Raw genomic sequence first — 72089 nt, forward strand, 5'->3', positions numbered from 1 at the left:
ACTTACAAAGCCCTGACCTATTCTTCTCTCATTTACATCTCTGGCCTCATCTGCCTTCACACTCCCATCTGCCCTCTTCGCTCAAAAAATACACAGCAACTCTCCTGCCAACTGATTACTTCCTTCCGCTTCTAAGATTTTGCCTGTGCTGCTCCCTACCTCTGGAACTCTCTTCCTCTCCCCATCAGACTCTCCACCTCTCTACTAATCCCACAACTTCAACAAAAAACCTTCCAGCTCTCATCCTAACTCGCTGCTACATGTTACTTTCTCTCTGTCTACTCCATCTGTGTCATTTCTGCTTGTCTACCCCTTCCCATTAAAATGTAAGCTCTCTTGAGCAGTGCCCTATATCCTCCTCTGCTTCTCCTTACTTCTACTTTCATTTGCTTACTTCTCTTGAGGGCACCTAACACTTACGCCCTGTTGCTTATTTGAGTGTTATGATCGTCAATGCAGCAATGTATGATCGCCAATGCAGCAATGTATATAAACCTTGTCCCTGTCCTGCATTGCATTGTTCTACAACTCAATGTTTTCCTCTTCACTTATTTGTTTATGTACTATGTAAGGTGTGGTGGAACACCTGTGGCACCATATAAATAAAGGATAATAATAATTACTCTCATGTAGGAGCGTAACTCAGTATATGAAGGCCCCATAGCAAAAGTTTGTAAGAACTCATATGTACCATCCAATGGTGAAAAATTTATATAACACATGTAATTTTCACAATAAAGATGGTCCCTCATAGCTCTAGGCCACATAGCAGCTGCATCCCTTGCACCTATGGGAGTTATGCCCATGCTCTCATGCGCCCCCTTAGCAAGATGTTATACTAAAAGCTTTCCTAAAAACACATAATCAAGGGCCTGATTCAGACCCGCTCACGAGGGCATAGCGCTCGCAAGTGGGTCGATGTTCCCCGACTGCGCTGCCTCCAGCATGAGTGAGACCCGTACTGCGACGTCAGCTCTGTCACAACGGGTCTCGCTACAAGACGGGGCGGCTGTCGATATTGATTGACAGCTCACCCCATTTTGTAGGCGGGGAAGGGGGGTGGCTACACAAACACAAGCGTTCCCTTAGGAAAGCCTGGCATTTGTGGGCGGCCCTACTGACATCACTCGTGATGTCAGTAGTGGACTTCCTGCTCTGTTAGAGCAAGAAATCCACTCGGGCTTGCGAGACCTGAGGCCCTACCACAGGGTCTCCTCGCAAGCCCGATGGTCGTGATAATCGTGACCATCGCTAGGCCACTTGTAAAAGCTGTGAGTGGTCACCCACAGCTTAGAGAGCGGCCTGGAGGCCAAAAAAAAACAATCCCCGCCCTGATTCAGAGCGTGCGCTCGCAAACAGCGAGCGGCTCTGAATCAGGCCCCAAGTACATTAGACTTCAGATACACAGCAACTCATTATTATTGCCCATTCACACAATATTAGTGTTTTTTTAAAGAAAGTACAAACTTAAGTAGTGATATTAAAACATTTTAATATTGCCTTTCTATTAATCTCAGACAAAGCCAGAAAGAGTACTAGAAACATCACAAGTCCCAGTACTGAGAGGAACGTTGCTGGTGAGTGTTGACTAAAGCATGTTCTATAAGGTTGCAGCCACAGTTCTCAAACAAGTTGAGATCATTTGTAAATTTCATAATTTGTAACAGGTCCTTTAAGATCACAATCATGTCTGTAAACAAGCCGTGCTGTTCAGGAGAAAGTTGTATGCCCACCAATATACACAAATCAGCCAAATTCAGGCAGTTCTGCCCAGGAGGAAGTTAATGGTATGTTTTTTGGGGGTTGGAATTTAAACAAAAAGGAAAAATGTACAACCTTGCAATAACAGAAAAATCACAGGCTCATCATATCTCTAGATCATTATATGTGCCAACAGGCCTTAAGGATATATTAATGCATTTTGTGATTCTTAGATACACATTTTTATCTTAAACCGTAGGTAGTAACAGCAGGTTAAAAAAAAAAAACACCTGTCTGAAAATGTAACCCTTATTATCTGCTAATCCATAAATGTTACCCATTTTTAAAGTGTGGTTGCTCATAATAATGGCCATAATACTTTGCAAAGGATTTTCAAAAATAGTTTTAAAACAAATAAGCATTACAAAGGTATATTACAGTCTTCTCCTTCCTGCATTTCAAAAATTCTAAAATGCCTGTACAGTATGTGACAAAAGGTCTGATTCAGAGATTTACGCTAATGCAATTGCAGATGTGATGTCTCACGGACCGCAATTGTGAAAATATGCTAATGATTCCAAAGCTTATCCAAGCATAGGGCACCCGCTGCTGCTTTATCATATCCCCCCTACTATGTGCCACAGCTTAAACATTGGTAACAACTGACGCAGATTGGGCAGCCACACAGCTTCTGAGTGAAGTCTGACCTGTCTCAAACGCAGTGTTTCCTGACACGCTGACAGCTCTAAGGCTATGAAGGAGATTGCAGTGGCTAATTTATGCATGCCGGGGTTTGAATGGTCAGACATGCCTGCATTTTTGTAACACCTCCGTTACCTCCCTCAAATGCTGAGTACCTGTCACTCACTTTGCAAGTGAATCCTCTGTGTGAGCATAATCGCAAATCAATTGCTGTTTGTGCACAGTGCAGCATTGTTTAAAGTGGTCCTAGAGATGTGGTGGAACTCAGGACCCCCCCCCCACATCCACTGCACTTTTTTAATAAGGTAATAGTATCCCCAATTAAAATTACACCACATACAGTAGTAGCACAATCTTATTCACATTACATTGCACACAGTGCCCATGATTCAGACTACACTACATGGTAGTGTCCCTTATTCATGTTATGACACACAGTAGTGCCCCTTTTACACAATGCCCACATTAGTGCCCCTTATTCACAATGCCCACAGTAGTAGTGCCCCTAATACACATAATACCCAAAGTAGTAGTTCCCCTTTTACAATGCCCACAGCAGTAGTGCTCCTTACACATAATGCCGACTGTACTGGTGCCCTTATGCAATGCCCCAGTAGTGATGCCACTTATGCAGTGCCCCCAGTAGTGGTTCCCCTTATGCAGAGCCCACAGTAATGATGCCTCTTCTTATGCAGTGCTCCCTATGCAATGCCCTCATTAGTAGTACCCCAGTGGTAATTCCCCCAGTAGTAGTGCCCCCAGTAGTAATGCCCCCAATAGTAGTGTCCCTTATACAAAAAGAAACAGTAACACACAATACTTACCTTAAGCCCCACTCCTACGTCTGCTGCCATCCGACTGGCTGCTTCTCTGAACTATCGGAGAGACGTCATGACATCTATCTAGTGCCCACTGCAGTAGCCTGAGCTCAGGAGTGAACTCCAGCCTTTGGCTGCCACTGTAAGGAAGGAGCTGGGCGTCCGCTGGTATCAAAATTTCAGCGGGTGTCCGGCAACTCCCTGCAGTGCAGGCCTGACTGGCCGGGTAAGGTGGGCTGGAGGAGGCGGAACCAAATAGAACTCATGGAATGCAGTTCCACTCCGACCCACTTTAGCCCCTGGCAAACAAGAACTCAAACTCATAAATATCGGCATTGCATCCATCTCTGAATCAAGACATAAGTTCACAAATGAAGTTCTGGCCCTCAGTAATGCTGTTTAATTAATTTATTAACCTCAGGTGGTGTTGTCCTTCAAAATGTGTAAAAAATAAAGTACATCCAGCCATTTATCAATTTGAAACTTAAAAAAGGGTGTAAAAATTTAACTGTCATTACAGAAAATGTGGTATAATTAAGATTAACAGATATTAATTGTTCTATGACACTTACATTGTAATTTGACAGGATAATTTTTTGGTTATCCTGTGGAAAAGCCGAAAACACTGCCTAATACATTTACCTCCTAGTACCAAGAACAATATAGGAAAAACTAAAAGTATGATGAATTTAAAATTCATGAATTGAGGAACACATACAACAATACTGATATGCTTGTTTTCAAAGGCATTTTGGGGGTCATTCAGAGTCGGTGGCAAGCGCTGAGCGTTCGCAACCAACTTGATGTTGCCCCACTGGGCATGCGCACGACGGAGCCAGCTCCGTCGTGCACATGCGCGAGACCCGGCTAGCTACGGACGCTCCATTGCTAGGGGTCTTGCAGCAGACGGGGTGAGCTGTTGATGGTGAATGACAGCTCACCCCATTTGGGAGGCGGGCAGGGGGCGTGCCCGCCCAAACAGAGGCGTTCCCGCTGGAACACTTGCCGTTTGGGGGCTGCCCCACTGACATCATTGCTGATATCAGTGGGAAGCTTCCTGCTCGATCAGAGGAGGAAGCTCCGTGGGGCATACGAGTGCCCAGACCCAACCTTAGGGTCTGGACGTAAGCCCCGATGGTCGCGATGGACTTGACCACCGTGACCATTACCCATGTCGATTGCTACAGCTGTGGTTGTTAACCCACAGCTTAGCGATCGACAAGGAGGCGGTCGTTCAGGATGCAAACGGCCACCCTGATTCAGCGCGACCGCTTGCAACTAACGACCGCCTCCGAATGAGATCCTTAATGCCCATGTAGATGGATACCGAATCTGACTCTATCTAAAGGCCACCATACATCTGTGATGTATTGGGAAAATTCCTCATTTCGCAGATGATTGGGGGGAAAATCAGCAATGTATGGGGTGAACCAGTCACCGATTCTGACTAAAATGGCATAAGAATCAGTAAATCAGTTTGTCCAACATGTTGGATTTCACATACCAATCTAGGCTGTAGACTACTATTGTATGGTAACAATCAGCTGCTTTACTGTTCGTTACTAGTAAAATGATCAGCCTTTCAAGATTGGCAGATCTGTCTTTCCTGAAAATGATCTACAAATCACTGAAATATATCTGCAACATATGGGCGCATATTGATGGATTGGATGTGGAAAAAAATCACAGGATCAATGAATCATTATTTTGTGACTGCTGTTGTATTGGCCTCTATATGGAAAGTCATAATCAATATACAGTACATCTATTATTTTGCTCCACAAAGCCTAAATGTATTTTTGTGGTTTCTATTTTAGTTCATTAATGAATATTTATTTTTACCATATAAGTATTTAATGATTAAAATATGTTATTGATTCTTTGTATAAATCATTTCTTTCCATTTGTAATTTATCTTTAAACTGCTTTATAAGTAGTTTACCATAATAAACTAATGAATTAAAGCTAATACAATGCCTTTTTTTCTTTGCTTTTGCAAGCTGCAAATTAATACATGTCACAGTTTGTATGCTGCCCAGTTCATAAATCTTTTGTCGCAGTTTGAATTTTGTACTTTTTAAATCATACAATTTGATGCAAGGTTTTGCTATTTGCATGGTCTTCAAATCATGCATCAAACTGTATAGAAAATGGTGGTTTGACATAACTGCACTTTGATAAATCTTAAAATCATATCCTATGTATTCTTAGTGATGTATTCTACTGTCTGTTAATATACAGAAACAAAAACTAATAAAGAATAATCAAAATTGAAACATGCACGCACCAAAAAATGATACTGCTCAATTGTGCACTTAAATAGCACAAATACAATCCCCAGACTTTTAAGTAGGTGAATTGGAAAGGTAATTTCCCATTTCACTAATGAAAGCCACTATACTTAAGTGGAAATTGGTATATACATAATTAAATTGCCCATGAAAAACATGTTTTCCAATCCTGACTCTGCAATTGGTGAGTTAACATTTTTACAATAAGAGTTCCGGAATATATTTTAAGATTTTGTGTAAAATATGTAGGATTATCTATAATTTGGTCGATAATAACATGACATTTTCCCTCACTAGTTTCTACATTATGGTATTTAAGTCTGGATGGAAAAATTTATTTTTTCCTTGTATAATATTTTTGTTAACTATACAGCATATATGTAGTCTACTTTACAATAGAAAAAAAAATGCACGCTTCCAGATGCTCATCTGCTGGGGTGTTTAGAAATCTCAGGAAACAACAAACAGGGTTGTTATTATTTGTATTCCAAAGAAAGGAGCGCACTCAAAAGGACTTTATGATGGTAGACATAGTAATCCTTTATTCACTCATCACAGCATAGTACAAAAAGTGAATGTATTGGTCCACAGCTATTTCTCTTTGGAGATAAATAAAAAGGAGGGAGACAAAGTACCAACGAATCAGCTCCTAACTGCCATGTTACAGGCTGTGGAGCTCATTCAGACCCAGATGATAAGCTGCGCTCTTTCGCTGCTGTCAGGGGCCGGGTATGCAAATTCCGTGATCACACTGTCTGGCTTAAGGACGCCCTCTATGTTTTAGAGAGTGATGGCAGGGTGAGCGCACGCCGGTGTAAAAACGCCCACTTTTCTTTCTTAGCAGACATCATCTCCAAGAAGTTTATGAATAATCAGTAACATCGAGAGCCATCAAAGCTGCTCGCAGCCCTTGAGGTAGACCCTCCCCCGCCGCAAGCACTGCAGGCTAAAATACAACCAAGTGACGTGTACAATGATGCCTCCATGCTAATTATGGATGCCCATTTAACTCGGTTTTGACGTACAGACACGCCTGCATTCGTACCACCACCCCCCCGTTCACAAGTACCTTCCCTTGTTACTACCCACAAACGGCACTAACTGTCACTCAAAGTAGCGTCCAGTCTGTGTACTACAAGCGCACAATTCCCAAACACGGTGACTGGTTCGCGCATGCGTATTTAGATGCATATGCATGCGCAGACGGGCGACAATCGCCCATAGCATGCGTCCGTGGCTTAGCGACTGGGTCTGAATTGGGTCCTGTGTTTGAAAAATTACAGGAGCTGATTGATTGGTACTTTATCTCTGTCCACTTTATCTCTTTCTAAGGCTAAGCACATAGAACCCCTTTATTTCTCTCCAAGCCTTGATACATATCCCCCTGCATCACCACATAACCTGCTGTGGAGTAGAGCCTTCCTAAATATCTGTGTCAAATAAGGCAGCATGGTCTGTAGCAATAATGAAAAAGGACATAGTTAAGGTAAAGAACCATATAAATCAGACATGTAACTAGGGTCTTTGGAGTCCAGGGCAAGTAGAAAAATGGTGCCCCTACCCCCATACACACATATCAAAATATATATGCATTGCAAAAAATTGGGCATGGTCACATACTCAAGGGGCATGGCCACTGAAAATAGGGCATGCTAACATGACACGACACCCATATCCGGTCACTCTAGGAACATTCCTTTCCATTCAATATTCATCTTACCTATACGGAGGTTTCTCACAATGTGAAACCTCTGAAGAAATGTATCCTACATGGGAAGATGGTGTCTTCAGTTGGTATTCACTATTCATGTAGGTCACATCGTCCGGCCTGTTTGTGTAGGAATATTAACAAGGTCATCATCATACAACAGTGGTTCAACCAGACTCATTCCTCCTTGTGTAACTTCCTTCCCTCTGTATCTCTCAGTCACACAATCTCTCCCTGCATCTTCTCTAAACACACCATCACCTCCCCACCACGTCATCTCTCAGCACACCATCGCCTTCCCCCTGCATAATCTCTCAGCCACACCATCACCTCCCCCCACGTCATCTCTCAGCACACCATCACCTCCCCGCTGCATCATCTCTCATTATACCATCACCTCCCCCCTGCTACTTCTCTCAGCCACACCATCACCTTCCACCCGCATTGTCTCTCAGCACACCATCACCTCCCATGTCATCTCTCAGCACACCATCAACTCCCTCCCTGCATCATCTCTCAGCACACCATCATCTCCCCCCCACATTATCTCTCAGCACACCATCAACTCCCCATGCATCATCTCTCAGCACACCATCAACTCCCCGTGCATCATCTGTCAGCACACCATCACCTCCCCCCTGCATCATCTCTCAGCACACCATCACATCCCCCCTGTGTTGTCTCTCAGCACACCATCACCTCCCCACTGCATCATCTCTCAGCCACACTATCACCCCACCAAACATGGTCTCTCAGCACACAATCACCTCCCCACCATGTCATCTCTCCCCTTCGCATCATCTCTCAGGACACAATCGCCTACCCACCATGACATCTCTCAGCACACCATCAGGACATGTGAATGAGGGGATACATTTTTACATTTTGGTGGGCTTGTCAAATTTCTACATGTGTATTTGCTAGACACAGACACACACTAACACAGATACACACTCACACACTGACACATATACACACACACACGCTGACAAAGCCTACACAGACACACACACCTCTTTCACACAAATACAGCCAGCCAAATAAATACAATGCTGCCACTCCCCCTGCGGCAAAAAAAACTAATACACATCTGATCTGGAGCGGAGAGAGCACTGGGGAAGTAAGAGTCACAGAATGGGAAGACTGCCTGCACACTTCTGCTGCAGCTCCCCCTACAGTCAGCACCAGCAGACACAGTTGCCAGCTCATTATATGATTGGAGTGACAAGTCTTCGGTCAAGGTGCAATGGTGGGGGGAGGCAGGTCTTCTGGGTGATGCAGGTATGATGCCCTGGCCGGTGGTGCCCCCTTTTACTGAGTCTGCCATGGCACATGCCCCACGCGACCTCCCCTAGTTATGCCACTGATATAAATATCAGTAATTATTCACTGGCTTAGCATATAAATTGGGTGATGCTCCCTCTATGCGGCACCTAGTATCTAAGCTACACTTCCATTTTACATATCATGCTGGAACACAAAACTGGGAGAGCTAGACCCTGGCAGAGCTAGTAGTGCAATACATGACTGGGTCTGCTGTTAAGAGAACACCATGTAAAGGCATATCTGGTTTTTGTATCATGAGTAATTTAGGATTGTGTGAATAAAGGATCACTTTATCTACCATCATACAATCCTGGTGAGAGTGGTCCTTTCTTTGGAAAATGTATATGTATGTGTATATATATATATACATTTTACAAAGAAAGGAGCACTCTCACCATGACTTTATGATGGTTGAAAGAGTGATCATTTATTCATGATATATATATATATATATATATATATATATCACCACAATGAGTCTGCAGTAACTTGCAGAGTACATAAACAGAAACAGTAATAACAAAACAAGAAAGTATTGACATATAGTAGAAAACATTGTAGAACATGGACAAGATACAAAAATAATTGCTGCAGCAACAGTTATAACAGCCAAATGAGCAGCAGGGTGGCCAAACTCAAAGGTTTGATGCTGTTGTTGGTAATGGTAGAAGATGATGGTATAAGTCATGAAGGAAAAAAGGGAAGAGGGTCCTGCTCATAAGAGGTTACAATCTACAGGTGTGAGACCAACAGGGATGACACAGAGGGGAGAGACAGTGAACTTGGAACAGTGAGTTAGGATGAGAGCTGGAAAGCTTTGATAAAGGAGTGGGTTCTGAAAGCCCATTTGAAATTTTGTAGAGAGATGGAGAGTCTGATAAGGAAACCGTTCCAGTAGTAGGGAAAAGCAGAGCCAAAATCTTGGAGGCAGCAATCATTTGTGGAGCAAAGTGGGCATGCGGGACTATAAAGGGAGATGATATCAGATATGTAGATTTGAGTATATTTGGTAAGGGCTTTGTAAGTGAGTGTAAGGAGTTTGAATTGGCTTCTGAAGGAAAAGAGGAGTCAGTGAAGGGCTTCTAGGAGAGGGGAGGCAAAATTAGTGTGCTTGGAGAGGAAGATGAGCTGAGCAGCAGCACTGATGATAGATGGAGTAGAGTTAGGCAAGAGCCTGGGAGGCCAGGTAAGAGGAGGTAAAAGTAGTCCTCCAGTCTAGAGATGATTAGTGAGTGTGGAGGGTCTCACTTGACTCCATGGTGAAAAATATTCTGATCCTGGAGATATTTCTGAGATGGAAATTGCTGGACTGAAAACAGTACTGATTTTGAGGTTTAAATGAGAGGGAGGAGTCATGGACAACTCAAAGACAGTGCCCTTGTGAGCTAGAAAAGAGGGTGGTGTCAATAAATAATTAAAATGATGGAGGTGAGGTTACTTGGGAGGGTCAGAAGATTATCAACCTTGTCTTAGACATGTTACTTTTAAGAAAGCACTGGGATATCCAGGAGGAAATACCAGGGAGACAGCTAGAGATATGAATGAGTAGAGAGTGGCAAAGGTCAGAGGAGAGGTATATCTGAGTGTCATCAGCATAAAAATTATATTGGAGGCCAAAGGAGCTGATGAGCTCACCTAAACAGGATATATGAAATTTTGGGAAGTGATGTTATTTGGGAGGGTGGGAAGATGATCAGCTCAGTCATAGACATATTAAGTTTAAGAAAGCGCTGAGACATCCAGAAAGAGATCACAGAGAGACAGTCAGAAATACGAGTTAGGAGAGAGGGGTAGAGGTCAGGGAAGGAAAGGTAAATATGAGTATCATCAGCATAGAGATGATATTGGAGGTCAAAAGAGCTGATGAGTTTACTTAGAAAGGACATATAGAGGGACAATAGAAGGAGTTTAAGAACAGAACTTTGGGGAAAACCTACTGTAAGTGAAAGTGAGGGGGAAGAGGAGTCATGAGAGGAGACAGATAAGGAATGGTCAGAGAGGTAGGAGGACAACCAGTAGTGGGAGCAGTATCACAAAGAATGAGGGTGTGAAAGATTTGCAGAAGGAGAGGGTGTCGGTCCATGGTGTCAAAAGTAGCTGATAGGTCAAGAAGAGTGAGCAGAGATTAGTAGCCCTTGGATTTGGCAACAAAAAGGTAATTCCAGACTTTAGTGAGGGTAGTTTCTGTGAAGTGAATAGAATGAAAGCTAGGTTGAAATGGGTTAAGCAGGGAGTGGAAAGAAAGACGAGCAGTAGGGCAGCTGTAGACAATGTAGTCAAGGATATTGGAGGCAAAGGGGAGGAGAGAGATTGGGCAGTTGTCACATTTATTGCAAGTGTCAGGATCACAGGTGGATTTTTTACGAATGGGATAAACAAGGGCATGCTTGATTGCAGACAGGACAATGCCTGAAGAGAGGGAAAGTTTCAAGATATGGGGAAAATGTAACAGGCCAAACAAGAGAGGGAGCAGGGGAGGCAGGAGAGGATAGAGAAGATAGAAGGGGATGAAAACTTAATCTCCATATAAATGGGAGAAGAAAGTCAGAGTTGGTAATATGGATGAGGAAAATTGGAAGAGGTTGGCTTGAAAGAAGAGGATGTGATGTGAAGGGTTTGATAGGATGCTATGTCCTTAAGGATGGATTTAATTATAGCTGTAAAGTGGGTGGCAAAAGCCAAGAGCGTGATGGGGGAGGCAAGAATGGGGGGGCAGTGGAGGCAGTTGAAAGTGGTAAATAGATGAAAGGGGTTGGAGGACTGGGAGGAGATAAATGTCTTTAAATAAGGCTGTATAGAGAGGGAAAGGGCAGTACTCTAGGTCGAGATCATAAATTTGAAATGGAGGAAGTCTGCATTGGAAAATTATATCCTTCACTGTCGCTCAGCGGTTTGTAGACATTTTTACAGGTTTCTGGTGCATTTGGAATGCCAAAGTTGAGGCATGAATCTGCAAAGATGAGTAGTGACCACTGGAGATACAAAGTCTAGGGTAAAATTAAGGAAGACATTGAATAGGGAAACAGCTTCATCAGAGAAGAAGAGAGACAATGGGGGATAGAAGTGAGTTGAGGTGGAAGTATTAGGATGTAGTGTAGTGTAAACAACCTCAAGGTTATGCTTGGTGATGGTAGCCTTAGGGGGTCGAGGTGGAGAATGAGTAAGAAATACTGTAAGATAAAATAAAGTCGATAATGGTCAGAGAGAGGGAATGGAGAATTGGTAAAGTCAGATATATCAGAATGATGAGAGAATATCAGATCAAGTGAGTGATGATAATAATAAAAATAATAATAATAATATTACTATTAATAACAATAATACATACTGTATGTCTTTATTTTTAGTTTTGTATGTTTAACTAACACCACTTTAATGAACCCTGGGCCTGATTTATAGTCGAACGCAATAGCACAGCCGCTGTGTTCTTGTGTAAATGGACGCCACCTGCAGGCTTCTCTGCTCTGCTCCTGCACCTGGAGACGCAGCATTTGATTAACTGCGTGAACATTGGACATCTGAGTAACCCTCAGGTTAATTAGGAGGTTTGGTGAAATCACACTGGCGGGGCCAGTGATGCTGCATCTGTGAACACAGCCACTGGCTTCAGAATGCTCCTGAAACAGGGCCAACATGCCCCTGTTTTCTGCTCCCAAATGCCAGCAGCATGTCGATCATGCTGTAACTATTGGGGCACATTGTAGGACCTGATCTGCACATGCCCAGTGCAGCCGCTGCACATGCGCAGATCAGAAAGAAAATCTTCAAACTGCGAAAATATCCCTCCAGCGTACATTTAATAATCATCCCCTCTACCCTATATTATATAAGTGTTATAATAAAGAGTATTCTGTAAAAAGGGACTGTGTATTATTGAAGACACTAAGGGCGGAATTAATTTAGACGCAATAAATCGAAAACATTAAGTCTGTGAAGTTTTCGCACACTTCGGGGGTTTTGGTGTGATATATTCGTGTCTTTTGTCTATGTGCATGCTCCAGTTTTTTGCATTATCCTATTACAAGAGACACAAAAAAGCGTTCTCACGAAAACTGTTCATTTACTAATCTGTAAAAAGTACAAAACATTTTGGGGAAATCTGTCTGTACCCATGAAAAAGGTTAACTGACATAGGAAATCAATTTAGAAGTGTATTTAGTGGGCCTAATAAAAGTATTTGAGGTTCTTCAATTGTGTCAAATGACTGTTATATGCATATTTATATAACAGTGGAAAAATGATAAAAAGCTATTTTTTTGCAAAAGAAATGCTGCAGTTAAATTAGCGGTACATTAAAATGGGTGTAAGTATATTTTTGAGTCATAAAAAAGCACTTTTAAAAAATGTCCACCTGGTGCAGCCACCTGCAATGTTTAAAACAGATGTCCCATCCATAGACACCCCCTCCCCGCAAAAAACAAATACAATCCCACTACTTTAAAACCATTTTATTTTTTTCACCCAAAAAATGACGTAATTATTGACAAAATTAGGCTAATTAAAGAAATATTTTTGCCTAATTAGTCAATAAGGATTTTGCACAACTTTTCACCTGCTCTGAGATGGTGAACATTTTTTGCTGGTTTTTGTCTAAAAAGAATTCACTTGTGCGAAAACTTCGACAAAAGGATTGCACAATATGCATTTCTGTGCATAAAGTTCGCACGTGGGAAAACTTTTCGCAAAACCGCAGTTTTTCGCGCCTATTTGATACTGTCTCTAAATGTATCCAATGTCATATGACTGTGTTTTAGGTCACAACTTCAAGACATTCACATCATGGAATAATATATGAAATTAAATGTACATTCAAGCAAGCACAGATTATTTGCATCTGAATGTTATTATCGAATAACATTTTTTTGTAGTAACACATTCAAAATAGCAGGTACTGACTCTATATAGACATGTAACATATACACAGTTACAGTTTTACATTTTTAATATTAATATGTTGATGATAATTATTACTCCTGTTTGAGCACACATCTAATAATCTAAATTGCATAAAGCACTGGACAAGTGACAATTTGGCTACTAGTTCCATAACTTTAATCTGGGTCTATACTCTCATTTAGTTTACTGTCTCCCTTGTTTATACTAAGAGTGTCTGAACAGAGAGAGAATCATTTATTGATTTAATTAATACTGTTACTATTCAAAAAGATATCCCTATTTCTTAATAATGACATGTTCATTTTAGTTAAATTCGTCCTGTAGATACTATATAAAAAAGGCCAGTGTTTCTCAAACTCAGTCCTCATGGAACCCTAACTGGGCATTTAAGTTATCCTCAGGAATAATTAGTACCACCTGTATATCTATTGTATTAAGGCCCCCATATATCAGCAATGGATTGCCGCGATGGTGTGATCCAGCAACCAGGCATTGCAGGATCGCTGAAATCCAACATGTTGGATTTCACAGATATGCCGATTATGATCAAAAAATGATCGTGATTGGCAGATCAGTGAAATTTAACATTTAGAATTTCACCGATCCTGCGACAGATCGCAGAACAACGATGGCCGCTGGTTGGCACTTCCGAACGACAGATCGCATTTCCGATCCCATCGCAACATGATCCGTCGCAGATGTATGGGGACCTTAAGTCGAATAACACACCCATGCGCCAGCTATATGATATGGAAAACATGCACTGCTGGAGATCCATAAGAGACCACTTTGAAAAATATTGAGATACTGTAGGTTATTGTGATGAAACCATTTGCTAATGTGATATTGTATGGCCACTCTAGGGTTAACTCCCAGTGACACAGCTGATTTGGATGCAGTATTCAGGATTAATAGCATTTTCATTCTAAAACTAGTCCACTTTGTCATTACATAAATTTCTGAGAAAATCTGAGGAAATCCCCAGTTACACGGGAAGAAATACATCAAGGGACACTATCTGTTTTTCACAGATCTCTATAAATTATATGCTATCCCTTTGCTAGTTGAATTCACCACTCTGTTATCACATAATTGTAATCGACAGCTTATGCCATAAAACACAGCAGAGGCAGTTACCTGCTGATTTAAATACTGTCCATGTAGCTCTCCCCATATGCACATATACAGCAGCCTCACTAATTTACCTGGACTTGTGCTTCATGAGAAAAATCTGCTTCCACTAGAGGGAGTGACGATGTTGAACACCTGCACAGGTGTACATTCCGCAAACACATTTATTTATTTATCATCAATTATTAATAGAGCACACATATTATTCAGTGCTTTACAAAATAATATATCAGTCACTGACATCAGTCCTTGTCCCAAGGGACTGATATAAATGACTATATTCACTATCACATGGACACACACTAGGGTTCTTTTATTGGTATGCACCTAGAAGAAACCCCCTCAAACACAGGGCGAACATACAAACTTTGCTCACTTAATGCCTTTATCAGGAATTTAATTCATGACCTCATATCTGTGAGGTAGTAATGCTAACCACTATGCCAATCGTGCTACCCACTACATAATTTGTGCTGCCCTAATCTTACCTTCAGGCAAATAGACTCAAGGCACAGGGGTGCATCCAGTTTGCCACCTTGACTTACAATAATTACAGACTGCATTTTATGATTAATCCATACTGGTATATTTTCCATACAGCCACTTGTGAGAGACAGTTGCCATATTCAAGCCATCTACTGAGCTTGGTTCTTCCCTCTAAATTTGGTTCTCAAAATGAGGTAAAATGTCATTTTACCAGTCATGTTGCATCTTGCATGTTTCAGATTGCATATAAGTCCCTCCCTCGTGAATTCAGGTACCATTTTAGATAGGAATGTGTGTGGTGAAGATAGTTGGCTGTAGCTGTGCTGAAATAGTGGCCATTTTATAGAGTTGTAGGTGGTTGGAGTGGGTAGAAAGGGTAGAAATAAGGCATCTTTAATCTGTCTGTGAGGGTCAAACACTAGCAAGCAATCTAGTGTTTGACCTCCGGTGTATGTTTGTTTGAAGTGAGTTGCACTTACAGTACAATTGTTTTTCACAAGGATATCTGTCTACACTACAGTACATAGTGTGTTTAAGGGTATAGACAGTACTGTAATTTCAAGCGTAGTTGATTATAGATATAAATTGCTTAGCATTGTGTCTTGGTGGACAAATTAACACAGTCTGTTAAACTGCACATGTAAAGGGGAAGCAGGGCCGCCATTAGGGGGGGGCACTGCCAGCCCTGGAGTCCTGGGCCTAGACAGAGAGGGGGGCCTGCACCTGGCTCCTACCCAGAGGCCGTCCCAAGGGCCAAGGTGACATTTCCCTCCCGGGCCACAACAATTTTGTTACTGTAAGGCAGAGGCTAAATCTCCTCTCTCCGGCTGCTTGGTCACTACTGTGCTACACTGCTAGATGACAAGGTGGGGACAGTTTCTGCGATGGATTTGTGAGGCTGAGCAGAATTCTCGGCTGTCTCTGCCTCACTGAGTCCCTCCTCCTACGTCGTCGCGCTGCACTTTGATGGGGGAAGGCACAAATTAAATAAATATAGAAGTAATGGGGTGGGGTGGGGCTTGGAACACAGAATCCAAAAATATATAGGGGTGGGAGTGGGGATTGGGAGTGTAAAAAAGAAAGAGGGCTGGCTGGTGATACAGAAGGGAGGCTGGAGAGACAGAAGGGATGTTGGCTGGAAAGACAGGAGGTGGGCTGTCGAGCCACTGTGGGGCTGGAGTTGCTGGAACACGGGGGGGGGCTATTTTGTCAGTCCTGGGCCCCACAATTTCTGAGGGCAGCCTGGAAGTGGAGCTAAAGTGATAGACACTATAGCTATCCATATGCACAGGCCCCTGCTCTTATTTGAGAGTCTGAATTGCACTTACTGTGTAGTGTGTACACATTTGAAGGGTATATATCTTGTGTATTAGGGGCAGAGAGACAGTACTGTGACTGCAAGCTTAGCTGACCAAATATATTGTACTGAGTCTGAGTAAGAGAGTGAGTAATGTCTGAGTGAGCTGCTCCCCAAAGAAGACTTTTCTGTGTTTAAAAAAAAATTGTCAAGGCTCTTAATTACATTTTATAATATATATTTCAAGGGAAGATTGTGTATATCTGCCAGCAAGGGGTCATACATTGTACTTACTGTGTGTTTTGGCTTTATCCTCCTCATCCCAAAATAATAAGAGCTGAAAGAAGACATGTTTCTGTGTTTAAAAAAATTTCAAGTCTCTTAAACTTTTAAATTTTGGCCCCGTCAGCTGCACTTCAAAATAATAAAAGTTGAAATAATTCAGTTTTTTCTGTCTTAAAAAAATTCTCAAGACTTAATTAGACGTTATAATATATATTTCAAGGGAAGATTGTGTGTGTTTGAGGGGCATTGTATATTACTATACTTACTAAGTGTTTTGACCCTGTTAGCTGTACCTCAAAATAATAAAAAGTTGAAATTAAAAAATGTTCTGGCTAAAAAAAAATCTCAAGTCTCTTAATTAATCTTTATACTATACAGTATGTTTCAATATTGTGTGTGTTTGAGGGGCAATGCATATTACTGTGCTTAATGGGTGTTTGGACCCCATCAACTGCACCCCAAAATATTAAACAATACATTATTTTATATTTTTAAATAAAATTCTCAACTCTCTTAATTAAACTTAAATAATAAAAACTGAAAGAATATTTTTTTTTCAAGCTTAATAAAATTCTCAATTATTTTAATAAAACTTTATGGTAAAAGTAACAGTACCTCATTTCCTTATCTCATTGTACATTCAACTTGGTGTGGTGGCAGCTCCAAGTTCAAGTACAGTACAGTAGCTTTATTACTCTTCTGCTGTAAATCAATCATGAATCAGGAGCATGCTAGTACTAGTGCAGGCAGTCAGAGTACATCTTTAACATCTATTTTTAAAAAAGTTCAAAGGTTAAGAAGGTGTACAGGGCTGATAATAAGGTGTTTAGCACCCCCCTGCAAACTCTAAGTTTGTACCCTCCCTCACATTTCTTATAAAGGGACAGTAGGCTCCCTTGGCGTGTGCTGCAAAAAAATGAGTGTGGTCTCACAAGAAAAGGACATGGCCACACAATAGTACCCCACACATAGTGACCCTGATTCCCATTACACCACATAGTAGTGCCTCTTATTCACATTATGACACACAATAGTGCCCCTTATACACAATGTCCACAATACTGCTTCTTATACAAATAATGCCCACAGTAGAACTGCCCCTTACATGTAATGCCCACAGTAGTACTGCCCCTTACACATAATGCCCACAGTAGTTCCCCTTACACATAATGCCCACAGAAGTAGTGCCCCTTACATGCAATGCCCACAGTAGTAGTCCCCTTACATATAATGCCCACAGTAGTAGTACCCCTTATGAAATGCCCACAGTAGGAGTGCCCCTTACACAATGCCTACAGTAATAGTGCCCTGTACACATAATGCCCACAGTAGTAGTGCCCCTTACACAATGCCCACAGTAGAAGTTCACCTTATACAATACCCACAGTAGTAGTGCCCCTTATACAATACTCACAGTAATAGTGCCTCTTAAACAATACTCACAGTAATAGTGCCTCTTATACAATGTATTAGTACCCCTTATGCAATGTCCACAGTAGTAGTGCCCCTTATACCATGCCCACAATAATAGTGTCCCTTATACAACACCTACAGTAGTATTTCCCTGACATTTAGGATTCTCACACTGTAATCCTATAAAAGCCTCCTTCCACCATTTCTGCACCCTCTGCAAATGTAAGGATGAAAATAGTAAAAGTAATGACAATGACAGTTTAGGCATAGAAATTGAGGATGCTACTTTGTAAATTGTAACCAGTGGCAGCACTACTTCCAGTAATAAGAAGCACATTGTCATGCCTGGGGAAAAAAAGACCAAGAAAACCATCTCTTTTGTGTTGAAACATTTTTACCCAAATCCTGACAATATTTGTCAAGATATCTGTGGGATTTTTAGAGCCAAAGTAAGTAGAGGAAGAGACATTAATTATCTAGGCACCTTCTCCCTGCTATGTCATTTCCAGTGAGTTCATTCAAGGAGTTTATCAAAACATGGAAATCATACACAAGCAGTCCAGCATCAGCTACCAGCAGCATAGATAGATACCAGCACATGTAATCTCCACTGCCAATACCTTCATCATCAACTTCCTAATTAGCGATCAGAGGTAGTCCACCTGCATCCTATTTGTAAAGGCAAACTGACTCCCTTAATGCAATTTACGTATCCAAAGAAGAATCCTTGTGCATTAGGGCTGCTGTTGCGGGTGAATTTTCATTACAATAAGGAACTAAGAAGACTAGTAGTTTCAAACAACAATTGTCTGTGAAATAATAATTAGCTACAGAAACCAAGTATAACAGCCGCCATCCTGTAACACAGGGGATCACTTGTCAGCATTAGATCTGTATCCAGTATCTGCCATAAATCCTGGTTTTAGCTAATTAGCTAAGGTCATGTGTCCATGCAATCAAATTCCATCTCAATTATGTTTTTCCAGAACAGCAATTCCTCACTTGTATCAGGACATTAATTGAAAAGTTAATAAATCTGTAATCAAATGCAACCCTTGCACAAGAAAAGCGCAGCTAGAAATTTCTACCAGTGTTGCAGCACAGATGGTGTAATGATTAGCGTTACTGCCTCACAGCACTGAGGTCATGGGTTCAATTCCCACCACGACCCTACCTGTTATGGAGTTTGTATATTCTCCCTGTGCTTGCGTGGGTTTCCTCCGGGTGCTCCAGTTTCCTCCCACACTCTAAAAATATACTGCTAGGTTAATTGGCTCCCAACACAAATTAAACCCAGTGTGTATGTGTGTGTACATGTGATAGGGAACATAGATTGTAAGCTCCACTGGGGCAGGGACTGATGTGAATGGCCAAATATTCTCTGTAAAGCGCTGCGTAATATGTGTGCACTATATAAATAACTAGTAATAAATAAATAAATAAATAAATCCAGCTATAAATGATATACAAACAAAAATGAAATTTCTCGCTCCACTGACAGAATACAATACCATATTTCTTTTTTCTGGTACCGCAATTTTTACTAGATGGTTTTTCAAATTAACTGCTTTTCTGTATACAAAAAAGGGTTTGTCTAGGATATCCTTTTAAGATTTGCCAATGTCTAATAATCTTTTCAATTTCTTTGTATTGACCATTCAATTTGGTGATAAAGAGAATTTTCTTGGTTGTGACATTTCTTTCCTTATAATTTAAAAAGGTAGATCTTTCTGTGTTTCTCATTTCTACTCTCTCTTCAATATTAACTCTGTCATAACCTTTCTCCATAACATTTTATAAAAAATGTTCAACTTGGATGTCGAACATTTGAACACCTGAACAGTTCCTTCTCAATCTTTGGATTTGGCTTTTCGGAACACTTTTTAACCATATAGGATGATGGTTGCAAGATGTTGGAATATAGGTACTATAGTCTGTAGGTTTTATTTAGTTTTTAGTTTCTATATGGTTATTAATATTATATATACCTAAATCTAGAAAGTGTACTTCTTTCTTACTGATATAAAATGTAAGAGATATATTGAATGTATTAATATTAAGTCTATCGCAGAAAATCTTCAGCTCCTCTTCATCGCCGTGCCAGACAAGCAAAATATCATCTACATAGCGTTCCCATAGTTTAATTTGTAATATATATTCATTATTATTCCAGATATGGTTGTATTCCCAATGGCCTATGTACATGTTGGCATAGGCTGGGGCAAAACATGTAACCATTGCCATTCCCTTTACCTGTTGGTAGAAACAATCTTTAAACCAAAAATAGTTATTGTTTAATATAAACTCTATTGCCTCATTTAAAAAAGTAATCTTATTTTGTACTATATAGCTATTCCTCAAATAATACTTCACCGATTTTAGGTCAGCTTTATGGTTAATAATAGAGTATAGTGATCCTACATCCACGGTGACTAGAATGTCTCCTTCTTCCCATTCCAGGTACTTCAGGTAATTAATAACATTAATTGTATCCTTAAGATATGATCTTATTTTTACGACCTCCGATTGGAGATGGTAATTTACCAAATAGAATAAAATACAGGTGCATATAAATTCCAATCTAAAATTCATATATATCAAGCAATTTTATATATTTTAGCTGCTCTACAGAGTATATCTGATACACTCCAAACAATGCTACAAATTAGAAGTTATTATTCAATAACAAGGAGCACATTTAAATTTATCAAGAATCAGTATTTAATAGCAGATACAAACATATAAACACAAATCTAAAATTACTTTGCAAAGTTATATATACATATATATACACTCTTACATAGGGCCGTATTCAATTAGCGGCGAAAAGCCATCTTCTGCAAAAAAGTTTCGCTGGTGATGTAATTTCGCCAGTGGAAACTTATTCCCATATTCAATTGTTGCGACTTTTCACTGGTGCAAAAATGCAATACAATATTCCCGGCAGAAAAGTTTCGCCTATAATTAGCTGTAGAAAAAAAGTGTAGAATTGCGGTTTTGGGGTGCAAAGGTGGAGAAACCACCCTGCACCCTTAGTACAGGTCCCCAAAGGTAAACTGCATCAAAAAAATCCTAAAAAAATAAAAAAAACAACCCAAAAATTTACTTATTGCAGGTGCTTGCTGAAGGTGTGTTTTTCACGTTATTTACCTCACTTTTGCGATTTTTAACTATGCTTGCATCCATTTTCATGTACCCCAAATTTGTTGGGACTAGTTATTTTTATCAAAAAATATAACTAAATGCTATTCTTTACCACTTGTGCCTAGATGCTATTTAGCAGCTAATGAGAGCATTTAAGTACCCCAAATAGCTTCAGCAGGGCTGTTCGGGGGCATCTACCATAATCCCCAATGTTAGTGCACCTTTTTGGGGGTGTCAGGCTGATTTCCCCAAATCTGACAGCACTTTTTACCTGTTTGCGTTTCACCGGGTGCCATTTTCACTGATTTCTAATTGAATACGGGGATAAGCGGAGACACGCATGATACTTTTTTGCATGGAAAACCAGCATTGTCAGCGAAAAGTACAGGACTTTTCACATCTAATTGAATATGCCCCATAGTCAATGTTTCAATCTCCAGTCTTCCATAATGTATAGAGAATGTTAATATACATGAGTCACCCTTGCAGAAACCCAATGAGGAGCATCCAATTTGTGTCCTTAATTTTTATTAAAGCAATATTCAAATAGCTGAAAAAAAGTCAGTATTGACCCCTGACTCTAGAAAATAATTTATAACACCAGCTGCAGAAAGTATTCAGCCTCCCTTTAGGCTTAGTGGTATTCGCAATGTCCAAATCAGCAGTCCACAGCATAAAGTGGTATTATAGAGCATTAAATAGTTTTGGTAGGAATGATTCCATCTCCCTTATTTAGATCTTACCGTTTCCTCCATTGGGGTCAGTGCGAGCTGTATTTTCCCCGCTCTCGTGGTGTTGTAGGACACGCTGGTAGTATGAAGTGCTCTCACTCTCTGAGAGAGAATATGCTCAATGCTACTGCTTCTCCATCTGGCAAATAGGAGGTTTTTATGGCCGGCTGAGTAGGTCTTACAGACGGCTGCACGGAGACGGGATATCCCTGGTCCTTGATGCGTTTCTCCACTTTTAAAGGTAGACCAAAAAGATGCCCTTTTTGCCTTCTGAAGAAACCACTACCTTCAATTTAAATTTCAAGCCTTGTTGTCTTATCCTTTTTTAAGGTATGTGAGCTTATATTAAAAATTCTATTTTCTGGGTCAGTTATATTAGATTCAGCAGATGTAGAGGTCCTAGTTAGTGCTCCATTGATTTTTTGTCTTTTTTTTCTCTTTTATTACCTTTCCCCCTTTTTCCCCTTATTTTTCATTTATAAAGGATTATCTCCTTCAAAATGGTTTCTTCATGCTCTTCTCTTTAAAATCTTGTCTGTGTAAAATATCAAATCTGTTGCATATTGGTGTATGAAAACTCTGGTCTCCTTTTTTCCATTCATCTTTTATCATGTACTTTCTTAGTGTAGATCTTCTGTTTCCCTTTTGATAACCTTCCCGTCCTTTTCTAGTTAGTAATCCATTCTCATAATTCTTCCTATACTCACCTTCTGCTCTCCATTTTCTCCATTAAATTTTCTATGATTAATATTGCAATATGGAGTCCCTCAGTTTTCTCTATAGTCCCTTTTGCATGTATTTGATGTTTTGTAGAAAGATCTTCTCATTTACGTTTATTTCTCTTTCCTTGGGGATTCTTCCAACCCTTCATTTATAATACTGTAGGTAACTACAGTTTATTTCCCGGTTTCGGCCCAAAACGTTGTCTTCTACATTTACTGTGTGTGATTAAAATTTATCTAGCATATACTTTCTTTATTTACACTGTACAATTTATTTTTCTTTTGTTTTAATTTTCTGCTCCAACTCTATTTCTATATTCCTCCATATTCCTCTAGATTATTATATTCCTCCATTCTCCATCCTCCATATTGTTAATGTCAAATATTCAATCTCCTCTTCCATTTTGGCTTGTGTCTTTCTCCATTCCTTCACTATCAAAAGCATCAATGAAAATGAGCATGTACAGTCAGGTGCATAAATATTGGGACATTGACAGAATTTTCATATTTTGGTCTCTATTCACCACCACAATGGCTTTGAAATGAAACAAACAAGATGTGCTTTAACTGCAGACTTTCAGATTTAATTTGAGGGTAATTACATCCAAATCAGTTGAACGGTGTAGGAATTACGACTGTTTCTATATGTGCCTCCCACATTTTAAGGGGCCAAAAGCAATGGGACAAACTAAACAATCTTAAATCTAACTTTCACTTTTTAATACTTTGTTGCAAATCCTTTGCAGGCAATTACAGCCTGAAGTCTGGAACGCATAGACATCACCAGATGCTGGGTTTCACCCCTGGTGATGCTCTGCAATTCCTCTACTGCAAATGTCTTCAGTTCCTGCTTGTTCTTGGGGCATTTTCCCTTCAGTTTTGTCTTCATCAAGTGAAATGCATGCTCAAGGGGATTGACTTGGCCATTGCATAACATTCCACTTTTTAGCCTTAAAAAACTCTTTGGTTGCTTTTGCAGTATGCTTCGGGTCATTGTCCATCTGCACTGTGAAGCGCTGTCCAATGAGTTCTGAAGCACTTGACTGAATATGAGCATATAATATTGCCCGAAACACTTCAGAATTCACTCTGCTGCTTTTGTCAGCAGTCACATCATCAATAAATACAAGGGAACCAGTTCCATTGGCAGCCATACATGCCCACGCCATGACACTACCACCACCATGCTTCACTGATAAGGTGATATGTTTTGAATCATGAGCAGTTCCTTTCCTTCTCCATACTATTCTCTTCCCATCACGCTGGTACAAGTTGATCTTTGTCTCATCTGTCCATAGGATGTTGTTCCAGAACTGTAATGGCTTTTTTAGATATTGTTTGGCAAACTCTAATCTGGTCTTCCTGTTTTTGTGGCTCACCAATGGTTTACATCTTGTGGTTAACCCTCTATATTCACTCTTGTGAAGTCTTCTCTTGATTGTTGACTTTGACACATATACACCTACCTCCTGGAGAGTGTTCTTGATTTGGCCAACTGATGTGAAGGGGTTTTTCTTCACCAGGGAAATAATTCTTCTGTCATCCACCACAGTTGTTTTCCGTGGTCTTCCGGGTCTTTTGGTGTTGCTGAGCTATCCAGTGCATTCTTTGTTTTTAAGAATGTTCCAAACAGTTGATTTGACCACACCTAATGTTTTTGCTATCTCTCTGATGGGTTTGTTTTGATTTTTCAGCCTAATGATGGCTTGCTTCACTGATACTGACTGCTCTTTGGATCTCATATTGAGAGTCGACAGCAACTGATTCCAAATGCAAATGTCACACCTACAATCAACTCCAGACCTTTTACCTGCTTAATTGATAATGGAATAACAAGGGAATAGCCCACACCTGTCCATGAAATAGCTTTTGAGTTGATAGTCCCATTATTTTTGGCCCCTTAAAAAGTGGGAGGCACATATAGAAACCGTTGTAATTCCTACACCGTTCATCTGATTTGGATGTAATTACCTTCAAATTAAATCTGAAAGTCTGCAGTTAAAGCACATCTTGTTTGTTTCATTTCAAAGCCATTGTGGTGGTGGATAGAGGCCAAAATATGAAAATTCTGTCAATGTCTCTATATTTATGCACCTGACTGTATTTAAACTTTGTTGCAATGCAAGTTTAAATTCCTCAGATTCTGCTCGATTGGATGAATCTTTTTTAATAATTGAACCTTCTGGTATTAGGTGATCTGCCATATACTTTTCTAAAGTGGCTATCTCCCACCATAATTTACTTTCCTTCATTAAAACTTTTTTTAAATTTAATTAAATGTGTTCAATACTTTCTTCTATATGAACTATTTGAGTATTTACATAAAATATATTATTTACAATCAATTTTCTCTTTTCTCTGAATCCCATCATCCTGCCGCATGGTAACACAGTGATAACACGATGCTAATAAATATGTAAACAAATGCAACCATTGTGCAAGCAAAGAGCAGCTACAAATCTCTACCAGTGTTATCAATCCTGCTATAAACAATATACAAACAAAAATTAAATTTTGCGCTCCACTGACAGAATACAATACCAAATATAGAACTATCAGTCTGGTTATAATTCTTGTAGTCTATTTCATCCAATTCCTTGGAATTATTTCTCAGTCCACGGGGAGTTTCCCACATATAAAAAAGATAGGGAAACAAACACATAGTGTAGTATGTTCCAATATATCTAATACACAAACATCAGATGGCTCCAAAGTCCTACATCATATAGTGCATATATAACATGTTGGAAATTCAGAACATGAATCACCCTTTGTGTCCTATGGAATTAATTACAAAAGTTAATCTTTGCCTAGAAAATGCCATTTCACTGACTATCCATTTAACTACAAATATGTTGACAAGCTGTACAGGTCAAACTAAAGATTACATGACTGTGACAGCCCATGAGGTGGGTGTATCACCTTCAGCAGCAGTATCTAACACACAATGCCAGCTTATTCACACACTACTCTCTTTATCATTGGCTTCACTAAGAAGCATACTGGTGTCAATATGTTGGAAAAATTGAGGAATATGATAGCAATATGGCTTACCCAAGTCTCTCCTCAGGATAGTTCTGATAACGGAACTATCATTGTACAAGCATTACAACTGGGTGAATTTGAACACATACCAAGTTATGTGCACACAATAAACTTGATGGTTTAGAATTTCTTTAAAAAAATTACAGGTGCATGCATGAGATGTTGCACATGGCCCATAAAAATCTCTGGGCATTTTCAACATTCTGCAACCACATGAAGGACTTTGTAGCAGCTACAAGAAAATGTTAATTTGCCATGCCACCAACTGAAGCAAGAGATAGCAACTAGGTGGAATTTCACCTTTAATAAACTTCAGGAATAGCAACAAGCCATGAAGATGTACACATATCAAGCCATGATATAAGGAGAGTGGAGCATGTTACTGTACTGCAGCACACTGGAAAATGTTGTTGGGTTTATGCAAGTAATTAGATTATTTGAAATTGTAACCCATGAAGTGAGTTCAGACAATGCCAGCCTGAGTCAGGTCATAAACTTAATTAAACTACTGGAAAAGCAGCTAGAGAAACTGAAGGATGAAACTAAGTGATTTCACTAAGTATGTTGAACTTGTAGATCCAGTTCTTTATTTTGTAACATCTATATAATATAATATAATATCTTTATTTCCAAATGACACAAATCTTAACAGATGCAAAGAGCTCATTGTCAGAATATGTTTAGAAAAAAACAGAAGACTCTGTGGGGGCACACTAGTATATCTTATCAGTGTAAAATTTAACTTTTATTATATATAGTAAAAATGTAGAAACTTAACTACAAATTGTATGAGGAAAACCTTTGCTGCCAATTACAAACAGAAACTATAACAGTGAATTACAGTGGGTATGAGCTAATATTGTGTGATATATACTGGGAGGATAAAAATGCAATTTGGAGCCCCTTGTATAAAGACAATTCCATCACGCACCACTTTTCATGATGGACCTTGCACACCATGCTCTATTGGTGTAAAGACTATAAGCCTATTACTCCATCTCCATTTACTGGCCTAAGGCCTGTGATTTGCTTGTTGGAGATGTTTGTTATAATTTTTTTTCTACTAGGCTATTACTCTGGCTTGAATCACTTGCATTGACCAGAGTCCTGTGATTTGTTGTCTGGCTTCAGTTTACATTTAAAAACTCACATTTAGAAGATTGCTTTTTGATAATCTCTTCCATGTTTTAGATTTACCTTTCCTTATAGTAATAAATGCTTTACCTTCCAATGACCTGTACTGGCCTCAAGCCTGTGATTTGCTGTTTGGAGAAAGTTTGATGATGATCTACTATTCTACTAGATGTTACTCTGGCAGCAATCACCTGTACTGGCCTGGTGAGTCAATCAAGCCCCTTTATAGCCTGGTCTCATTGACTCCTCAGTGTTGGTGATAGTCTGACCTTGCTTGTTATATGTCTGTGGCTTCAATACTTTTGCTGTATCCTAGTCTTCAGTACGGCCTTGTACCTTGTCTGTCATTTGGATTATCTTGGCCTCAGTTATTCACAGACCATTGAATGTCTACAGCATGTCTGCTACTATTCATCTTTGTAAGTGAAAACAGTTCATCTCACCCACAATCACAGTCCACTGCATGTTTACCAGATCTTCTGTAAGCTACCATTTATCTATGCAAGTGTAAACAGTTTCTCTTATCTACAACCACAGACCACTGCATGTTTACCAAATTTCCTGTCAGCTACCATTCATCTGTGCAATTGAAAACAGTTACTCTCATGTGCAATCACAACCATTGCATGTTTACCAGATCTCCTGTCTGTTAACATTCATATCTGCAAGTGTCTTTAAACACAACCTCTGTAAGTTTACTGGATATCATTTTCAATTACCACTCACCATAGCAAGTGATTTAATTTATCGGGTTCCCTAATGTAAATCTCTGAATATCACCTGGATTTTCTTGGACTGCCTCATCTTCCTGCCACTGAGTCATGTTGTTTATTTGAACCTGTTACAGTATTGTTGAATCTCTCCCTGCACTGCAAACTGGTACAAACTGTTTCCCTGCATCATTTTTATGCAGGTTGTGTCCTGTTCATACAAAAATAAATAGAACCATTTCTAACAGAATTGCAGTTCTGATATGCGCACTAAGACTAAATATTGTGGGTTTATGTTTCATGCGTCCTGTGATCTGATTTAGACCTGCTTCATAACAATAGGCCAGTGATTTGCTGTTTGAAGAAGTTTGTTGGAAATATATTATTTGTTATGCTAGTCTTTTACTTTTAGCTATTAGATCTTGATTAATGAAAACATTCTATAGGGTCATATAGTTTATTAAACTGCCATCCGGTCTGCCACTGCTGTGCCACTATGTTTCATAGATGTGCTATATTCTTTTTAACTGCCACATTTTTGTGCTGCTGCTGTCACTTAGTTTAGCCAGACAGTTCGCTGCAGCCTTTGGCTGAAATGGGAGAAAACAATATTATGAGCTGTGAGGTGGTTAAAATTGTCTGGAAATGACTGAAAATTAATGTTATTTATGTTAATAATACTGTAGTAACAAACAGGTCCAAATTACATGATTTAAGTAGTTTTTTTAATATATTTTTGAAGAGATCCAAACCAATTGCTATTGTGCAAAACCAACACATGACGATGATTTAAAACCAAAATACAGGTGTCTATGCTGATTTTTTTATTTTGTCAGTTTCTGGCCTTGACAATTATCTTATCAAAGGTATTACTATAGCATCCACAGTTGCAATTTTGCACTTACTCTGAGAGCTGCATCAAATTGTTTCCCAGACAAACAAAATAATTAAATTGTAATTTCAACAATTTGTTTGTAAATTCTAAACACTTAATTTGGAAATGGTTATATGCATATTGAATTGTATAAGTAGATTGAATGTTTTAGTTATAAACATACAGAAAATTAAAGAAGGTGATAATATAATCCATGATTTCAGATTTTAAATTATACTTTTTTTAAACACTTTATTTTTTTAAACAAATGTCTAGGCTAATAAAACACCACATATTGTTTTTCTTACAGAGACTTTTACACCATATAAACCGCTGTTTATGAAAGTTAGGTGGAGATATCAACTTCCACACAGAAGTGTTAACCAAAGAAAATAACTCGCAACAGCAAATATGTCTGAAGCAGGTGCATATTTATCACTACGGTGAGAACCATCTACTCTGTATTGCTGCTTGCTAAGAACTGGTAGTCTGTATTAGGTCCTGTACAACACCAATATACTCTAATAAAAGTCGGCATATCATATATTTGATCAATTTTTCCATTAGAATAGATCAAAGTCTGCCAAAGAAAGAGGCAAATAACTTTAACAAAATTCAGCTCCAGGCACAAGACTACACTTGTCAAATTTATAATATACGGATATGATTAAATAAATGACAGAATGTGAGTTTGCAACAAAGAGAAACGTCTGCAGAATTTTATATGGTTGAAATTATTTAATCATTTAAAAGCACAGTCGCTCTATGTTCAAAAGTTCACCTGTAAGCCATTTTCATCTAAATGCTAGTTAGCCAGAAATAATCACAACTTTGAAAATAAGCAAAAATGATGGATGTTCTTCCCAATTTACACAGTTCAATATAAATGGTTCCAGCAAATATCTACTCAGTTATAATCTATAACCTTGTGAAGGCCAAATTTATTACAATATGCAAATTCCAATATGAGTTAAACAAGCAGAATTTATTGTGCTTGTTTACAAAATAAAATAATGATTTCTGGAATTGGCACAAAATAAACTTGTATATATACTTACAGTATATTGGTTAGAACGTTAGTAAGAAAATACTGAACATGTTTATGTTTACAGGGAAAACTGGATACAGTAGTTCAATATGTGCTTACTCTTCATGCTTTCTCTCCACACAAATTAAAACAAAAATAATTAATAGGTGCAGCTACCATTGTTTTATAAGATTATATTGTTTATCGTGTCTGGATTTTCTTTCAGTGTTACTTCAAAAACATAGAGAAAAATAAAGAAAGCATTCTCACATAGTTACACTATAGTGCATAAATTGTCACCCTATAAATTAAACACACCAGGGTTTCAGGGAGTGGGTGATATGTCATTAGCAAGATTGCATGCTTGTGTCATAAACCATCTGACTCACATTATACCTTAGTCTGGACTTATGTACACTAAAAAGGGTTTTACGATACAATCAAATCATAATCGTAAAACACACAGGGCTTCATTTATGAAGTGGAGCTACCATGCTTTAGTTTTTCATTTGTACATTTACATGTCCCTAGTCTGCCCAATGCATATGAAAATACACACATACAGTACACCACTTTCAGGAAATACAGCAAGCTAGAAGCGTGCGTAAGGCTGAAAAATCTAAACAAACAAAAATGCGCTGTGCGAAAGTATAAACATCATATAATAATAAATCATACACCTCCCGATTTAGAAACAACTCTTTCATTAAGTATACAGGGTTTTGTCTCTCCTGAAATACTGCTCTGTTTAGCACCATTTCTGACTTATTTTAGTCCTGAGAATAAGGGAAAATCAGGATATGTTACACTTTTGTGCGTTTAAAGATTTGTTTTACACCGGGCAAAGCGCAACTGAAAATAAATGTATTCACAATTACAAGGGACAATGTATTCAATAAAATGGTTCTGTAGTTCATCCTCAAGAGCACTAACAGCTCACATTGAAAGGATGTTGATTTTTGAACACAGTTACTTGAATCAGAATGATTGAGGCACGAATAAAGCCACCTGTACTCAAGCACAACCATCCTAAAATCTAGATTGTTATGGGGATTGTGGACCACAATAGGGAAATACTGTATTGAATTACAGACTCCATGTATATGAGCTCAGATTTGGTGCAAAAATCAAGTTCTTTTGTTTAGTGAAAATGACTGTGTGCGCTCAGTACAGCAAGGGATATCTCTAACAATGTGCCATTACCAGCCCCTTCATTTAATTCAATAACCTTGCTCAGCAAATTTAAATCCATTTCACTGCTCAAAAAACCTAAATATCTTGGTGTTGATTACATGTTTTTTTCAAGGAGCACCAAAATGCACAACCCCCACCCAACAGCTGGTGCCTACTGCTTCTCTACAACATTGCTACTTTGCTCTGCAACCTAAGGGCTCTGGTGGAAAATATAAACACCACTAGCACTTTCAAAAACTCATTCACTACAACTGTTAGAGTTATTGCCGGGCAAGCCATTTAAGAGGATCAAGGGAATTCAGATAATTGATTATTTGCTTTGCTAACTCATCCAATTTCATCCAAAACAAACTGTTTAGCTTTAAGTGTAAGTGTGTTGTAAAAATGTTAAGGTAATTAACAATGCAAAGTAAGGTTATAGTTAACAGCAGGGCCATAGAGAGCACCGCCGGGCCCCGGTAAAGAGGGGGGCATGGCCTAATCGTGGGAGGCATGGCCACGTCCCCTTGAAGAAGTTGTGAGCCCCTCAGCCTGTCGCAAAGCCAGAGGGGGGCGCGATTAGTGTGATCACTCCCCCCCTCAGGCAGAGGAGATTGCTGTGGCTGCTGCTTAGCAGCCACTAGCAATCTCCCACGTGCTGGGCTGCTGCGAGGGAGGGAGGTGGGAGGAAGGGAGGGGGGCGGTGCCAAACCTGTACCCCCCACCGGGCCCCCCTGGAAGCCCGGGCTCAGGTAAAGTGTACCTGCTCCCCCCCCCTCTCGGCGCCCCTGGTTAACAGTAGTGGATGATTAGATACATGAGCAGGGACAATATAGCATTGTGCAGACAGTTACTGACTGCCCTCAGCCATATACTGCAGCTGTTAGTGTAGGTAAATGGTGCAATCTGATATATCAGGGTTGCATGTGCTTTTACCAACTTGTCAAAGTCTTATGCTGGGCATACACTATACAATTATCTATCAGATATCTGTCCAATCTGGCTGGTTGGAATGAAAATCTTGTAATGTACGGGAGCAAATGACAATCAGCCATATGATCTTAAACACTGGAAAATGGACAAAAATGTTTGTTCAAATTGGTTAAATTCAATTGATTTAACCAATTTGTCTGAGAACGACCATTTTTGTCTGTTTTCCTGTGTTTGTCAGCAAATGGTAGATTGTCGTTTGCTCCCATACATTGCCAGATTTTCATTCCAACCAGCCAGATTGGTGAGATATCTGAAAGATAATTGTATAGTGTATGCCCAGCATTAGAATGAGAAATGGGGACAAAAATAAGATTTCCATATAATCCAAATTAACCATTCCCCAAACTACCCACAGCAAGAACCAAAATAAACTATTTCATGTCAACTATGTTGTAAAGTAACTCCCACTTACTGCCATGTCACCGTCAGCTTTTAAGAATTGTGATAGCACCACAAAAATTAGGATTATTTGGAGATATGTATCTAGGGTCAAGGACATCTGCATCTAGACATTTTAAAAGCAGGGTTATGTGATAAAAAGAATTCAGACTGACAAATAGGCAGTGCTCTCTCTATTATCTCTGATGCTATTGGCATAATTCAACTAGCTCTTTGCAGATTCCTGTAGCTCTGCCTATTTGACTGCCACACACATCAGATGTCTTCTCGTTTTTTAATGCTACTAAGCCCCTTCAAATTGTCAATGGGGAAGTACCTAAGGAGCACATACAGTATAGGCTATCGCCCATTCCTAAATATCAAAATCTCCTTCACCACAATAGGACTATCTCATACACCACTGTTCCCATCATCTTTTAGGGATCACGTTTCACAACCCTATAACCTCCCTATTCTCAGGACCTGACTGCAAAACTTAGCAGGCCCAGTATCTGCACACTGAGTGTAATCCACATTCAGTATACAGGCCTCTTCCTGACCTGTTGATCTCCACCCACTGGACTATTTCCAACACTTCTCCAGATCCAGCACCTCTATTCACTTATCTATCCATAATCTCCCCCTCATCCCCCTCCTCACTCACTGCTATTATGATGCTCATGTGAAATTGCTGTACATGTGCCCAAAATATTGGACTCAGACATATGAACCCATTCGTATTTGCATGATTCTGACACTTATGCACCATTACACTAGGATAGATGGGACAGGGGCATTCTAACATAGGCTGGAACAAGTTGGGACAAATAGGCATATCTGGTGAGTCAGCCAAACTATTTGCAGTCTTCTTACTTCTTCAAGAGAAGATGTCTATGTTTCTGTGTCGACTGCACGGCTGATACTTTACTTCACCTTTTCCAGACGTATACCCCTTATTATCCCTGAATGTGGCACGCTCTGACAAACGGACATATAGTCTTCGTTTCTTATGGATGCTGGGTTGTACTTGTCCTCACCACTCTGTGGATAACGTATCCCTCCAAGATCCATTGCGACATTCTGAATGGTCTAGCAAGAAGTACATGGACCGGACTTTCAACTTGCTGGATAGCTTGTTGCCATGCCTCAGGAATACGACACAGTTGTTGCTTTATGCCAACTCCTCCAGGTGTCTTTATCTTGTGTTCTATTAAGGCAGTGCACCCTGGCAGGGAAGGACACACATCCTGATTATTGTGAACTAAGGCTTTCACTTCTTTTCGCTGTTTTGTTGACCAGCAGAACTTCTGTAGTGCCAAGCGAACTAGTGCAGTCCCCAGGAACCTGAGGGGGGGGGGGCAGTTTCCAGCACATCCATTGCAACATCTATATTGGGTATAACATGTCTGCAAATATTTTTGTCTGGCCGTAACCAGGCAAAATGTTGCAGATTTTTTTTCCACAGACATTAATTACACAGAGGTTCTCTCTCCTAAGAGGACTGGCCATGCTTTTTCACTCTTCTCCCTTTTCTGAGGTAGGGCCTTGAAGACATTACCATGGCTTTATCTGTGTGGTTCCTTTAAGAGCTCAACAAATCTTGGGAAACTGCATCCCAATATGGTAGAATAGGGGAGCTTAGGAACCACTGTGGCAACCACCTCATAAGTGTGCCCCTTTATGGTGAGGCTCACTCGCACTCGGGAGAAGTGGATCCATGAATGCAGAGTACTTCAACTAACCCTGGCAACTTTTCTACTGCCCTAGGCAGGACAGCCTCTGAGATCACGGTTAGTTCACTCCCTGAGTCTATAATAGCTGAGAGTTCTCAGCCATTCAGCAACACAGTTTCCCACATTAACAGGGGTCTGGAATCCAGGGGTACCATCGTGCAAAAATCGGGGTACATAGCACCCATATTAGCAACTTCACACTCCATAGGCTCTGTTTTTCTGGGACAGTCCCGTCTAATATGACCTGGCTCACTGCACTCAAAGCAAATGACCCTGGTGTCTCCAGTGGTGTTTCCTTGAGGAGGGGTGGCAGTCAGGGTTACAGGCCAATGGGGTGCCATCTTAATGGGTTGCTCATTCCCTGGTTTCTTTTCTGGCTTTTTTGTCATATTTCCAGTGGTCTCATACTGCTCCAACACTGTACTTAATTCCTCTAGATTTTGAGGATCAGCGTGTATGACCCAGAGCTGCGTATTCCGCCCTAGGGTTCTTATACACTGGTCAATAACCACCGTCTCTACAATCTGAGCGGCAGTGTGGTCTTCTGGCTGGAGCCAACTCTGCCCCTGTCTGGCGAGTTCTGCAACCTGCTTCCGAACAGGGACCCCTGGTAGTAAGGCCCATTTGTGGAAGCGCTGCATTTTCCAAGAAGGAGTGAGACCTGACCTGGCCATAATGGCACTTTTGACTAGGTCATATTTCTCTGCATCAGGAGAGGACAAATCAGCATAAGCTTTCTGAACCTCACCAGTGAGATAGGGGGCAAGTCTACCAGCCCAAGTATCTGCTGGTCACTTTAAACGCTGTGTGTTGCTCTCAAATATCAGCAAATACTACTTTGGATCATCTGAGGCAGACATTTTATTCAGATGCCCTGCAGCATTTGTCATGCCCATTCATTGGGTCACTAGCTGCATCATTTGTTCCTCTGTCTTTTGATGAGAGGCCAATAAACTTGCTATAGTATGATAAACTTCCTCCATTTCTATAGTGGAGGGGGGGGGGTAAATAGGAACTTAGGGGCTTTTAGATAAGAGCAATGACAAGCCAGTTTACACAAATAAATATATCACATATAACAAAGCAATTGTTATTCAAGTTTAACACAGAAAAAGAAAACACTGTTTTTTTTTTCTCCAGCAATGCAGGGGTTAAACAGAACGCATCAATGCAATGCTTAATCAAGTATGTGTGCTTTGCTTTGATTAGACAGCATACTAGCTGGGGAAGATACTAGTCAGCATATCACGCACCTTAGTAAACAAAAGGAAAGTAAGTTGTTTTTTTTTCAGTGCAAACAAACAGCTTTTGCACAGCAAGTTACAGTGTCCTTAAAATAACTGCATTTTCTCTTGTTTGCCAGCCATACTCATTTATACCAAACGTTTTGCCTTGTCAGATCTTTTGCTACGCCGTGGGCATCTAGCGATTGTGCTGTGACACAGTAGTGTAGAGTACCTGTATACAGGGCTGCCATCAGAAATCGTGGGGCCCGGGACTCACAAAATAGGCAGGGCCCCCCCACCTCCCCGTGTTTCTGCAACTCCAGCCCCGCAGTGTCTCCCTAGCAGCACCCCTCTGTCTCTATTCTGCCCCCGACAGTCCACAGACATTTACCTTCTCCTGTATCTTCTGGCTGACCCTCCTCGCGCTGCAGCCGGATCCTCTGTCAGTGGTGCGGCGTGCATGATGTAATGGCGTCATGTGTGCCTTGCCTCAATAAAAAAAATAAAAACTTTATTGTACCAGTTGCAATCCCCCCACATTTCACTCTCTCTCAGCGATCCCCCCACATTCCCCCATCTCAATGACACCTCCTACTTTCCCCTCTCTCAATGATCCCCTGCACATTCCCCTCTCTCAGTGACCCACCACACACACTCCCGTCTGTCAGTGACCCCCCCCACACACACATACACTCTACCCTCTGTCTGTCAATGACCCCCCACACATTCACCTCAGTCTGTCAGTAACCCCCCCCACACACACACATACACTCTCCCCTCTGTATGTCAGTGACCCCCCACACATTCACCTCTGTCTGTCAGTAACCCCCCCCACACACACACACTCCCCTCTGTCAGTGTCCTCCCCACACACACTCCCCTCTATCTGTCAGTGCCCCCCCAGACACACACACACACACACACACACCCTCTGTCAGTGCCACACCACAGATTCCCCTGTCTGTCAATGCCCGCCCACACACACATTCCCTTCTTTCTTTCAGTGCCCCCCCAGACACAGACATAGACATTCCCCACTGTCTGTAAGTTCCCCCCCCAGACATTTCCCTCTGTATCATTGCCCCCCTCCCCCCTGTCTCTCAGTGGTGCCCCTCCCCAATTAACTTACCTCTGTCAGTATCCTGAGAGGCCCTCCTGCTCACTTCCGTCTGTTGCAAGGGGCTTGACTTGCAGAGAGTCCATGTGGGCAGACTGGTGAGTCACACTGCAGCTCTCTCAGGCATATGCTGTCTCTGAGCTGCTCTGTCTGTGCTCATCGTCAGGTGGTTGGTCTGGAGGAGGGGCCAGCCACCAGGAAGTAAAGGAGGCTATGCTTGCTCATTAATCACTGTCAGTGACAGATGCCCGGCGCTGCGGTGCGGATCCTCAGTGAGAAGGATCTGCTATGTGCTGGGGAATACCTGCGGGCCATTACTCCCAAGGGGCACCTGCTGCATGACTGGTAGGTCTGTCCCTGTGCGGGCCCCCCTTGCTGCCCAGGCCCGGGACTCCAGACCCGGCAGTCCCCCCCTGATGGCGGCCCTGCCTGTATAGGCCACCATATGTAACACATGGTATTGAAAATGAGGACTCCAGACAGGCGGATACTTCTTAAAGCAGTGTCTTTTTAATGGTACCAGACACTGCACCTTAGTATACGTGAGCATAGCCCTGGACACACACACAGACATATAACAGAAAATAAGCAAACAACATAAAAGTAAATGTCTTAACACTCCTTGTGCTAATGTCTTTGGACCCTACAGGTCCTGGCACCCTAATGCTAACCACCACCCCCATCCTATCACTGGGCAGTTTGTCCGGCATCAGGAGCATGGAGCATCAGGTGTGTGAGAGTTTTAAACCCTTCCTGTGCTTCTGACTTCCTGCTGGCTCTGGGTGACCTGGAAAAACCCAGTTACATATTCTTGTTTTTCTCTCCCACTGTGACAACTTGGAATTCCACACCTCCACTGCTATTGCAGAATGTACATACTTCACTCCAGCCTCCCTTGGATGGAGCTGATCCCAGAAGAAAGTTGGCAATTCAAGAGAGAGACCACCCCTCTCACCACAAGGGTTAAAAACATTGGTCTAAGTGAGACACACAGTAATTGTGTGTGACTTTTGCCAGGCAGCAACCTTGCACATATGCTGTTGCTGACAGCACATATCTTACGATAGTGGCTGCTTTGCAGATGATTGCAATGATTGCATTTACCGCCTATTTAAAACACAAATTGTGTCTGTGATTTGGGGCACAATAGTGGCCAACTCTGCATCAGCACTTATGTATTTAATAGGAAATATGTTTGTGATAGGAAGAGTTAGGATAGTATATGTATTAGAAAGCATTAGGATAATGTTTGTGATAGGAAGCGTTAGGATAATCTATGTATTAGAAAGCATTGGGATAATATAAGATAAAATAAAGAACATTGCAATTTTCCCATTTGTGCAGTAACAGCTGAAAGGAAAGAAAATAAACAAAATCATTTGCAAGCATGCTTATTTGCCAATCGTAATACTCAATTTTGTGGCTAATTTAAACTGACTTTTGTGGCTACATTAAACTAACAAATTTCACAGTAGAACCCTGAATCTTGTTACCTGCTCTGTGTCCTGCAGTTGTAAGCTTACAGTATATTATATTTGTCACCACAAGGAACGGTGCTGTGTAAGTATGTTTAATTAGTAGGTTCTGATACCATACAGCTTGTACCCTGTCCTACAGTGAAGAGCTGATGTGATCATGTTGCGTAGACCTATCTAACTAACTACACCCTCACAGGCTAACCCCACTTTCTCTCTACAAAATAAGCTAATTATTAAAGCAGTCTATATTGCATACATTGAAAGAACATGCCTGTGTGTAGCAGTGAATGCCGATGCACATTTTGCTGCTTGCGGCTTTATCAAGGCAACCAGATTGGTACCCAGCACTGGCTTTATAGGGGGTATGGGCCGCTTGTTACCAATCATAAATCATTACATCATCATGACATCCTCGGGAGATTTGCCAAATAGTCATGCTCAATAGATACGGGATTCTGCTGTGAAAATATAATTACTATATTACTGATTACCAATCAGACTCCTCGTTAGGAAATTAGATTATTTACTTACAGTAGGACCAAGAATCAGTTATAAGATGTTGAAGTGTATTAATTGGAATATACTTATCATATTTGTGTTTCTTGTCACCAAACTAAAATACTGACTACAGAGTACTGGATCTTGCCACCTTATTATATTAATTACAATATTGTGTTTAGCTATAATTATCTAAACAAATTTATGCCATTATAACAGCATTGATAATAATATACAAAATAGAAAGGAAGCACACTATTTTAAACTGGATAATCTGGGCTATACTGGGTTAATAACTCTTTAATAGTTTTGACTTGTCTGCTACTAATTATTTACCTACATTCAACTAACAATATATACTTGTATAATTACAACAAATAATCAGATTATAGAAAATGTAATTTTCATCATAGATATTATATTAAAGTGTGGATAAACATATATAATCTTTAAGGTGTAGCACAGACGGTGTAATGGTTAGCATTACTGCCTCACAGCACTGAGGTCATGGGTTCAATTCCCACCACGGCCCTAACTGTGCGGAGTTTGTATATTCTCCCTGTGCTTGCGTGGGTTTCCTCCGGGTACTCCAGTTTCCTCCCACACTCCAAAAATATACTGGTAGGTTAATTGGCTCCCAACAAAAATTAACCATAGTGTGTATGTGTGTGAGCATGTGATAGGGACTATAGAGTTTAAGCTCCACTGGGGCAGGGACTGATGTGACCCCTAGTGTGTATGTGTGTGACCATGATAGGGAATATAGAGTGTATGATCCACTGGGGCAGGGACTGATGTGAATGGCCAACTATTCTCTGTAAAGCGCTGCGGAATATGTGTGCGCTATATAAATAACTGGTAATAAATAAATAAATAAATAATTGTTTACCTTACCAAGTAACATTATCAATTAAGTGGCAGATTGTTACCAAATATATACAATATACTCTAACCCCACCTACAGTACCAACTGGTCTCAATATGCAACATTCATATATTATTGAACATGTCTGAACTGCACAGCAGCTATTTCTGCCTTTCACACTTTTTTCTTATGCTTTATTTTTATATTTTGCGTAGCTTTAACAGTATTCATATTATTTAATGTAATTAGTAACAGTGAAGATTTAATTGTGAATTACATAAGACAACACATCACATTGTTCTTTTCTTCTTGACTTAATGTTTATTTATGTTGCCAGTGGTCACACCTCTTTGTCTCACACTGGAGAGTCACATTGCTATATTTATATGTAAATAACAGGGGTTTCTTTTACATAAAAAATCAATATACTTGCAACTAATTAAATTGGCCCTATCTTTGAGCCTCTTTAAAGGGGAGAAAGGCATCAGTGGACTTGTGTCACACTGCCAATTTGGAAATCCAAACAGCCTGCTGTGTCCCAAAGGACTTCTCTGGTGTGCACTTGGAGCTCATGGCGCAGTGTCGACTTCCACACCAAGTGCCACGGTGGTGAGCAGCACTAAAGATCAGTCACATCAGGTGGTCACCCCACGGCATGCCGAACCTGGGAGCTATTTACATTTGCTGGATCATCTGGTAAATACCACCAGCTTCCATACACACTTGGTCTGTGACTATTTATGCAATTTGGGTTCCACAAAATATATTACAAGCCACTGAAGGTTTTTCTATTTCCTCATTTATTGGACTATTTGCATAACAATGCTTATTATTATGTAATTAATATTGCTAGTGTGAATCAATTTATTTAAGGACACTCAGGTGACCAGGTCATTTATTTTACTAAATGAGAGTTTTTTTTAATAACAAGATGTATTTATTCTGATTATTGTCGATAAATTCATACATTATATTAAATCTGCATATTTATTTTTACTAGTGTGTTTTGATTATAGTTTATTCTGCCACATAGGAATTTAAATTAATTAGCTCAGTTTCCTTTTATTTCTTTAGTATCTTTTACATAGTCCTATGACATTTGTAGTGCGATCAATTCAATACTATGCATAGTTTCCTCAACTTTAACTTTCTTTTAACATATTTAAGTTTTGTTCTAACTATTAAACATGTTCTTAATTTATTATAAGTGTATAGGTGATGAGCGACTGACGTATATCTGTGCAATAATTAGTAAAATGTGCAATTCAACCAACAAAACATGATACACACAGTATATATGTATGAAAAAAATATATCACAATTTAATAATAATAAAATATACACACAAAATAGACATATATAGAGATACTGCTTGGATAAGCACAAAGTGTACTAATAACGTGTCCACAGTGTGCAAAAAGTGCTTATAAATATTCTAAAAGTACAATTCAATATAAAAAGCGAGCAGAATATATATACTTGAATATTTAAAACATTTTAAACCAGTATCACAGAGGAATTAATAGAGTAAAAACAATTATAAAAAACAAGTTAAAAAAGTTCCAGACTTGTTTCTTAAAAAAGGAAGTTTAGAGTAAAAGTGCAAAGCTTATCTGTAAAGGTTCATTTCAGGCAATGGTGGCTTAGCCCAACGCATTTCATCCACTTGGGGACTTCCTTTTTTAAGAAACAAGTCTGGAACTTTTTTAACTTGTTTTTTATAATTGTTTTTACTCTATTAATTCCTCTGTGATACTGGTTTAAAATGTTTTAAATATTCAAGTATATATATTCTGCTCGCTTTTTATATTGAATTGTACTTTTAGAATATTTATAAGCACTTTTTGCACACTGTGGACACGTTATTAGTACACTTTGTGCTTATCCAAGCAGTATCTCTATATATGTCTATTTTGTGTGTATATTTTATTATTATTAAATTGTGATATATTTTTTTCATACATATATACTGTGTGTATCATGTTTTGTTGGTTGAATTGCACATTTTACTAATTATTGCACAGATATACGTCAGTTGCTCATCACCTATACATTTATAATATTTCACTTGTAAGGGCTACCCCACAAGTCCTTTTTCATTGGACATAGCTGACACCCTATTATACTAAGGGAGTACGTATATATTTATTTTTATATATATACATTTTATACACTATTTATCCTCTGTACTAATTCCAAGTTGGTGCCGACACTTCTTTTGTGTACTAATGTTCTTAATTTATTTTAAAAAAAATCTATTTATCTACACTAATACTATAAGAATGTTGTGTCTGTCTGTTTGTTCCAAGTTGGCCCCAAAACTACTGAACAAATATTCTTGTAACTTCATAATTTTGTAGTGTAAACCCCTAAAAATATCCTACACTACGTTTCATCTCAATCTGTCAAGTTAACGCTGAGCAATAACAAAACTAAATTATTGATATCATCAATGGAAGAGATAGGTGTCTGGCACCATGCGCGCAGCTGGTGAGGGGTGGGGGGAGAGGTGCTTTGGGGCCGCATTCACTTGAATAGGATAGGCTACATAGCAGTCTATGCACAGGGCACACAGTGACATTGGTGTGAGTGGTGGGTGAATAGGATAAGCTACATAGCAGTCTGTGCACAAGACACACAGTGACATTGGTGTGAGTGGTAGGTGAATAGGATAGGCTACATATCAATCTATGCACAGGGCACACAGTGACATTGGTGTGAGTGGTGGGTGAATAGGATAGGCTACATAGCAGTCTATGCACAGGACACACAGTGACATTGGTGTGAGTGGTAGGTGAATAGGATAGGCTACATATCAATCTATGCACAGGGCACACAGTGACATTGGTGTGAGTGGTGGGTGAATAGGATAGGCTACATAGCAGTCTGTGCACAGGGCACACAGTGACATTGGTGTGAGTGGAGGGTGAAGGTGCTGCTGCCACCAGTTTGCATAACGCTGATGGTCATGTGGGACACTTCTGCGACAGAGCCCCTATGCAAAGCAATACAACTAGAACACATAAAAAAAATGTCAGAAGAAGCAATTTCATTGTGGGCAATGATATATAACATTCTTTTGATATATTACAGAATCACTTGGTGGGACCAAGCTATTTTTTTTTCTAAATATGCGTAATGCAAGTTTTTAGATGGGCATGATTACAATGTTTTGAAATTGTTATATTTAAAGGATTCAATGCACTATTATCAATTTATTTTTATTCCGGTCCTTATTTGCACATGTGGATTTCCAATATTTTCTTATCTTTACAATATCAACTCATGCTACAATTGTTTAATTTGATATGACCCCCAATTTTCAAAAGAAAAAATACTTTATTGATCAAGCTTCATAGAAATTAATCTTATTGAAGATGAAATCTCGCCTTGTTGTTAGTGATTGTGGTTTCATATCATGGATGAATAGACTGCAAAGGAACTACAGTATGCTGATAACATATCTATGTATTGATTTTGCATTCCACTGTCAGTTTTGTAACACATTAACATAAAATCATTCAATACAGAACAGAATAACAATTTTACAAATTCATTATATGAGTTCCATGTACATGTACCCCAAGGAATGAATTAAAATGACCTGTTTTAATATTTCCTTCAGTTTTTAAATTAATGCATTTAACAACTTAATCAAAATGTATAAACCATTTAATTCATTTGAAAAATACATAGACAAATATCATAAAACTAGCATATATATTCAGCATATATATTCCCACATGCAATTAAATAAAATTTTAAACAAAGTTATTTTAAAAATAATAATAATGAAATGCATATGAGAATGCCTATTATGTTTCCTTAAGAATATAATGTATGTAGGTTGTTATAAAACATTTGTGTAAATATCAGTAATAATCATTGTTATGAAACTAGTTGTATGAATTTTATAATTTACATATATTTTGTATTAACTAATTGGAAATGTAACCTAAAGGCAATAAGTAAAGACATTCCAGCAAAGTTATTTTGACTCTTTTGCAATAAAAAAAACAAAGCAATGGAAAGGATGTGGAGAAAGAAACACTCAGAAATGTACAATTTAAAGCACTGACTTTGAGTCTGTGATGAATTAGCATGTGTTAGCATTGTCTGCCATGTCTGGCTTGTCAGATAAAGAGGTAATCATTCTCACTGAAACTATCCGATCTGCAACAATGGTGTCTTTATGCAAATTATGTGTTGTTCATTTTTAGTAGATCCTACCTCAGGCAGAATTAAGAAGAAAACACTTCTAATAAGGAGAACAGAGAAGACATTTGTCACTCATCAGGAACAAATTACATTGTCTTTACGTTTTAAAGGTAATTTAACTGATTTGTACCTTTGTACCTACCAATCTACCTACCGATTATTGTTAGTATGATATACTGATACCTGCACAATGACATGGTGTTGGGGAGACTCATACTGCATATCTTAAAGATATGTCAAAGTTCGGACACATGGCAAAGGTTTAAATCAGGAGAAAAACGTTTTTAAATGACAGTCAATTTGAAAACTTTGAATGTGTTTTGCGGTGAGCCACATACTGTATAAAAGCATTTTGTGTTTAAAAACCTCATTGGATTGATAGTGGTTTTGAAATCACAATCAGAACGCACTTTGAAACATTCACCTCTTAAACTTACCTCATAAGCTGGGCACACATTAGTCGATATGTTGTCCTATCCGGCGGTTCAGCCGTCAAATCGTTGAATCAGCCAGTGTGTACGCACTACTAACGACCAAGCACGTTGCTGTTTGGTCGGTTGTTGCATTGTCAGATCAGCCCTAAATGTCGCTCAATCTGACAATCCAGCTGATGACTCCATGCAGCGGGATGCGGCTGGTGCCTACATATCGGGCAGTCGGGCACCGGATCGTGTAATGTGTACCAGCCATCCGATATGTTGGCCCATCGGCGGTGCGGTCATCCGTCGCATCACTGGGTACACACATCATTAACTGTGTACCCAGCTTTAGTGTTTATTTCCATAATATGTTAAAACTACAGTAAATGTAATAGAACTTTGCAGCATAATTTACTATAAAACAAATGTATGGATTCCATAATATTAATCCTGCTTTTTTAAAAGAAAATCCATGTAAGACTTCTCCAGAGGGTGAGAGGTACTATAAGTCTTGTATCAACTTGTACATTTAGAGGAGTATCGACACCTTTGTTTGGTCTACTGTTTACTTCTCATAACTAGTTACAGAAACATGAAGAAATCAGTAAAATGAATGAATACGTATCTGCACACTTATCCTGAGGGTGAGAGATACTATAAATCTTTTATCAACTTGTACATTTAAGGAGTACTGGCACCTTTTTGTTCTGAGTGCCAGCACCTGTTTTCATGATAAAAAGCACTGTCTTCACATATATAAAAGGTGGATTTTGTTCTCACTGACTAGTGTAAGTAATACCACGTATGTGTACAAATGGATAACAATTTTTTTAGATTTACAGCAACAGATTTAACGACTTCCAGAGTGAGTAGTATGTGGCAGCTCACTCAGCACTATCTCTGGCTAATAATCTAATAACCACTTAACTGGCGATGTCACATGTGATGCAACCTCAGCCATAAGTGGTTCAGTTGCCCCGCTCTGTGCCCCATCTTTAGAAGAGGAGATCCATTCTGCACAAGTTCAGAACAGATTTCCTATGACTCCACCGACCCCCCAAAAGTTATGCTTGTGGTCGGAACCGATGCCTCCCCCCCTCCCTCTTACCTGACTGCAGCCGAGCACATGTTGCTGTGTGCTGGGTAACATTGAGTACCATATGCAGCACTTGTGGCTGACCATACCCTATCACAAGCACTGCGAGTGCTTCAGTGTGTAATTCAACCATGTGACTTGTACTATGATGCTGCGTCTTAATTAAGCACACCTCTGAAACGGCGTTAAGATGCTCATACAAGCCTCCGTTTGCATCACCACTCCCCCGTTTCTTTCAACCAACCCCTGTTACCACCCACAAATGGCTCGCTCTGTCACTCAATCTAGCAAGTTGTCTGTGTATCTTGGAAAAGGGAGATGAGTAGAAAAGCACGTCCAGCCCTCTTTGGAAAAGGAAAGTCTGATTCACCAATATTAAGTTAGAATAGCCCCTGTCCAGATTGGGATATGCTGCCGCCTGACATAGACCTGCAAAGTTTTGCCCGAGATCAACAAAACGATACTGCCTTTGGGAATGTCATGGCTAGTGTCATAAAAGTTAATGGTGTCTTAAAAACTGTCGACCAACCTGAGGGCACTCCATATTTTGTCCTTAAAGCCAATCTATTATATAGAGTCAAAGTGGAGCAAGAGAAGAAGATTGAGCCGTTGTTGGTGCCCAGGGTACATATACCACTAGTGTTGCAAGCCGCTCATACCCATCTTTGGGGAGGTCATCTCGGAGAAGAGAAAACACTGGAACATATTCTGCTCCGATTCTTTTGGCCAGGAATCATGGCTGAAGTAAAAGGATACTGCCAACGGTGTCCTGTGTGCCAGAAGACCAGCCCAAGGCCTCATTTAAGAGCACCACTAGTGCCAAAGCTTAATGTTGAGGTACCATTTGATCGCATCACAATGGGTCTCGTTGGTCCACTGGAAAAATCTAAGTGGTGTAACCAATATGTTCTGGTGATCTTGGATTACAACACACCCATTATCCAGAAGTGATACCCTTGTGGAATACCAAAACAACTACTATTGCCAGGAAGTTGATGCTCCTCTTTTCTCACCTCGGGTTCCCTAAAGAAATCCTTACAGATCAGGGGACTCCATTTATGTCCCAAGTAATGGCAGAACTGTGTAAGAAGTTGGAAACAGTACGACTGCATACCTCAGTATACCACCAACAGATGGATGGGTTAGTAGAAAGATTTAACAGGACCCTAAAGTCTATGATACTCTGGGCTGTCCTGGATAATAAATGGGAGTGGGATGAAGTACTCCCTTACCTCATGTTTGCCATACGTGAAGTACTCCAATCCTTAACCAGGTTTAGCCCTTTTAAACTCCTGTTTGGAAGGCAACCAAGAGGCATTATAGACATCTTAAAGGAACTGTCAGGGTTCAGCCTAGGATCGGCCTCTCTCACCTCCTTGCCGGCTTCCCCTGACTTCCTTGTGGTCAGACATCTGGTGCAGTGATGGATGTGGGGCTGAGTATTCTGCCTTAGGTGCTTTTTGCGAGCTTCCATGGTCGGCTGTGTGTGCTGGGGATCGGAGTTCCCATCATGGGCGCCGCCATGACAGTTCCTCTCATGTGACAGTACTCCTAACCTATGGTAGCATGATTTCAGTCAGCTGATGCTGTGCTCCAGTAATCTGCTACCCCTGGGTATAAATCCACCTCCAGAACTCCAGGAAGTTGCTGTTCAACTTCTTCTCTGTTCCAGTGATACCAGCGTTGCTCTGTGCTAATCTTTCAGAGAGTTACTTCAGCCTGTTCACAGTTCTCCAGTTTCCAGTATTAGCTTCCAAGCTATTCATAGTCTGAGAGTAGTTCTCTCCCAGTATCCAGACTGTTTTGTTTTCTATGTCTGTGTGTCTTTGTATATGTGCTGCTAGTATTGCAGCTTCCTTGTGTCACTGAGGTGTCTGATTACCTGCTGGTATTAATTAGCTCACAGCTGGACCTCTCAGCACATGTCTGTGTCAATCTGCCCTGTGTCTTGTCAGTGCAAATCTGCACTTGCATTTAGCACTCTCCTAGTGTATGCCTGACTTCTCTCTGCTCTTGTCTGTGCAATCTCCAGTATATGTCTGTGTTCTTTGCTCAGTGTCTTGTCTCTGCCAATCATTTCCAGCATTCCCATATATTCCCTGAGTCCACTATGCTCTTGTCTGTGCAATCTCCAGTATATGTCTGTGCTCTTTGCTCAGTGTCTTGTCTCTGGTAATTAGCTCCAATCATTTCCAGCATTCCCATATATTCCCTGAGTCCACTCTGCTCTTGCCTTTGCAATCCCCAGTATATGTCTGTGTTTTTCTGCATATTTAACTGTTTCCAGTCCATGCCTGTGTTATAGCATTCAGTTCCATTTCCAGAGTTCATTCATTCCATTCACCTCCAGTGCTATTGCTTTCATTATAGTTTCCGGTCTTCTGCCATTCCCAGGTATCTGTCCAGAGGGCCGCGACCTGCTCACTTGGTGCAGCTGAAAACCAAATCCCAATTGGAGGGGTCACTGGAGAAAACCACCAAGTGAGTTAGACTCCGTGCATCTGGGCAGGTCTAGCCAAACCTGGGTTTGGCCGCAACTAGGAGACCTAGTCTAGTCACTCCCCTAGTCACCCGAACCCCTCGGCTCACCGTCTTCCACAGAGGAATTCTTGCACTGGATCGTGACAGGAAGGCTTGGAACAGCAGAAAATAGAGGAACCAAACATTTTGGAGTTCGTTAGAAAATTATATGAATGGCTGTATAAAATAAGGCCCATTGTACCTTATAGAGGACCAAGCTCATCAGAAACGAGCCTATGATGCCACAGCTCATGTCGAAAAGTTTCATACTGGGAACATAGTTCGAGTGTTGGTGCCTACACAAGAAAGTAAGTTGTTTGCCCATTGGCAGGTGCCCTAAGAAGTGGTGGAACCCGTATGACCGATAAATTACCGTGTCAGGTAGCCAGGAAGGAGACATGCAGAGCAGATATACCATATCGACTAGCTCAAACCCTGGAAAGTCCGGACTCTGTACTTCTCACTAGACTGATCGAATGTCACACTAGCTCTTTGAGAGATACATTGTCCACGGAGTGGCAGAGAAAAGTACAACCCAGCATCTGCAAGAAGACTGAAGGGTGACGTCTGTCACCAAGAAATACATGCACTTCCCCAAGCTTGGAAAAGCAAAAGGGGGGGATATGTGGTGAGAGGGGTTGTCTCTCACCTGAATTGTACACATTCTGGTGGAATCAGCTCCCTCCAAGGGAGGCTGGAGTGAAACCTGTACATTCTGCATTAGCAGTGGAGGTGTAGAATTCCAGGTTTTCACATTTACACAGACCCAGCAGGAATAATCACTGGAGCACAGGAAGGGTTTAAAACTTCCACACAGCTGATGCTCTTTGCTCCTGAAGCTGGATAAGACCTGGAGAGCCCACAGACACTAGCACAAGGGGTGCTGAAACATCGACTTTTATGTTGTTTGCTTATTTTCTGTAGTGTGCCTGTGTGTGTCCAGGCTTAACCTCAAGCATGCTAAGGTGCAGTGTCCGCTACCATTAAAAATTTACCTGTCTGGAATCCTCATTTCAATACCCCATGTTACTATATATATATATATATATATATATATATATATATTGTCGAAGCTGGATTATTGGCTGAGACAAGATCAGTTTAAAATTGGATCGCAGCGACGCCATCTTGCAACTGGCCACAAGACGCCATCTTGGAAATGAAATCGCAAGATGCCATTTTGCGAATGGCCGCCCAAGCGCCATTTTAGATAAACTCACACTTTAGTACATGTGGCGATATTACTATTAGCATCATGCGATTGCATCTTACACCGTTTCTCATACACACATTAATACACACAATTGCGCAGTTGACTAGTCGCATATTAGCGAATGCATAAGACCCTGTATGAAAATGCCGAATATTATCTTCATGCACACGCATCTGCCCCAAGTTAACTAGCGTCTTTACATCAAGCCCCACATACTCACACATTATATATCCACATACAAAGTTCCATAAGCTTTAAGGTATAAGATTCAAGTATGCACATTTACTATGAAATAAAGATTATTTTGTAACTAAGGTTTTATACGTGATAAATAAGCCATGCTTGGTATTGTACTGATGCGTACTCTCTCAACAGTATTTCGGTAACATCAATGTAGAGATCGCAACAGGCATTCTCAGCTTATGGACCGCAGAGACTTCAAGCAACAAAATGTGCATTATATGAACAACTGTTAGGATTTGCATGAGGCGGGAAACCAGAGACCACCAGTTGTTAGAGGCTGGACTATGTCTATTTGAACCAACCTGTTAGATGCCTTGTAACATATGCCCTCTCCTTTAGAACCAATGGTATTAGCAACAAACTTCTCTATTGTGTTGTCTATTTCTGGAGGGGTATAAATATGTGTGCTCTGACCCTGGGTTTCTAGTCTTCGTGCTGAATGCTGATTGACGAGGGGTTTCTTGCTGATGCCTACATCTGGTCCAGAGCGCTGCGTATGTATAACTGTACTTGGGTTTGTATAATTCCTTTGCGCTAAATTGTACTTATAACTAGCATGTAACTGACTGTACTTTTACTTGAATAATACTGTGTGCTTTGGAACCACAGGTTCTAGGTCTGGAGTCTTTATTTACTGTATAACTGCGTACGCAAAATAGCATCATCCTTAGAGGTTTATAGGCAGGATATCAGAAGGTACAGGCAGGGGTGTATAGAGGTTCAAAGGCAGTATCGTTAGTTGGGGGCTCGTAGTGAAGTCACTTACCCACCCACACGGCACATACGGTTATCGATATCTCACCAAAGGGTGGAGTGGACACATGCAGGGTTTACCTGCAACTGCTCAGTGCTGAGAGATCGCTACCCGTTTTCGTGTGAGCCAGGGAAGCTGACTAGAATCTAGGGACAAGAGAGGAAAAAGTTTGTTTTCCTTTGTTGATAGAACCTAACATTTAAAGGGGTGCCGCAGTTTTGAACACGCGGCTGAGCCGCAGTTTTGCGCACAGTAAACACGCACTTTTGTGTACGCAGCTAAAGGTTGTCATACGGTTGTGTGGTAGTTGCATTATTGTGTATGTGACTGGTCGCACAATAGCGTATACGTACTTCCGGTTGTGCTGCCACATATTTAAACAAAGCCATTGAGTTTACATTATCAATTGTTGCTAAATATCTGGGTTAACGTATATTTTTCTGCGCAGGAAAAAAGTGTGTAACTGTGAGTGTTTAGGGTGTAACATGGGACCTAAATGTTAATAGTATCGTAGGACCCTTAAGTGCTAGGCACAGAAGTTGGCCTAGTGACTCGGTAGCAGCTTACCGTTTACTTTACACAAAGCAGGCGTATGGTTTGTTATTTTTGTTAGGGTTCGGCCCCCAGCATGATTATAGCATTCAGTAATCAATGTGTGTGATCTGTTAGGCTTATTTGAACACTATAATTGAACCACATAATCTTGGCTAGATTGTGATCGTGAGCTGGTGGGAGAGTGGACGAAATCAACTGGAACACAAAGGGTACTTTGCTGCCCCCTAGCAGTTGAGAAGTAGTCAAAAAGGTATTGCTGAATGGAAGCTGCCTTTAATTCCGTAGGTGAGTGGAAGCGTCTAGAGGTCCTCCATAAGGTTTGCGAATACGCCTTTTTTCCTAGATGTTCGCAGGTAAGAGAAAGTATCTTGACTGTCTTTCACCAGTTTAAATCTTTATTGAAAAATGGAGGAGTTGTCTCAGAATGGGAGCCATGCAAACAATAGAGATGTTAGACAATGATGTGCTGCTAATGGAAGCGCCGCTTGGATCGGCCCGTCGTATTATGCATACTAAGTAATGTACTTATGCAATAAGGTATTGTGATGTATGGTTTAAAATGACGATGAAGAGTGTTAGGGGGGGTATCCACTAGACGATAAAGTTGAACGATTGAACGATAATGATAAAATCGTTCAATAATCGTGCGATAATCGTTCAAACATCGTTTGAACATCGTTTGCAAATCGTGCAGTAATTGTTTCTAACGATGTACGATGCGCGCTCCCGCTGGTCGTTTGATCATCTCCTCCATCGACTGAACATGCAGGTCAATTTCACTTGATTGCTTACAAATCGTTTACACATCGTTTACACTGAACGATCAAACGATGAACCACTATCTGTCCACTATAGCTGAAAGCTCTCAATCACAGATTAAAACAACATAGTTTATTGTTAGATCTTTTGCAAATCGTTTGCAAATCTTTAGCAAATCTTTTGCATTAGACCGTTTCCCAGAATTGGTAGTTTTGATAAAGATGTATTAGATAATGTCCAGGATCACATCAGTCTGATGCACTCCCGAGAGAAAAAGTTCAAATATTATGAATGTTTAAAGTTGTGGCAGCATGAAGGGGATGTGTGGCTTAAAAATGCGCAAGCGACGCAAACTAGTGTTGCGAGCGCATTGCCAGAGAATACATCCGCAACGCTGAATTGCAATGCGGGCGAGCCGCACAATGGCTCGCACATGCAGCAAGGTAGCATTGCGGAAGGCATTGCCAGCAGTTCACATGCACCACCCCCACCTTATGTGGATGGAGGTGCAAATGCAGTTATCAAAAATACCCAGAAAAATGTAACAAGCAATTTGTACCCTCTCTTAAGCAACTATAAAGAAAATGTTCATGATGTGGATGATGAGCCTATTGTAATGTCTGCCATTTCCCATGCTGTACAAATGATAGATGCTACAATCACAAGTGGTGCCACCATCTCCATCGGTAACAGCAAGAAGAAGAAGAGAGAGACCAAGAGCAAAAAACTAATGGCTGCCAGTATTCAAGCTCTGGAAGGAATGATGGTAACATCACAGCCAACAGACACACTTGCATCTACACACACACCTACACCCGAACAGTTATATGCCCTCACTAATCCCACGCAACAGCAAACACAGCTCTATTCTACTAACCCTACACAACCACAGGTCCCACACTACTCACAAACTTCATATCCCAACAATACCCTTATCCTCCATATCCCTACCCATATCCACCACCTTTTCCCCCTGCTCAAACCTCACAACAACCAGTGTCTTCATCCGATCCATGAATATGTTTTAATTGTAACCAGCCAGGACATTTAATTAAAAACTGCAGAGTAAAAAGGGTAGGACCCCCAAACCAGAGAGTACCTGGATATCCCCATAAGGGATATGCACAGAGAACAGCAAATGTCCAGCAGGCACCAGCTCCACTTGTGGCTGTTAATGCTTTATTGGAGAATGGTAGCCAACGCTAGGGGTCAGGTCATACCTGTAGTCTACAGATAGCCAGGTTAACAGGAAGTACTAGGGAAGAACCGGTCATGATGGTTGATGTAGCTGGTACTGAATATCCTTTTCTTGTAGACACAGTGGCAACCAGGTCAGTGATAAAATCTCCCGTTAATTTACAAGTGACCAACGAGACAGTACCAACAATGGGTGTAACAGGTAAAGTGGAACATTATCCTTTAACAAAGTCCACAGAGGTTACTATTGGGCCGTTGCATACCAGGCATTCTTTTTTTTTGGCTGCTGCAGCTCCTATTAACCTGCTGGGCAGAGACTTGTTATGTAAGATGGGATGTGTTATATATTGCACCCCTGATGGTGTATTTTTAGATATCCCCGAGAGAGTTGTTCACAAGGTGCGGGATATGTTGGATACTCCCCAAAGGATAATGTATCACTCTACCAGTTTAAATGAAAATAGATCAAATGTTGTCCCAAATTCCAGATACCTTTTGGACTAAGGATGGACAGGACACTGGATTAATGGCAAACGTAAGCCCCGTAATGATACATTTGAAAAGCGGTAGGCAAGCTCCAAAAATACCCCAGTACCCACTAAAGCAGGAGGTAGAATTAGGGGTTTTTCCAATAATTGAACGATTATTGCAACAGGAAATTTTAGTCCGTACAGCTAGTGTAGCCAACAGTCCAATCTTCCGGTGAAAAAGAGTGGTGGGAGCGGTTATAGGCTGTTACAAGACCTTAGAGGTGTTAATAAGGTCATAGAGAGCCAATTCCCTGTAGTGCCAAATCCAGCAGTCATCCTGATGCAGATCCCACCAAATGCAACCCATTTCAGGTCATTGACCTCTGTTCTGTTTTTTTTCTCTGTATCTCTCCACCGTGAATGTCAATATCTATTTGCATTTACATACAGAGATGTGCAATATACATGGACACGGTTGCCCCAAGGTTTCATAGACAGCCCCAGCATCTTTTCCCAGGCATTGCACGACTGTTTACAATCTTTTCAACCTGCCAATGGGTCTGTTCTAATTCAATATGTGGACGATTTATTGCTGTGTTCTGATTCGTTTATGTCATGTTTGAATGATACTAAACTTTTGTTGCTTCATCTCTCGCATACAGGACACAAGGTGGCTTAGGACAAACTACAGCCATGCCAATCCAGAGTAAAATATTTGGGACACTGCCTAACCCAGGGGTTAAGACATCTCACAAATGATAGAATCCAGGCCATACAGAACATGACACTGCCACAGAATCAACTGCAAATTCGTACCTTCTTGAGAATGTGTGGATACTGTAGAATGTGGATCCCAGGTTTTTCTATTTTGGCCTTGCCTTTACAGGACTTAGGACCTCATTCAGAGTCAGTCATTGCGGCCGCACGGTCGTACGCCACCGATGTTCGCTATACTGCGCATGCGTAAAGTTCGCAATGCGCGTGCACAAACTAGCCGCTACGATCAGAAATTTCTCTCTCCTTAAACACAGCCAGGTCAGTAGTTTGAGTGACAGATGGAGGCGTTTGTGGGTGGTAACAGGGGAAGGTGCTTGAAAACGGGGGAGTGGAGATCCGAACACAGGCGTGCCTGATTATGCGAACAGTGTTTTATGGGAGTGCATACGGATTATTGGAGTGCATAATTAACAAAGTAGCGTCATGGCACATGTGACCTGGGAGGTTTTTACACTGACATGATTGTAGAGCTTAAGAGAGGGTATGGTCAACCTTAAACTCTACGACCAATTCCGATGGTTCCCGATGGTCTCGATTAATCCTTATATGCCCAGAGATGACGTGCAATGCGTACGAGAAGGGGGTGTATTTTTTTGTCTTCTGGCCGCTTCCTCCCCTTGGTCGGCCAACTTCCAATCCAAACTTAGGGACGCAACTTGCGAGGGAATCATTTCCACATCCGGACCCTTTTTCCATACGACCGTGCGGCCGCTTCGACCGACTCTGAATGAGGTCCTTAATCTCTTCCTCAAAGCCCGATCGTATCATACACACATAGTAATCAGAGCAGGCTTTCCTTACTCTTAAGGATAGTCTGACAAAAACACCTGCATTGGGAATACCTGATTATGAAAAACCTTTTGATTTGTATTGTACGGAAGCTGATGGTTGTGCTGCAGAGGTCCTTACACAAAAACATGGTGATGCCAGTAGACCCGTAGCATACTACAGTGCCCAATTGGACACTGTGGCGAGATCACTCCCCACCTGTTTGAGAAGAGTAGCAGCTGCAGCTCTATTGGTGAGTAAAAGTGAGGACGTAGTATTGGGTCATGATATGATTGTATACACTCCCCACGCTGTATCTGCTCTGCTGAACTCTGCTCAAACAAGACATGTCTCTTTGGGTAGGTTTAGCAAATGGGAACTAGCTCTAATTGCACCTGCAAACATCACTGTTAAATGTTGCAGCATGCTGAATCCAGCAATGTATTTACCATATGTACAACATGATGTACAAAGGGTGGAAGGAGACGAATTGCTGGCGGAGGGTGAGTTCAACGAACATAATGATACACACAATTGTATGGAATATCTGAATCAGACCTTTACTGCTAGACCTGACATACACGACACACCTTTAGAGAATGTAGATGTGACTTTTTACATGGATGGGAGTTGTCATAGACAAACAGATGCAGGTGAATTATGTACAGGTTATGCTGTTGTAAATGACACAGACATCATAGAAGCTAAACCTCTTGGTCCTCCTCACTCAGGTGGCAGAGTTAGTACCACTAACTAGAGCGTGTGAACTGGCAGCAGGCAAATCTGCTAACATTTACACTGATTCGAGGTATGCGTTCGGGGTGGTGCACGATTTCGGGGCTCTATGGCATCTGAGAAATTTTATGACAGCAGCAGGCACACCAGTTGCACATTTCCGACACATAAAACATCTTTTAGAAGCAATCCAACTGCCCAAAGCGGTGGCAGTAATCAAGTGTAAAGCCCATACATGTGAGGATGACCCGGTGTCACTGGGCAACAACAGAGCCGATGAAGCTGCAAAATGGGCAGCAGGGTTAAAAATGTTTTCTCCCACTGAAAAAAATATGTCTTTCCAAACAATTGATATGCTGAAATTGAGATGCAAAATTTGTGTTCAATTCAGGAAAAGTCCATTTGGAAGTCCAAGGGATGTGGCCAAGAGTCCTCCGGGCTCTGGAGGGACGGACAAGGTAAGCCAGTAGTTCCCAAGGCATATTACCCCAGCCTGGCTGAGGCAGCACACGGTCTGACTCATCTGGGAAAGCAAGGTATGTGCAAGTTGGTGAGAGCATACTGGTGCGCACCAGGTTTTTCTTCACAAGCAGAAAAGATAGCAATGTCCTGTCTGACCTGCTTGAGGAAGAACATAGGGAAAGCGATCCCTACCGAACCGTCCCACATTCCACCGACTGATGGACCTTTCCAGGTGATACAAATTGATTTCATCCAATTACCACCCTGCAGGAATCTTAAGTATGTAATAGTGTGCACTGATGTATTTTCTAATTGGGTTGAGGCCTACCCAGCGGCCACTAATACTGCTGCATTTACTGCCAAGAAAATAGTTCAGGAATTTGTATGCAGGTATCCCTAAAATCATTGAGAGAGACATGGGTACTCATTTCACAGGTGATGTTTTTCAAAATATGTGTAAGCTGATGGGTATTAAAAGTCGACTTCACACCCCCTACCGACCGCAAGCCAGTGCCAAGGTAGAGAGGATGAATGGGACTATTAAAAATAAGCTAAGTAAAATCATGGCAGAGACTGGACTAGGATGGCCAGAAGCATTACCTTTGGTCCTACATAGTATAAGGACGACTCCTAGACCCCCTCTAAATCTGTCCCCATTTGAAATACTGTTCGGTAGACAACCTCATTTGATTATAAGTCCACAGGAAGACTTGAAGGGTAACAACGAGGTAACTGTAAAGTATCTTATATCAATGAGTAAGCAGTTAAAACAACAGCAGCAGAAACTGAAATTGTTGTCCAATGATATGCCTGAAACTAACTGTCATGATGTTGAACCAGGAGAATATGTTACGATCAGAAATTTCTTGCGTTCAGGTTGTTTGTCTGATTGGTGGGAAGGTCCATACCAGGTGCTGCTGACAAGTACTACATCTTTGAAGGTGGCTGAGAGAGATACCTGGGTCTATTCCACTCACTGCAAAAAAGATCAACCAACCGGTGGAGAAATGAGTCGGAGACAAGGCTGATAGCGTGGACCTGTCGCTCGTGAGCTTGTTCCGGGAGGATTGAAAAGGTCGTAGCGAGATACCTGAACTAAAAGAAATCTGCAGGTCTTGTTGTGGCAATGGACGGGCCTGCTGTGTTCATTCTCATGTTCTCTTTTAGAGTGTTCACCATCCTGGTCGGTTCGGGAATGTCCGGTTTCTGTGAAGGGGGACCGATTGTGGAGAGGGGAGTTGATGGCAGTGCTGATGGAGAGGAGTCAGAAGGAGTGCAATGCCAATCAGGGGAGTGTCTGACCAATCATAGTACTGTTATTGTTAAGAGAGCTATTATTCCGGATACACGAGGACGGTGTGGAGGTTTATCATCTGAAGATTCCTGTATTTATGAGCTTTGTGGGTCCCAAGTTGATCAGAATTGTATCCAACGGTGCCAGCCTAAATATAACCCGTACTGGAGTGGGTATCCTCTAGAGGATTATCATAAACAGGGACAGCATAATGTAGGGTTGGTGCCATTTCCGCTGAATATCACGGAAATGTTAGAATTACAAAAGGGAAAACATTGGATGGAAAATTCCTCTCATCCAAACCACCTAATTTCAAACTCTATCAATTCCAAGTAGATAGATCACTTTTGTGTTTAAACATAACCAACCCCAATAAACCCGGCAGTTGGGAAGTGATACGGAATAATCAGACGATGACCTTCTCACAAAGAGCTGATAATGAGTCCATAAACCATGATCTGTTATGCTCAATTAAATCTAGTGGGAGACATTTTAGGTACTGGTATGCATTGAGTTCCACCAAAGAAATTATTGGTAAGGTACCAGATGGTTATTGTGCTAAAATAATACAGCCAGAAACTTGCATGTACCAGATGGAAGACCCAGAAATAGGATTGTTTGCAAGGGAAATGTGCTTAATGATAATGATGCATACCATTCGTTATGTTCTCCCTGATAATGTATATTTTATATGTGGAAGAAAAGCGTATAAGTGGCTCTCCCCGAGTTCCGAAGGTTTGTGTTACCTGGGAAGAGTAGTCCCAGAAGTTATGACCCTCACACATGTTGAAATGCTTGGTATACATAAAAACACACCGTCACCATATCTTCACACACAATATGAACACAGAGGCAAACAAAATATGATACCTGGTGATGTGCACAAAGCCACTCAGTTAATTAGTGAGACAACTGGCTTTCAAGTTTTAGTTGCATTGGATCCCACCAGGATAACTCGGTGTACATTAAACTTTAGATATATTCAGGAACTTGCTAAATTAATAGATAATATCACCGAAATGTATGATGACACATTCAGGTATACAGGGAGAGAATTGCAAGCGTACAAGAAAGAACTGGTGCAACACAGGCTAGTGTTAAATTATTTAACTTCTGTTACTGGAGGGTACTGCATAACTCTGGCCACCCAATTTGGAGTAAAATGTTGCACCTATGTCACCAATGATACCAGCGACCCCAAGGAGGTGATAGACCGAAAGATGGATGAAATTCTGCAGGTAAAATGGGAATTTCGTAAAAGAACCATACTGCTTCAGTGGCTGAAGTAGGGGAGAAGATAGAAGGATGGGTTTCATGCCTGAACCCAGTGAAATGGTTCTCAGGTCTAGGGGAATGGGTCCAGGAAGTGATCACCAGCATAGGCAAATTCTTAATCCTTATACTGATTGTCATCATAAAAATTGGTATATGTGTCCGGTGTGTTCCTATTGTGTTGAAGTGTTAAAAATGTAAAAATAGAGTGAAACTAAATAACGAAATTATGATGGTGGTCAGTATGAATACCGAGGTAAATACAGAACAGCATTACAACCCTGAACTAGGAAATACCATCATTTAATGTATTATATTTAGACCTGCATAGAATGTATTAATGAAATGTTATTTTAAAACACCTCAGATTATGTAAAGTCTCAAATTTCCCCTTCAAGACTGCCTTTATAGGACTGGTGTATCTTCACACCTTTCACATGATCTTCCAATATCCGCGGTGTGCGAATAATAGTAGTTTTATGTCCCCACTCACAGACACATTATTGATGGATTAAGAACCACCTTGTGCCATCCCATAATAACATTAAATAGTATATAAATGTAAGCCTAAAGATTATATTTTAAAATCAGATTGTGATAGCATGTTGTTTGCTATCAAAGGGTGGACTGTCGAAGCTGGATTATTAGCTGAGACAAGATCAGTTTAAAATTGGATCACAGCGATGCCATCTTAGGACTGGCCGCAAGACGCCATCTTTGAAATTAAATCGCAAGATGCCATTTTGCGAATGGCCGCCCAAACACCATTTTAGATAAACTCACACTTTAGTACATTTGGCGATATTACTATTAGCATCATGCGATTGCATCTTACACCATTTCTCATACACACATTAATACACACAATTGCGCAGTTGACTAGTCGCATATTAGCGAATGCATAAGACCCTGTATGAAAACGCTAAATATTAGCTTCATGCACACGCATCTGCCCCAAGTTAACTAGCGTCTTTACATCAAACCCCACATACTCACACATTACATATCCACAAACAAGGTTCCATAAGCTTTAAGGTATAAGATTCAAGTATTCACATTTACTATGAAATAAAGATTATTTTGTAACTAAGGTTTTATACGTGATAAATAAGCCATGTTTGGTATTGTACTGATGCGTACTCTCTCAACAGTATTCTGGTAACATCGATGTAGAGATCGCAACAGGCATTCTCAACTTATGGACCGCAGAGATTTCAAGCAACAAAATGTACATTATATGAACAACTGTTAGGATTTGCATGAGGCGGGAAATCAGAGACCACCAGTTGTTAGAGGCTGGACTGTGTCTATTTGAACCAACCTGTTAGATGCCTTGTAACATATGCCCTCTCCTTTAGGACCAAAAGTATTAACAAAAAAACTTCTCTATTGTGTTGTCTATTTCTGGGGGGGTATAAATATGTGTGCTCTGACCCTGGGTTTCTAGTCTTCGTGCTGAATGCTGATTGACGAGGGGTTTCTTGCTGATGCCTACATCTGGTCCAGTGCACTGTGTATGTATAACTGTACTTGGGTTTGTATAATTCCTTTGCACTAAATTGTACTTATAACTAGCGTGTAACTGACTGTACTTTTACTTGAATAATACTTTGTGCTTTGGAACCACAGGTTCTAGGTCTGGAGTCTTTATTTACTGTTTAACTGCGTACGCAAAATAGCGTCATCCTTAGAGGTTTATAGGCAGGATATCAGAAGGTATAGGCAGGGATGTATAGAGGTTCAAAGGCAGTATCGTTAATATATATATATATATATATTCCAAAAGAAGGGGCACTCACCATGTTTACCATTCCAAAAAAAAACGATTTAATAGCCAACGATTAGGACACTTTCCAATATCCACATCTAGACTATCATTTCACAGTGATAATTGTCTGGATGTGGCTATTGGAAAGTGTCCTCATCATTGGCTATTAAATAGTTTTTTTTGAATGGTGAACATGGTGAGTGCCCCTTCTTTTGGATTTTATTTTTGGGTAGCACCCCTACAATATAACTACACTGCATGTGAGTGCAACGGACATACTATATCTATACATACATATATATATATCTATATGCAATCACAGAGGGAAAGCGCAAACATGAGAATGGTAAAAAAACATTTTTAATAAAATCTGCTCACATACATCAAAGTTAGAAGTTTCACATATGATCTGGTGGGTCTGTAAACTTAGCTGGACATCTTCTGTACTCAGCGACCAGCCACACACCGCACTGCCTCTGGAAGTAGACAGATGACTGTTCCACAGTCTCACAGTTCCTGGCCACGCCCAACTAGTTTCGTCAGAGACTTCATCAAGGGGTGTGGTTTGCAACCTCTACCAGCACTTATTTATACTGGTCTTCTATTATACTTAATTAACCCTGCATTAATTGGCTCACATCTAATACACATATCTGGCTTACAATAAAAGCTTTCTATATCAATCCAGTCTAGTATAATGAGCTCTTATACAAATACATAACATATTTTTTTTTTAATTTACATTACACAGAATATAAAAGAGGATAGCATTAAATACATCATTACAATCATATATCACATTCAGATGTCTTTCAATTAATCTATTAATTAGCACACTTCACAGACTATTACATAGCCAAACTTTATAAAATTTCAACCTAAATGGTCTATATCTTAATAAGCAGTTTTATTCATTAACAGCCAGAAAAGAGACTTTAGCAATAATCTTAATATATATTAAAATCCTAAAATAAAAAGATACTGGTTTGTATTTTGTTTTCCTGTGTGAATTCTGAGGCAGAGTGGCAGCTTTTTTGGCACAGTGAGCAGCTGGAGAGGGGAGAAGTTTATCTGCAATACGCAACTACTATAGATTACCATTCCCACTCATACGTGTTATACAGATGAAATTTACTGCCCCAAGATGTTGCCGACCAGTGACCTACCACTAGCTGATTGACTATTATTGACTGCACTTTCATAGAATATTATAAGACACCCACCCCACAGTTTGCATTGGGCGGATTATACCGAGACAATTATAGACATGACCTTCAAACCCACCCATGTGAATTACAACTGTAAACTATATATTATACTCTCATATGGTTGAAAGTACTGACATAGATAGTCCTCCAAGCGCTGACACTTTACTTTATTCCTAGAACCACGCAAGGAGGTTGGGATACCCTCCAGGTGCCAAGCAGCTAGAGGATATCACTCTGTAACATAACCTTGAGCGCGGACCTCCCAACTAGTTCCTGCCAGGAGTGTGTTTTTATCAGTAGATTTTTTTGAATAGTTCTGTTTGAAATTGACGATTCACAATTTTCACCCGTACATCCAGGTAATCAATGTACCGATTTGGGGTGCTAATGCTTTGGACCTGGAGCCCCGGTGATTGGGTCTCCGGGCTGTGGCATTACACCCCGGTCGGTTGGGTCTGGTGCTGGTCTTAAATATAGGGGGATCCCCACGTTTTTTTCCACCTATATTTAAAACCAGAACTGGTCCCTGCAGCCTTGAGTTGGTTTCTAAAATACGGTGGAACCCTACACATTTTGTTCCCCATATTTTTAGAAACCACCACTGGCTGGCAAGCCTGGGGCTGGTTTGGCTTTTGGGGGGGGACCTTATGTCATTTTTTTTGTAAATTTTTACCCCGTTTTTTTACAGGTTAAACAAAACGGGAATTTTCTGGAAATATTCAAGGTACCCCCCTATAGACATAGGGGATGACAAAGGGTACCCAAATGTTTAACTCCTGAAGGAAGTCGGGTTTCTAATAGCAGCGGCAGGTGCATAAATGCGGCTTTGAATAAGGTGATGCAGAAGAGCATTTAGAAGTTTTTTTTAGGGCAAAACAACTATGCCCATCAAATTTGGGGTACTTGAAAATGGGGTGCAGTATATTTTAAAGTTGCTAAAGTGACTTAAATAAATCGTGAAAAACCCACCTGCCGCAAGCACCTGCAATGAAAAAAATACCTGGGGCATACTTAGTGACCCCCACAGAGTCAAGTTCGCTAGTTTTTAACTGTGTCCCCCCCAAAAAAAATTTTTTACCCCAAATTCAAAGTAAATTTTTGGGTGCCCTTAAGTGTTTTTTTAAACATTTTTGACACAGTTTGCCTTTGGAGGACTGTCTGAAGGCTGCACGGGGGTTCCTGCAATGCTGCATCCCAAAACCACAATTCTGCACTTTTTGCCGCCTCCCATTCATAGGCGATACTTTACCGCCTATTACATTGCATTGACTTTCCGCCTAGGCGGAAAGTCTTTCAAATTGAATATGGGGTAAAACAAAAACAGGCGATAATGACGTCGTCGGCGGTAAATTACCGCGGATCCGGACTTAATGCCTCAAATTGAATACGGCCCCAATGCTTAGTACATTTACCCCAAAGTTTGATGCAACATTGTAGAATCAAATGTATCTAAAATGGAGTACACAGCCCTGATGTAATGTTGGTACAGAATGTGAGATGTTAACAAGATGCAGAGATTTTAATTATGAGATACATTACAAGTAATAGAACTACAGTAGATTAAAAAGACCATGTGTGGGTGCAACATCACTAAATAAGGACATTATGACATAATACGACTGATCTAGTGATATCGGAACAATAATGATACAATCTAATACTATCTGGTACACTCCACTTAGTTCAATTCTGATATAATTTCAATTAATTGTATAAAGAAATAATATAAGTATGAAGGTAGTAAAATATGGATTGCACTCTTGCATAGTTCTTATTTTAAACAATTATTTCAGTGCAAATTAGTTTACCTTCTCACTATTTATCTTCCTTTTAAATATGTTGCTGATTTTAGTTCATTACTGTAGTGAAAAATATTAATACCAAATATTAAACGTTATGTTTTATTATGAATACGGTTGAAGGTCAAGAGTGCACTGAAATTAAAGGACCTACTTTTGCACATCTTTGTGTTTTTTGTCCTATTGAAATAATGTACTAGCAAAGCAAATGAAGCAGGTGTAGTAGCAGACTATAGTATGGTATAAACAAGCGATTTGCATGGCAAACTGAGGAAACAATAAATATTAAGACACTACAGCACAAGAACGCAGGGCCTGATTCAGAGATGTACACTAACCCGATGGTTAGTGTACATCTCAGATGTTTCTGGGTATGCACAGGACCCGTTCTGTGCATGTGCATGATTGACATGCTGCGGCATTTGGGGGTTGGAGCAGGGGTGTGGCTGGTCAGCGTTCCTGGAAATGGGGGCATGTTGCCCTCATTTTCTGGGAGGGACGAGGTCAGGGTCTGCATCTGTGGATGCAGATTTCCTGGTTTTGCAGGCTGCCAGGAATTGGTCAGGCTGAGTAAATCTAAGCTTACACAGCCTGACCAAAGGAGCAACCATCACGACCGATGGTGATCCAAGGCAGCATCTTCAGACGCTGCACTCGGATCGCAGATGCAGCAAGGAGGTGTCTATTTCCTACAGACACCTCCTGCTGCTTTTGCATTTGAGTTGGACAGTATTGCACAGCCGCTTCCCTGCGTCTATGCAATGCTGTCCATCTCTGAATCAGGCCCACAGTTTGATGTTACCACAAATTCTGGGAAGGCAAAAATAATGAATTGTTGCAGTTCATGGTTTTCTTACTGGGGAAAAGCAAATGAAGAAAGTGGCATATAAAATAGTGGCAGGATTAGGAGCGCAGGAGTCAAAATGAAGGCATGAGGGGCAAATGGTACAATGTGGGAAGGTGAGAGGGGAGCCAAAGCAGGATGAGTTGTAGTTTGGATTGATAGTAACATTAGTAGGGGTCAGTGCCATAACTAGACTTTTTGGTGCCCTGAGCCAGAAAGAGCACTGGAGCCCCCTCATTTTTCAAAGGGACATAATGCACCCAAAAAAGGGCCATGGCTTCATGGGAAAGGGCCAGGGAAGAGAAAGGGGGGGCCTGGAGATGCTGGGGATGAAATAAGAGGATGCTACAAGCAAGAATGATAATAAACAGAAATTTGACAGGCCCAAACAGCGCTCCCTGACCTGTGGTGTCATGTGCGATGGCACCGGCCGTACTACCCTAGCTACGGCCCTGGTAGGGGTACCAGGACAGTCTGGAAATAGCAGGTTGTAGGGTCATACAATCCAAGTGACAGCTGAAGAAGAACAGAGAGGACAGAGGACAAACCATAGTGGAGATTGATGAGGAGGCAGCAAACAGTCTGGAGTTGTGGGAAGCATATGATCCAGAGCAGGGGGCAGATGTCATATGGAGATAGGGAGAAGCCCAATCCCTACTGGAAAAAACCCTTGTCACAGAAGAAAGAGATCAATGGAGTTCTCAAACAAAATTCATCTGACGTTTACATGACTAAAGGGAAAATATTGCAGTCTACACTCACAGAAATTAAAGATATGCATCGACCCCTGTGTTTTGATTTTGTATCTGTATTAACTTGGTGTTTTGGTTTTAGTTTTGCCAAAACCGCCCTTGCGTATTTTGGTTTTGGATCTGTATTTTTTTTTTAAATAATAAAAACAGCTAAAATTACATAATTTGGGCCTATTTTTGTCTCTACAGTATTAGTAACTCCAATAACATTAATTTCCACTAATTTCCAGTCAATTTTGATCACTTCATGGCTCACAATATTGTTTCATCCAGTTTAGGCCAAAAGAGTGCACCGAGCTAGCTGGCTGACTAAGCTAAGCGACAGCAGTGGTTGGCACAAACATGTGGCAGTTCAACTTCCTATATGGCACATCTAGGAAACAGAGTGGCACTGCAGTGGCAGACAGGGTGGCAGTTTAATAAACTATAAAAATGTTTGTCGTCTATGCAAAAAGACAGTCAGCAATACTCCAAACAACGCATAATGCAAAGAAAAGTGCAAAATTTAATTGTTCTTAGGTTCCCCCACCAACCTTTATGCTGTATATATTAAACAGGACATACAGAGTTTAACAATCCAATCAATTCAGCGACAGGGACTGCCACTTGTGACTGAAGTGATTGGTTTGTTTATGCCCCCACAAAACAAGCTAGCAATGGGCAGCTAACATTGCTGGCAATGATCTCTATGTACAAACTGGCTTTACACAGGCAAGATGTCATCGCCATTATCATCCTCACCCTCATCAGTGTGTATATCATCTTCACACAATATTAATTTGACCCCGCTGGAATCCACCATTACAGGAGCCTTTGGACTTTGACATAATTGCCAGTAAAGGTCTTCCTCATGGAATTTGTAGTTCATTTTGATGAACATCATTTTTTCCACGGCGTAGCCTCCTATGCCAATCGCTGATAAAGTTCCCAGATGTGCTGAAAACTGCTTTCCCGAGTACACACTGGAGGGTGGGCAGCTTAAGTAAAGCACAGCCAGTCTGTGCAAGGGCCTCTATGTTTCTTTCTTTTCCTGCCAGTACTCAAATGGAATGTCTGATATGCCTATTTGGACGCTATCATTAAAATAATCCTCCACCATTCTTTGAATGGTGACCATATCAGATGGAGTCGCGGTAGAGGTGTCACTCATTTTTTTTAAATTCTTTTAGACTCAGGCCGATGTCAAACTGTTGTGTTGACTCATCTGCATCACCAGTGGGTCTCTTAGGAAAGCTGAGTTTTTTCCTGGTAGCTGCTGTTGCTGGGGAAACTGAAATAGACGTCGCTGTGTCATGTGCCGCATGAGCTGACAATTTGCTCGCCAACAGCTCTTTGCATCTCTTTAGATCTGTGTCCATTGGAAATAAGGACACAAAGTATGACTTAAACCTAGGATCGAGAATGGTTGCCAAAATGTTTTAATCCAATTTTAAGTTGCTGACAACCCTTGGATCCTGGCGAAGCGAATAAAGGACTTGATCTATATGTCTAACATACTTAAAAGAATCGCTTTGTTTCAGCTCCTCCTTCAGTTTCTCGAGCTGCTTTTTCAAAAGTCTAAGGGAATGACCTGACTAAAGCTGGCAGTGTCTGAACTCACTTCACAGGTGACAACTTTTGAAGTGTTTCAGCACATTGCACAACACAGAAAGTATTTTCCACTACACTGGAGTAAGGTACATTTTCCCTATGTCATGGCTCGTTATGTAGATTTGGATGGCTTTTTGCTGTTCTTTCATCTGCTGAAGCATATAAAGGGTAGAATTCCACCTTGTTACTACCTTTTGCTTCAGCTGGTGGTAGGGTAAATTAAACTATCCTTGCTGGTGTTGCAATCTTCTACATGCAGCTGTTGAATGCAGAAAATGTCCCAAAATTATTCGGGCCACAGACAGCATCTCCTGCACTGCCCTGTCACTTTTTAAAAAATTCCTCACCACCAAATTGATTGTGTGAACAATACATGGGACATGTTCGAAATCACCCAACTGGAATGCTCTCACAATAGTTGTCAGAAATCACATATTCTGAGGAGAGTCCAAGCAGGGTAAGCCATTTTACAGTGACTTCCCTGAGTTTTTTTAAGAGGTTGACACAGGTATGCCTCACAGTGAAGCCAGTGATACATAGAGTAGCCTGCCTATGAATGAGCTGGAGATTGTTAGATGTTGCTGCTGCTGCTGAAGGCAAAATGCCTACCCAGTGGGCTTTCACAGTTTTCTCTGAACTGATTGTTATCCATATTGACTAACATGAAGAAGTTATACAAACAATAGAACAATATATCTTAATTTTACAATTTTTTTTTGCAAATGACTGCTTACACTGCACAGCACTTATATGTATGCAAACAACAACGCAGTGGAGTACAGCACATGCAACAATTTGTAAAAAAAAAATTAAAAAAACTTTTTATGAACTTTTTTTAAACTTTGTTTGCAACTGACACTGCAGAGCCACACCGCATATGTGAACACAGTGGGGTATAGCCTGAGGAGTCACAGTACTCATGATATAGAAACACACTAATGGTACGGCCTGAGGCACTACAGTACTTGTGTTATGGAAACACACTGGGGGACAGCCTGAGGCAACACAGTACTTGTGTTATGGATACCAGTGATGTGCGGTGAGGTCAGTGGCTGGAGAGGCACACATGGAGATGGGTCTGAGTGCTGGGAGCCTGTCTCAACACCTACGCACTGTAACTCTTCATTGTAAATTGATTCTTCTACCTGCATCACTGTGTCTTCTCTTCCTGCTGCTGCTGCTACCTATCTCTAAACACTGCAGTGCACTTTCTGGTCACATGACACTTCCTAGGTGTCCATCAGTGCTCAAGGCACACACACCATACTCTGAGGCATGTCTCTATTAGCTCTCTTTCTGTGCAAGCAGTGACTGACTATACAGAAGTGAGGCTGAGCTGTTGCTGCCTCATCTTTCGTCTCTCTGTAGTACCAGAGAGTTCCACAAAGATGGAGAGTGTTAACTATAAAAATGATTACAATAAACAGGGACTGCATGTCCCTGATGGATACACACTGGGGTACAGCCTGAGGTGTCACAGTACTTGTGTTATGGATACACACTGGGGTATAGCACAAATATATATATATATTTTTTTGTACTTTTTTCAACTTTTTTTTACTTTCCTTGACTTTTTTGTTACTTTTAACTTTTTGAAACCTTTTTTACTTTAACTTTTTTTAAAAAAGTAATTTTTTTTAACACTGGGCAGATGAACACCTGGCAGCTGCGTCGGCAGCATTAGAGCAGATGGACACTGGACAGGTGCATTGGCAGCACTGGAGCTGATGGTCAATGGACAGGTGCATCGGCAGCACTGGAGCGGTGGGCACCGGACAGGTGAACAGCAGCACTGGAGTGGATTGACACTTGACAGGTGTGTCGGCAGCACTGGAACAGATGGACAATGGACAGATGCATCGGTAGCCCTGGAGCGGTGGGCACTGGACAGGTGAGTTGGCAACACTAGAGCAGATGGACACCTTACAGGTGCATCGGCAGCACTGGAATGGATAGACACCGTACAGGTGCGTCAGCAGCACTGGAACAGATGGACACTGGACAGATGCGTCAGCAACACTGGAACAGATGGACACCAGACAAGTGCATCAGCAGCATTGGAACGGATGGACACCGGACAGGTGCGTCAGCAGCACTGAAGCAGATGGACACTGGACAGGTGCATTGGCAGCACTGGAGCAGATGGACACGGGACAGCACTGAGCACAGGAGCAGCCACTGGAGTATATGGACAGAACACAGCACAGCAGCACAGGAGCAGCCACTGGACTGGATGGACACTTGCAGCAGCACAGCCGAGCAGCATGGAGCCAAGGACACAGGACGAAGCAGCCACTAGCAGCAGCAGCACAGCCAGCCGAGGAGAATGCACATCAGCATGGACTACAATTAGCAACTGGCACTGGACTCACCACCGCGGGGACTTATATAGGAATCCAAAGAGAATCCTATGCCAGCTGACAACATTTTCCTTGCCAATTGTGGGCTCCACATCAAGGTAGATCCGAGTGGAGGATCCGGATCTCCCCAGATCAAGAAAGTTTGGTTGGGCTCAATCACAGAGATCCGAGCCCTCTTATCAGAAATACAACATAACATGCATCACACAAAGTTATTTCTGGCTAACTCTCACTTTCATCCCAGAAGGATCATCACATTTTCTTATTGTTTTGCATTTATACATGTCTCATATGTGTAGGGAGCACAACATATAAAATGCTAATGAGTCATTAATCAAGAACTCCACCCATAACGTGAATATTTGGCACCTGGGTCAGAGATGGACGCAGATGCTAATTCCGTGGCTAAGTCTGTTCATACAGGGACACCCACTTGCAGCGGCACTAATCTGTATCGGTGCATCTTTAGAATCACCATCGCTGCACCATGGGTTATACCCTAAACGAAATTGTCGTTCTAAGCTATTAAATCACATAACATGAATAGACTTTGCGTATTTCTTATTGGAGTTCTTATGTAGTAAAATAATTCAGTAGTAATACCTATTATTTCATTATTACCAATGAAAAATGCTTATGACATAATAGTTATTGATCTTATCTTGTATTTGTGTGCTAGATGACATCACAGCTCTGATTGCCTGACATATATACTAGATAGTCCTGGAACATTTGAAGATATCACAATTACAGAAACATGCACTTACATTTCATGAACAACTGAATTAAATTAACCAAAACGGACATGAAAATACTTGTTTACATATAAATCTAGTAAATCTAGTTTATAAAACTAATGTGTATCTTAGCACAAATAAAACATTTCATGGTAATATAGCTATTCGGATGTGCAATGTTAATGATTAGCTGGCAGTAAATGCACCAAATGGGGACTGACAAGAAGCATATGAATGTTAAGTCCCCAGAAAGAGAATTGAATTCACATTATGGTCAAAGGAAAATGGCAGCTGGGACAGTCATTATGCCTAGGGGTCATTTGTGTATAATATACCTGCAGGCTCAGTTCTGTCTATTATTGCTTTTGTAAGCAATCTTTAGCATGGTGATCATACAGAGAACAAAAAGAATAAGGCACGGAATCTAGTGAATATAATATAAAATACTGACTTTATGAAAAAAATGTCCTAAAGTGACTTATGCAACATAATAAGCCTGGAAAAAAAGGATTGCATAATACCAATAATAAAGCATCATCTTTTTTTAACTTTCATTTGTATTAAATTTTTTCAAAATATACACTACTAAGATATTGTAGGTGCATGGGAAAACAAGACATAAAGTGAAATACTAAAGTACAAGACATAAGATACAAAAGAGTAGAGCTGCAGGAAATCATTTGGGATAATTCAAGTTTCATGAATATCAGTGTTGCACAGCAGGAAATTAGTTTGTGAAGGTCAGATTGAAAAAAGGTTTCAAACGTTGAATAGTAGTGTCTTTTAAAATAGTTTTTTGAACATATTTGTGCATTAAACATGATTTTCTAACAATTATATTTAAAAGATTACAAAACACAAATGGTATCATTTAAGATTGTTTGTACATACTATGCAATGCATGTATATATATATATATATATATATATATATATATATAATTGTAAGATCTAATTGAATATTATCAAAACCTGAATAATGGACACTTTACACTTTTAATTAACGTAAATCAAGTGCTCTTTAATGTAAGGTGATGTACTATGCTAGACATATGTCAGACATACAAGTGTACATGCATATGCCTACAATAGCCTAGAGATAACTAGACTATGGGTCTGATTTAGAGATGTATGCAAACCCAATGGTTTTCATACATCTCAGATGGTATTTAATCTGTGCATACGCAGGATCTGTACTGCACACATTGCAGATCTTGTACTGTGAGATCGCTCGCAGTGCCCATGTTGTGGCCATTTGGGGGCAGGTAGGGGGCTGCGATGGGGACAGTTTCTGAAAACGAAGATGTGTCACCATTATGTGGGAGTGCCAAGGTTAGTGCCAGAGTCTTCTGACACAGATTTACTGGCCATGGCTATGGAGATGAGACGGACATTCTGAGTAGCCTGACTGAGATGGCCAATGCATGATCCAATGCTGCATTTTTGGGCGCAGCCCTCGGATCTGCGATGCCGGCAGTGGGCGTCTTTTGTCCTCAGATATCTTCTGTGGCATTAGCATATTTTCAAACTGCTGCTGCGTCCAAAGACAAGCCAGAAATACAAATAGTGGCCATCTCTGGATCAGGTTCCATGTTAGCAGCACTATGTGTACACAATTTTTTAAAAATATACACTACTAAGATGAACGTTATTTGTAAATGTGAGTTACAGTTTCACTATAAAATGCAATTACAGTAAATACTAACAAAAATGCATTACATTCATTTTACTGTATATTATATTACCCTTTTAAAACTCTTTTTTAAGTACTCCTCCTGTACTTAAAAGGGAATGTGGCACATTCTGTGCTACTGTATGTTCAGGGATGCCGCAATATTCCTTTAAGGTTCTGACCACTGACTTCCTGAGGCTGGCCTGTCACTATTGCCAATGCTATTACCAGCACCGTTGCTCAGGGTTGTGGAGAAAGAGACAGTTGCTGGTACAGATGGTCTCTAGTGCGCAGTTGGTAGTCCCAGAATGTGTATGCCTTATTGTTGTACCGGGTACCCTGTTACCCGTTAGTGAATCTTGATTTCCCAGTTTGTATTTGTCTTGTCTCTCCTTTTCTGGCTTCAACCTGACCATCCGTGCACTAGATTTAGGATTTGTACTTGGACTTGCCTTCTCTCACCCCAGCTTTAAATTGATTTCCAATGTACAGTACCAGACCCCAGTCTACCTAATCGCGAAAAAAGCAAAGCACACTGGTGACCATGACACCTTGTTCAATTATCTACTGTGGTTGATCCCTTACTATTTCCAGAACTGTGTTTCTATACTACTGAGATTTAACTTGAAATAAGGATTGTTATACTCAATCTTATAGATAACTGAGATTCATATAAAATAGATGCACCACTAATAAATTAAGTACTATCAGTTAAATAAGTCAAGATGCAAGCAACCAATCAGAGGTGGTGAGCTTATGCTGCTGATCATCATCATCATCATCATCATCATCATCATCATCATCATCATCATTATCATCCCATTCCTCCAATTATTAAGACCAAATCTGTTATGATCTAGTTGGAACTGTGACACTGGAAATTTTGTTTGTATTTTTGCTTACTTGTCTGTTGAGTTTATTCAGTCTGTGTAGGAAAAAAAAACAAGTAAAACGGAAAAATAGCATTTGTTTGTGTCTACATGGAATTCTCATTATCTCTTGTCTTGACTACTGTAACCTCATTCTGTCTGACCAAGAGAGACTGATATCTTTTTTTGTCACTCCGGCTCTGTCTCACTGCCTGTCAATCCCTACTTTGGCTATTCATTCCCTACAGAAATCTTTACCCTCACGTACAGAGCAATCTATGGGAGGTTCTTTAAACTTTTGCTTTCACTAAATACAAACAGAAAATTATCCTATTATGCAATTTATGATATAGCAGGACCCTATCAGTCAAGGATTATTTTGTTTATTATATTCCATTTAAGTTATTTTGCTAAAAATAATAATATGGACTGAGTTTTTCTGAATGTTTAATGCTTAAAAAATATACATAGTAACATTGCTATTTTATTTTTAGAACTATCACTTAAAGTAAACTGTATTTTAATGTTACTGAATCAAAAGTACACTAAATGGACACTAAGTGGGAGATAAAACAAGCAATTCAGCCTCTGAGATCATCACAATGCAGTGACTTTAACACCAAGCAGCAAAGAATCTATCATTGAGCAAACATTTATTTTGGCACTAAACTGTGCTTAGAGTTGGGCTTTGAAATATTGTTTTAATAAACATCTGTGTTGAAAAAATATGGATGAACATCACATGAGTTATTTAAAACATAATACTTTTAGCATAAACAAATAATTTTATAAAGCACCAGATTTATATTCTACAATGGGGGGACATACTCGTTAGTG

This window comes from Taudactylus pleione, unplaced genomic scaffold, assembly GCF_031769625.1.
Source record: "Taudactylus pleione unplaced genomic scaffold, aTauple2 ptg000093l, whole genome shotgun sequence".
NCBI lineage: Eukaryota > Metazoa > Chordata > Amphibia > Anura > Myobatrachidae > Taudactylus > Taudactylus pleione.